The 71675-nt window shown below is 43.7% G+C and overlaps 4 protein-coding genes and 1 long non-coding RNA gene across 6 annotated transcripts; 4 read left to right on the forward strand and 1 right to left on the reverse strand.

Moving 5' to 3' along the window:
- Positions 1-1356: 1356 nt before the first annotated feature.
- Positions 1357-14847, forward strand: LOC139580367 (fatty acid desaturase 6-like). Its single transcript, XM_071408983.1, has 6 exons — positions 1357-2701; positions 7794-7960; positions 8077-8257; positions 9845-10032; positions 12283-12462; positions 12874-14847. The coding sequence occupies exons 1-6, from the start codon at positions 2359-2361 to the stop codon at positions 13021-13023; spliced, it is 1209 nt and encodes a 402-aa protein (XP_071265084.1). The 5' UTR covers positions 1357-2358; the 3' UTR covers positions 13024-14847.
- An 82-nt stretch (positions 14848-14929) lies between these two features.
- On the forward strand, positions 14930-18643 carry LOC139580368 (uncharacterized). 2 transcript variants are annotated; one of them, XM_071408984.1, is made up of 10 exons: positions 14930-15680; positions 15768-15944; positions 16035-16096; positions 16179-16265; positions 16353-16394; positions 16463-16636; positions 16716-16751; positions 16850-17404; positions 17686-17797; positions 17892-18643. In XM_071408984.1, exons 1-7 carry the CDS (start codon positions 15617-15619, stop codon positions 16749-16751), a joined length of 642 nt encoding a protein of 213 aa, XP_071265085.1. In that variant the 5' UTR covers positions 14930-15616; the 3' UTR covers positions 16850-17404; positions 17686-17797; positions 17892-18643. The 2 variants fall into 2 exon arrangements, with proteins under 2 accessions (XP_071265085.1, XP_071265086.1); XM_071408985.1 differs by having other exon boundaries at positions 16062-16096; positions 16716-17404.
- Positions 18644-19395: 752 nt separating this feature from the next.
- Positions 19396-43510, forward strand: LOC139580366 (tripartite motif-containing protein 16-like). The gene is made up of 7 exons (XM_071408982.1): positions 19396-21145; positions 30049-30144; positions 31068-31148; positions 31337-31489; positions 32556-32727; positions 42128-42223; positions 42489-43510. The coding sequence occupies exons 1-7, from the start codon at positions 20159-20161 to the stop codon at positions 43127-43129; spliced, it is 2226 nt and encodes a 741-aa protein (XP_071265083.1). The 5' UTR covers positions 19396-20158; the 3' UTR covers positions 43130-43510.
- Positions 28965-30053, reverse strand: LOC139580369 (uncharacterized). The gene is made up of 2 exons (XR_011676025.1): positions 29560-30053; positions 28965-29357 (listed from the first exon to the last, which is right to left on the reverse strand). It is a non-coding gene; the product is annotated as an uncharacterized lncRNA (long non-coding RNA).
- Positions 43511-51331: 7821 nt separating the features above from the next.
- Positions 51332-56333, forward strand: LOC139580370 (Golgi apparatus membrane protein TVP23 homolog B-like). Its single transcript, XM_071408986.1, has 7 exons — positions 51332-51462; positions 51939-52018; positions 52150-52294; positions 52699-52788; positions 55221-55346; positions 55574-55702; positions 55906-56333. The coding sequence occupies exons 1-7, from the start codon at positions 51451-51453 to the stop codon at positions 55930-55932; spliced, it is 609 nt and encodes a 202-aa protein (XP_071265087.1). The 5' UTR covers positions 51332-51450; the 3' UTR covers positions 55933-56333.
- The last annotated feature ends 15342 nt before the right edge of the window (positions 56334-71675 follow it).

Raw genomic sequence — 71675 nt, forward strand, 5'->3', positions numbered from 1 at the left:
TCGGATCCAAACTGGAACCATGTCTCCCTGGTACGGTATAGAACAAAAACATTAACTCATGCTCTGGAATGCTCTTTAGGTTTTATCACCCAAAAGACATGGTAAATCTCCTGTCAGTGTTATCTCCCAGAGGCCCATCCTCAGTAGAACACACAATAGTTAATAATTCTCTATTCTGTTGCATAAAACAACCATTTGATCCAATAAAAGTATTATAACATAATCTTGCAATTTTTCCACCATACTGTTCTCTTTGCTACCGCACAGCAAGCGGTACCGGAGCGCCAAGTCTTGGTCCAAAAGGCTCCTTAACAGCTTCTACTATAAGACTGCTGAACAATGAATCAAATGGCCACCGGACTATTACATTGCCCCCCCCTTTGTTGTTACATCTGCTGCTCGCTGTTTATTATCTATGCATAGTCACTTTATAAATTACCTCGACTAACCTGTACCCCCGCACATTGACTCGGTGACTCGGTTCCCCCTGTATATAACAGATATTGTTATGTAATTTTCTGGTGTCACTTTTTGATTTAATTTTTTTTACTTTAGTTTATTTAGTAAATATTTTCTTAACTCTATTTCTTGAACTGCATTGTTGGTTAAAGGCTTGTAAGTAAGCATTTCACGGTAAGGTCTACACCTGTTGTATTCGGCGCTTGTGACAAATACAATGTGTTTTGTATGTAACTTCAATGATTATGTATGCACTCACTACTGCAAGTCGAAAATGTGTGGATACAACCTTTGGAATACAACATAAGTCATGTTTGGATGTACTCTCACCCACAACAGTTATTAAAAATGTGTATTACAATTGATGAAGTAACTTTTTTGATGCTGTTTGTTAATATCTTGGTCATTTCAACTGTAATTATAAAGATGATTGAGCTGGGTAGGTCTTCCTACTGTTTCTGTCACCCGTGTTACCAGTGTGATAACATGACTGACAGCTCCTGTTCTGATTAGAACAAGACAGAGTTGATGTAGAGGGAAGGTCTGATAGCCTAGTGCTCTGATGTCCCCTGGGTCGTGTTCAATTAGAGAGAAAATATTTTTTAAATGGTGAGAACTATTATTTGAGTTTTCCATTGCGAAACATTTTGCCAAGTGTGCTCAACTGAACACAACCCTGCACTCTGCTAAACCAGTTTTAGTGGTAGTCCAGTTCACTCAGGATCCCACCAGCGCTCCTATTCCCTTAAATCATTAAGAGCACTGCAGCCAACACTGTACCTGGCCAGCAAAGAACACTGGCCAACAGCCCATTAAAACACTAATCTACTCATCTCTCTCTCTCTGTCTCTCTGTCTCTGTCTCTCTCTCTCTCTCTACACAGTGAGCACTAAGCAGTCGCTGCTAATCTTCTCCTCCTGACTTAGCCCCCCTTTCCCCCACTCCCCCTCCTCCTCCTTTCCCAGGCCCTCTGCCAAGGTTACAACAGGGATGAGAGAGGGAGGAAAGAAAGGAGGGGGAGGGGAAACGAGGACTGCAGGGGAGGGACCTGCAGTATGCATGAGGAGCTTCGGTGAAGAGAGAGGGAATAAGCAGCAGAATCATTTCTGGAGCTGAGCAGCTGCAGGGTATAGAGTTGTGTGTGTCCGTGCAGGATGCATGGCTTTGTGTGTGGTGTGTGACACAGGGACTTGCCCCGGCTCACTTAACTCACACCCATAGAAGCCACAGGACGTTCCCAGAGCTGCTGCTGTATTAAACAAGGACTGCACTACAGGAACAACCTGACAAGGAGAGAGGAGAAGAGAGAAAGGAGAGAGAGAGAACACAGATAAGAAGAGGAGGAGGAGAGGAGAGAAAGGAGAGAGAGAGAGAGCACAGAGAAGAAGAGGAGAGGAGAGAGAGAGAACACAGAGAAGAAGAGGAGGAGGAGGAGAGGAGAGAAAGGAGAGAGAGAGAGAGAACACAGAGAAGAAAAGGAGGAGGACGGGGAAAGAGAGAAGTACACAGCGTGTTGGAGAAGAGTAGAGGAGGAGAAGAGGAGAGGAGGAGAAGAGGAGAGGAGAAGTGGGGAAGAGGAGAGGAGGAGGAGAGAAGTGGAGGAGGAGAGGAGGAGGGGAGTACACACCGCAGCTTGTATTAGAAGGAGAAAAGGAAGGTGAGAACTGTTGGAGTGGTTGTAAAGGAGCTGAACTTCCTGTCATGTTTACTTCAGTCCGGACCCTTTGTGTTCAGGGCACAATGTCCAGGCTACTATCCTCAGAGTCTGGCCGCTGCCTATGAGACCGTCCATACAGCCGCTGCCTATGAGACCGTCCATACAGCCGCTGCATACACCGAGCACTGTCGCTTTTACCGTACTTTGTTGTTGGTCAGGAGGGAGGCACAAAGGGAGCTGAAATGCAGAATGTACCGGAGGAATGGAGGGAAGAACAGAGGGCTGGAGGAGGAGGAGAGATGGATGCTAAACCCTGGGAGGGTAGAGAGGCCTTATTCCAAATAAACCCTGTAAACTCCAAACAGGACATGGACAGAGGGAAAGAGAATGGAGAGACCGGGGTTAAGGAGAGGAGGAAGGAGAATGGAGAGATGATGAAGGAAGGGGGAAAGGGGACGGATAAAGAGTCGCTGATGATGGAGCTGACCCGTTTGGTTCAGAAGACAGTGAAGGAGAGTAGCTGGTGGGAGAGGAGAGGCATCGACATCACTATCCTGGTCCTGGCCTTTCTCCTGTTACCTCCAGGTAATCCATACACCTGTCTCACACACTCCATACACCTGTCTCACACACTCCATACACCTGTCTCACACACTCCATACACCTGTCTCACACACTCCATACACCTGTCTCACACACTCCATACACCTGTCTCACACACTCCATACACCTGTCTCACACACTCCATGCACCTGTCCCACACACTCCATACACCTGTCTCACACACTCCATACACCTGTCTCACACACTCCATACACCTGTCTCACACACTCCATGCACCTGTCTCACACACTCCATACACCTGTCTCACACACTCCATACACCTGTCTCACACACTCCATACACCTGTCTCACACACTCCATACACCTGTCTCACACACTCCAAACACCTGTCTCACACACTCCATACACCTGTCTCACACACTCCATGCACCTGTCTCACACACTCCATACACCTGTCTCACACACTCCATACACCTGTCTCACACACTCCATACACCTGTCTCACACACCTGTCTCACACACTCCATACACCTGTCTCACACACTCCATACACCTGTCTCACACACTTCATACACCTGTCTCACACACTTCATACACCTTTATCAAGGCCAACATGTTATTATACAGTATATTTATATAGTGTAGGTTTACCTCATTCAGTTCATCCTACCCCCAGGTAAGACATCTACCTGCACACTGCAATACATACACCCGTCTCACAGACTTTATAGTGGTCCTCTCTGGCTCAGTTGGTAGAGCGTGGCGCTTGAAATGCCATGATTGTGGGTTCGATTGCCGCTGGGTCCACCCACATGAAAACGTATGCATTCATGACTGTAAGTCGCTTTCGATAAAAGTGTCTGCTAAATGGAATTATTATATACTAAAGGTAAACATATAGCATAGTTTTACCACATTCAGTTCACAAGGTAAGACACCGTGTCACAGCTTGATCTGAAACACCTGTCTTGTGCTTGTCTCCAGCCCCCACCAGGTGTCTCCCATTTTCCCCATTATCCCCATTATCCTCTGTGTATTTATACCTGTGTTTTCTGTTTATCTGTTGCCAGTTTGTCTTGTTTTGCCAGGTCTTACCAGAGTGTTTCCTGTTTCTCCTGTTCTCAAGTTCTTGTTTTCTAATCTTCCCGATTCTAACCTTTCTAGTCTTCCTGATTCTAACCTTTCTGCCTGCCCTGAACCTGAACCTGCCTGCCGTTCTGTCCCTGATTGACTTTGCCTTGGATTACGAACCTCTGTCTGCCATCGACGTGCCCTTTGCATGTCCCTTTGTTATAATAAATATTCTGAGAACCGAACAATCCGCCTCCTGTGTCTGCATCTGGGTCATATCCTGAGTTGTGATAGTACGAACTGGCCATGACTGACCCAGCAGACTCGGACCAGCTCCGCAACGCTGTCTCCTTCCAAGGAGCTGCGATTGGAAGACACGAGGAGTTACTTCAAACCCTTATGGAAGGACTCTCGCAGCATGCGATGACCACGCTTTTTTGTGGCGGAGGTTAGAAAGGTGTTCGATTCTCCGTTGGAGAGAGGCTGCTCGGAAGCTACTTCAACTGTGCCAATGTGCCTCCGTCTTCTCTTTGTGGAGAAGAAGGACAAAACCCTGCGTCCGTGTATCGACTACCGGGGCCTTAATGACATCACGGTTAAAAAACTTTACCCTCTACCACTCATCTCCTCAGCTTTCAAGCCTCTCCTGTGGGTGACGATCTTCTTGAAGTTGGACCTACCATCTGGTTCGGATACGGGAAGGAGACGAATGGAAGACAGCTTTTAACACGGCTAGCGGGCACTACGAGTACCTTGTTATGCCATTCGGACTGACCAACTCTACCACAGTGTTCCAGGCCCTGGTCAATGATGTGCTCCGTGACATGTTGAACCGGTTTGTGTTTGTCTACCTTGACGACATCCCTGTTTTTTCCCGTTCAGCTCAAGAGCACGTCCTCCACGTCCGACAGGTACTTCAGCGTCTCCTGGAGAACCAGATTTTTTGTTAAAGCAGATAAATGTGACCTCCGTCGCTCCACCATCTCCTTCCTAGGATACGTCATCGCTGCAGGAAATATTCAGATGGATTCTGACAAGATGAAAGCGGTGGGATATTGGCCTCAACCCACATCCAGAGTGCAGCTGCAATGTTTCCTGGGGTTTGCTCATTTTTACCGCCGTTTCATCCGGGGTTACAGCACCCTAGCTTCCCCTATCTGAGCACTCACCTCTCCCAAGGTTCCGTTCACGTGGTCTCCAGCAGCTGACCAGGTGTTCTCGGACCTCAAGCATCGATTCACTACAGCTCCCATCTTAATTCATCCGGACCTGTCCCGTCAGTTTGTGGTGGAGGTCGAGTCTCAGCGTTCTGCCCAGGATCAAAAGCTGCATCCCTGTACTTTCCTTAATGTCGCTGAGAGGAACTATGACGTGGGAAATCGAGAACTACTCGTGGTCAGAATGGCGTTGGAGGAGTGGAGGCGCTGGTTAGAGGGGGCGGAACATCCATTCTTAGTGTGGACTGACCATAAGAACCTGGAATATCTCTGCACCGCTAAGCGCCTCAACTCAAGGCAGGCTCGATGGGCCCTGGGTCCAAGAATGTGAAGCCTGACGCGCTCTCATGCCTGTATAGCCCGTTGCTACACCATCTGACCCCGAGACCATCCTCCGTACCTCCTGTCTAGCGGCTGCAGTCATCTGGGGTATAGAGAGCCTGGTCTGTAACCAGATGTTTGTCCCAGACTCTGCCCTTTCTCCCGGTCCTGAAATGGGTGCATTCCTCTGGTTCCCGTTGGACCCTGGCTTTCATCCGACAAAGTTTTTGGTGCCCCACCATGGTTCCTGACGTCTTTACATTCGTCGCCGCCTGTACTGTGTGTGCACAGAATAAGACTCCACGGCAAGCTCCGGCTGGCCTCCTTCAACCACTCCCTGTTCCTCACCACCCCTGGTCCCATATATCCCTGGACTTCGTCACTGGTCTTCCTCCATCAGATGGCAACACCACTTTCCTTTTGGTGGTGGATAGGTTTTCCAAAGCCGCCCATTTCATTCCCCTTCCCAAGTTACCCTCAGGCAAGGAGACGGCCCAGCTCAGGATGCAGCACGTCTTCCAGATCCATGGACTTCTGGTCGACATGGTCTCTGACCGCGGTCCTCAGTTCTCGTCCCGATTCTGGAAGGCGTTCTTCACCCTCATCGGGTCATCAGCCAGCCTGTCATCCGGTTTTCATCCCCAGTCTAACGGCCAGTTGGAGCGAGCCAATCAGGACCTTGTGACGGCTCTTTGTTGCCTCATCTCCGCCAACCCCATCAACTGGAGCAAGCAACTTGTTTGGGTGGAATACGTCCACAACACCCTTCCCTGCTCGGCCACTGGTCTCTCGCCTTTCGAGTGTTCCTTGGGATATCAGCCCCTGCTCTTCCCTGAGCAAGAGGAAGAAGTCAGCATACCCTCTGCCCAGATGTTTGTCCGCCGCTGTCGCTGTACCTGGAAGAGAGCCCGGTCCGCTCTTATCAAGACCACCTCCAGGTATCGTCTCGGGCAGAGGGTGTGGCTTTCCACTCGGGATCTGCCCCTCCGGATGGAGTTCCGCAAACTTTACCCCTGCTTTATCAGCCCTTTCCCCCCATCTCTAACATCCTTAGCCCCACTGCTGTTCACCTTCTATAGCCCCTCACCCTCCGTATACATTCCACTTTTCACGTGTCTAGGATTAAACCTCTGTCTCACAGCCCTTTGTCTCCTTTTGCCAGTTTGTCTTGTTTTGTCAGGTCTTACGAGCGTGTTTCTCCTGATCTCAAGTTCTTGTTTTCTAGTCTTCCCGGTTCTGACCTCTCTGCCTGTCTTGAGCCTGCCTGCTGTTCTGTCCCTGATTGACTCTGCCTTGGATTACGAACCTCTGCCTGCCCTCGACCTGCCCTTTGCCTGCCCCTTTGTTATAATAAATATTCTGAGAACCGAACAATCCGCCTCCTGTGTCTGCGTCTGGGTCATATCCTGAGTCGTGATACACCTGTCTAACAACGGCAAAACTGGTTGAAATGACATCTTTTCAAACAATTTTGCTCACTGGGTTTTAGCCAGGTTGACAATTGGTTCAATAGTGAGAGTAACATTTAGTCTGGTTAAACCAGGCTAACGCCTTATAGTCTTTATAAAGGTAAAACATATTTGTATAGGTTTACCACATCCTGTGTAACATGCAGATGTGTTGTAAATACACAGAGAGAAGGGAAGTGAGAAATCCACTGTACAAAAACATGAAGGATTATGGCTGTAAAGTAATCCCAGATTTGAGTCATCTGGCCAAACAAGGTCCTCCAGAGGAGAAGGGTCAGGACCAGAAACGGATACCACGTGCTTGATAGCAGAATAGAATGTTCAGGGAAGCTGTTCTCTAATGAGTTTCAAATGGCAGGAGTAGAATGGAGTGGAACTGTGTTGCAAAATTGTCTAATGAAGATCTATTTTATGCTTATTTATGTAGCCTGGTCGCAGAGCTGTTTGTCATGACAATGACCATAGCAGTTGGCAAGGCATGAAAAATAGATCTGGGACCAGGCTAACGCTAACGGCTAGATGTTTGCCTATTCTACATTCCATAATGTGGAATATTTGCATCTAGAACAACGTGTAAACTTTCCACTCTTTGTTTGACCCCATTTCCTCCCAACTCCTTCCCCATATCCCTCTCTCCTCATCTACTCAACTACATCTCTCCTTCCCCATATCCCTCTCTCCTCAACTACATCTCTCCTTCCCCATATCCCTCTCTCCTCAACTACATCTCTCCATCCCCATATCCCTCTCTCCTTATCTCCTCAATGACACCTCTCCTTCCCCATATCCCTCTCCCCTCATCTACATCTCTCCATCCCCATATCCCTCTCTCCTCATCTCCTCAACTACATCTCTCCTTCCCCATATCCCTCTCTCCTCAACTACATCTCTCCATCCCCATATCCCTCTCTCCTCAACTACATCTCTCCATCCCCATATCCCTCTCTCCTCATCTCCTCAACTACATATCTCCATCCCCATATCCCTCTCTCCTCATTTTCTCTACTCATCTCCCCTTCTTCGTTTCTCCTCCAGCCTTTCTGCTGCTGGGCTCATCCCAGGTCCTGGTGTTTGTCCTGGGCATGGTGCTGATGGGGGTGTCCCACGCTGTCATTACCGTTAAAGGAACCCACCTGGCCAGCCACGGATCGCTGAGCGAGTCCCCTGCCTGGGCCGAGTTCTGGGCCGTGTTCTTCATAGAGGTAAGAGAGAGTGAGAGGGGTGGGGGGGGGGGGGGGGCATCTGTGATCTAATGTCACCAGATAGATGGCATAATTGCTGAATTTTCAGCTAGTAATTCAGCTATCTGTCTGTCCAGGTGTGTGGGTCGTTCACTGCAAGGGCAGGTGTAACAGGCCACATTAAGATGCATCATGCCCACACCAACGTGATCGGCCTGGGTGACTCCAGCACCTGGAAGATACCCTGTCTACCCCGGAGCGTCTACCTGTTCATCGCACCCCTGACTGTACCCATTATCACTCCTCTGGTGGCTCTAGGTGAGGCAAATACAGGGTCTGTGTGTGTGTGTGTGTGTGTGTGTGTGTGTGTGTGTGTGTGTGTGTGTGTGTGTGTGTGTGTGTGTGTGTGTGTGTGTGTGTGTGTTTCCAGGTGTAGGTTACATCATGCTCTGTCGCTGTTAGGTTGCTGTTGTTTGAAACAGGAACATGTTGAGACCTGTGTTAAGCTAATCATGTTTGAAAGGCTGACAATAACATTATTGTTTAGGCCCCTTCTTATTTACATTGATATTTTCACTCCAGGCTGTGATGGTGGAATTGTCTGTGTCTGTATCTGTGTGTGTGTCTCTGTTTCTCTCTGGTCCCTGTCTCTGTCCCTGTCCCTGTCCCTGTCCCTGTCCCTGTCCCTGTCCCTGTCCCTGTCCCTGGTCCCTGGTCCCTGGTCCCTGGTCCCTGGTCCCTGGTACCTGGTCTCTGGTCTCTGGTCTCTGGTCTCTGGTCTCTGGTCTCTGGTCTCTGGTCTCTGGTCTCTGGTCTCTGGTCTCTGTCCCCGGTCTCCGGTCTCTGGTCTCTGGTCTCTGGTCTCTGGTCCCTGCCCCTTTGTCCCTTGTCTCTATCTCTGCCCTTGTTCCTGTCCTTGTCTCTGTCCCTGTCGTGTGACTGTATCTGACTGTGTGTTGTAACTGATTGTGTGTGTCCCTGACTGTGACTGTATCTAACTGTGATGTCCTCGTGCGCTTTCGAGTGGATCACTTACGACAATTTACTTTGAAAGGTGTGTTGCATTATTGGGAGAAAAAATTCTCAGACTTGCGCCTACATATCGACTGCATGAACTTTACAAAAATCATATGATCAAAGGTCATGAAGTTCTGACTGCAAGTTTCTGCAGTTTCTCTTCACTAACTTCATCTGGCAGCCATCGGCTGCATTGTGGGAGGATCTATCGTCAACCAATCATTAGGCTGTTTTTATTTGACCCACGCTTAACGTGACCAAAGACATGACTGAAACAGGAACCAACTGCGCCGCATCTCATGTGCACAGTGGATATAAAAACAAATTAATGTGATATTTGAGTCTCTCTCTCTCTCTCTCTCTCTCTCTCTCTCTCTCTCTCTCTCTCTCTCTCTCTCTCTCTCTCTCTCTCTCTCTCTCTCTCTCTCTCTCTCTCTCTCTCTCTCTCTCTCTCTCTCTCTCTCTCTCTCTCTCTCTCTCTCTCTCTCCTTCTCTCCTTCTCTCCTTCTCTCCTTCTCTCACTCTCTCTCTCTCAATCTCTCTCTCAATCTCTCTCTCTCTCTCTCTCTCTCTCTCTCTCTCTCTCTCACCAATTGATTGTACAACGTACACACATACAGTACCAGTGAAAAGATTGGACACACCTACTCATTCAAGGGTTTTTCTTTACACACATATAGTCAGTGAGTGTATGATATTGTGGTTGGAGACATGTTTATCTGGTCATTATAAAGAACAACATCACTGAGCCTTGCAGTTGGAAAACCACATTACTGTCGTAGATGCGCCCCCCCCCCCCCCCCCGACTTCACTCCTCTACAGACGGTTGCTTTCAACCTACCACTCAAACGAGCCTCCCCCCCCCCCCGGTCTGTGTGTGTCCTGTAGGTCAGCTGAAGGACCACTCGGTGAGCCAGGCCCTGAGGACAGTCCTGCTGGTGTTCCTGGGCTTCTACTCTCAATACTGGCTACTGATGCATGTGTCTGGGTTCCAGCGTGCGTACAGCAGCCTCCTCTGCATGCTGCTCTGCAGGGCCATGTTCTCTATACCCTACATACACGTTAACATCTTCCAGGTGAGATGGTGAACGACACGCATGTACACACACGGACGGACGGACGGATGGACGGACGCACGCATGCACACACACACACTTGACTAAATTGTGTTACTTTTTTATTATTTTTTACTTTAGTTTATTTGGTAAATATTTTCTTAACTCTTTCTTGAACTGCACTGTTGGTTAATAAGGGCTTGTAAGGAAACATTTCAAGGTAAAGTCTACACTTGTTGTATTTGTGACAAATAAAGTTTGATTTGATTCGATAACATCAAAGTCAGGAATAAATGGGTAATGCTGATCTGGTCATTATTTGGGTTGATTAGTATTTGGGTCAAACTGTTAACTCAGTCTTTCGTAGAAAAAGCTCCCCCCCCCCCTCCTCCACACTTCACAATGCACCATTGTGTCCTCACAGCTTCTACCAGGAAATCTAACATTTCAGGCAGTTCAAAGGCTACAGAAGAAAAAAACCCATTCATGCATAACTTTCCCAGACGGAGCCTTTCGTTTCCAGTCTATTGTGTTAATGAGTACAAAAGTTTTTTTTGAAGTGGGATTGAATGAAACAGTGGTTATTGGTGTAGTTAAACCCATGGGGTAGAGGTTGGGGGGAGGGAACACTTGTGTCAAAAGTAGCGCACTAAAATGGGAATACGGTGCCATAGGGCCCTGGTCTAAAGTAGGGCACTAAAATGGGAATAGGGTGCAATCTGGGAGGCAGTCCTTACGTCCTTCAGGGTTGAGTACTAAACCTGAAGGAAAAAACCTCTTCCCCTAATAGTATGTTGTTGTACTGTTTGCTATTGTTGTCCCCATCCTCCCCGGTACTCCCACGGTGACTGTCCCTCTCTGGCCCTGTATTGTTGTCCCCATCCTCCCCGGTACTCCCACGGTGACTGTCCCTCTCTGGCCCTGTATTGTTGTCCCCATCCTCCCCGGTACTCCCACGGTGACTGTCCCTCTCTGGCCCTGTATTATTGTCCCCATCCTCCCCGGTACTCCCACGGTGACTGTCCCTCTCTGGCCCTGTATTGTTGTCCCCATCCTCCCCGGTACTCCCACGGTGACTGTCCCTCTCTGGCCCTGTATTGTTGTCCCCATCCTCCCCAGTACTCCCACGGTGACTGTCCCTCTCTGGCCCTGTATTGTTGTCCCCATCCTCCCCAGTACTCCCACGGTGACTGTCCCTCTCTGGCCCTGTATTGTTGTCCCCATCCTCCCCGGTACTCCCACGGTGACTGTCCCTCTCTGGCCCTGTATTGTTGTCCCCATCCTCCCCGGTACTCCCACGGTGACTGTCCCTCCCTGGCCCTGTATTGTTGTCCCCATCCTCCCCGGTACTCCCACGGTGACTGTCCCTCTCTGGCCCTGTATTGTTGTCCCCATCCTCCCCGGTACTCCCACGGTGACTGTCCCTCTCTGGCCCTGTACTGTTGTCCCCATCCTCCCCGGTACTCCCACGGTGACTGTCCCTCTCTGGCCCTGTACTGTTGTCCCCATCCTCCCCGGTACTCCCACGGTGACTGTCCCTCTCTGGCCCTGTACTGTTGTCCCCATCCTCCCCGGTACTCCCCCGGTGACTGTCCCTCTCTGGCCCTGTACTGTTGTCCCCATCCTCCCCGGTACTCCCACGGTGACTGTCCCTCTCTGGCCCTGTACTGTTGTCCCCATCCTCCCCGGTACTCCCACAGTGACTGTCCCTCCCTGGCCCTGTACTGTTGTCCCCATCCTCCCTGGTACTCCCACGGTGACTGTCCCTCTCTGGCCCTGTATTGTTGTCCCCATCCTCCCCGGTACTCCCACGGTGACTGTCCCTCTCTGGCCCTGTACTGTTGTCCCCATCCTCCCCGGTACTCCCACAGTGACTGTCCCTCTCTGGCCCTGTACTGTTGTCCCCATCCTCCCCGGTACTCCCATGGTGACTGTCCCTCTCTGGCCCTGTACTGTTGTCCCCATCCTCCCCGGTACTCCCACAGTGACTGTCCCTCTCTGGCCCTGTACTGTTGACACCATTGCAGAAGTATGTAACTGATTGGATGGGCCCATAGAGATGAATAATAATGTCTATAGGTAGACCTCCAGCAGCCCGATCATGCTGGACTCTGCATCCCAACTTTCTACTATATCGTGAATGTGTCCAGGGCAGCAACAACATGCCAACAGTTTCTCTCTGGGTATCTTTCTCTTCACTGAATCAGCCGGGTTTCACACACCCCCTGAGCAGATCTTTCCATTTAAACCGTCCTCTCCTGTTCCGTACAGCACATCGGCCTGTCTATGTTCTCCCCGACCCGCCGGCCCAAGAGGATTTACCAGATGACCCACGGAGTTCTGAACCTTCCCCGGAACCCCCTGCTGGACTGGACCTTCGGACACTCCCTCATCAACTGTCACGTGGAGCACCACCTGTTTCCCTTCCTCTCTGACAACATGTGTCTCAAGGTACAATGTGTTTGTGTCCCAAATGGCACCCTATTCCCCATAGGGCTCAGGTCAAAAGTAGTGCACTACCTAGGGAATAGGATACCATAGGACACAGACAGTGTGTCTGTCAAATATGTGTGGGGGGAAGTCAGGATCGGGGCCAATTCCATTTCACATTACTAATTGAAAAGCTATGAGGAATTGATCAAATTGAAATGGAATTGACCCCAACCTTGCTTACATTACAATAACAGTATATCTGTCAAATATACATGAATTAAATAAGCTTCTTTAAAGAAAATTACATTCACTTTCACCTCTTAACTACGTGGAACTTTATGACAACTGCTGATGTAACAAAAAAATGTCTTGATAAAATAAATGTGATCGATATGAACCTATTTCCTTTCCTCCCTCCTCTCCTCTCAGGTAAAGCCCATCGTGTCCCAGTATCTAAAGGAGAAGGAGCTCCCATACCAGGAAGACACATATCTCTCCCGCCTGCAGCTCTTCTTTCACAAGTACCAGGAGCTCATGGTGTTCGCCCCGCCCATCACCGAGCTGGTGGGGGTGCAATGATGGAGGGGGGAAAGGGGAGAGGAGAGAGGGAGACAGAGAGAGGGCAGAGGTGGAGGATGACATGCACCTACTAACTAACCCATGCTGCTGTATGCTGTCATTGGAATAACAGATTGTTAACACTGTCCTATCTAGGAGGATCAATAAGAGGACAAGCTCAAACTAACACAGCTGCAAATTCATCAATTATTCCCGTGGAAAAACGACAAAATTAATTGTAACAAATACATTGTCCGTTTGTCTTCATAATCTAAGACATGATAGCTACCAATGATCTCTATTCAAGACAATGTGTGTACTTCAGGCATTTTATGGTACATACATATTTTCATAAACTGACGTGTATTGTTCCCTTATGTGATCTATCATAGCAATAAAACAATACAAAAACACACCACATAACCTAGACAGTGTCCAAATCATATGAACATTTAACAATATTAAACAGATAATATCAATGTGATGTAATTGAAAAACCTTTTGATACCTGCTACAGATGTCTTTTTGATTTCAAGTCTCATAGGCCTCTCGTCCAAACTAGTCCACTACTTTTGACCAATGCTCATAGGCCTTTCGTCCAAACTAGTCCACTACTTTTGACCAAGGCTCATAGGCCTCTCGTCCAAACTAGTCCACTACTTTTGACCAATGCTCATAGGCCTTTCGTCCAAACTAGTCCACTACTTTTGACCAAGGCTCATAGGCCTCTCGTCCAAACTAGTCCACTACTTTTGACCAAGGCTCATAGGGCTATCGTGCAAACTAGTGCACTACTTTTGTCCAAGGCTCATAGGGCTATCGTCCAAACTAGTGCACTACTTTTGACCAAGGCTCATATGCCTCTCGTCCAAACTAGTCCACTACTTTTGACCAAGGCTCATAGGGCTATCGTCCAAACTAGTGCACTACTTTTGACCAAGGCTCATAGGCCTTCCGTCCAAAGTAGTCCACTACTTTTGACCAAGGCTCATAGGCCTCTCGTCCAAACTAGTGCACTACTTTTGATCAAGGCTCATAGGTCTCTCATCCAAACTAGTGCACTACATGGAGTAGGGTGACATTTAGGACACATTCTGAATATGTCTAACTGACTGAGGAGATGAATCAGACCAGGTGTGTATTTACCACAGACCGATGGTGTTGCTGGTGTGTATTTACCACAGACCGATGGTGTTGCTGGTGTGTATTTACCACAGACCGATGGTGTTGCTGGTGAGTATTTACCACAGACCGATGGTGTTGCTGGTGTGTATTTACCACAGACCGATGGTGTTGCTGGTGTGTATTTACCACAGACCGATGGTGTTGCTGGTGTGTATTTACCACAGACCGATGGTGTTGCTGGTGAGTATTTACCACAGACCGATGGTGTTGCTGGTGTGTATATACCACAGACCGATGGTGTTGCTGGTGAGTATTTACCACAGACCGATGGTGTTGCTGGTGTGTATTTACCACAGACCGATGGTGTTGCTGGTGAGTATTTACCACAGACCGATGGTGTTGCTGGTGTGTATTTACCACAGACCGATGGTGTTGCTAGTGTGTATTTACCACAGACCGATGGTGTTGCTGGTGTGTATTTACCACAGACCGATGGTGTTGCTGGTGTGTATTTACCACAGACCGATGGTGTTGCTGGTGTGTATTTACCACAGACCGATGGTGTTGCTGGTGTGTATTTACCACAGACCGATGGTGTTGCTGGTGTGTATTTACCACAGACCGATGGTGTTGCTGGTGTTAATTTTTTTAGTGTCTGAAACAGAAAACTGTTGTTTGCACTGAAATGACAGTAAATATGAAATAAATCAATGAATCATGTCTGTGCCATTGTGCTATGTTTTCATTCTGAGAAATGTCCCTTAAACTGAGACGTTGTAGTATGAGACCCGGGGCCTGTTGCACAAAAGTAGAATTAAGACATCCGGGATAAATGACTCAGCTGAGCTCAATGAAGCCAAAACATGTGCGTCCAGGCTTAATTGGTTGCACAAAGACCAAGCCAGGATGAGCAGACACGGATTCATTAAGCCAGGTGAAACCAATCCTGGATAGGTGCGCGCTCACGGCTCACTCAAATAGACCCCGCCACAGATCACAGATTAACTGATTTACCATGGCAACTAGAGCCGCGTACTTTTCCCCGTCGGAAGCACAAATCCTCATGGAGGCATACGAGGAGGTAAAAGATATAATTAAGAAGAAAGGCAACACCGCCACAGTGATAAAGCAAAGAGAAAAAGCGTGGCAAAGTATTGCAGACCGCCTGAATGCGTAAGTAGTGCACAATTACACACTCACCGCTCCGCTGAAACATCACAATTACAATTCAAATATTTAATTCACATCTCCAAAAATGCAGTTGTACTGTAATTATGAAACGGTTAAATTTTTAATTGAAATGCACTGCAGATATGAGTGAAATTGTGTAAAGTAACTCCATCACACTGTATAAAGCTATGATACATTTTTTGATATTTTTACTGAAAACAAGACAAAAATACCAAGTAATTTTTTGCAGTGTGACTCCATTAAATGTGTGTGTGTGTGTGTGTGTGTGTGTGTGTGTGTGTGTGTGTGTAGATTAAACATGAACGGGCCAAAACGGACATGGCAGCAGGTCAAAATCAAATACAAGAACATTCTGCAGAATGGTATGGTCCCTGACTAATATTTAACAAAGCACAAGCATATATTGTACCCAGAAGGTGCCTGCTCACACATTGTCTGTACTGTTTTAGCAGTGAAAAAGAATACCCACAGACAAGGCACGGGTGGTGGGTCACCAAAGGCTGACCTTACCCCAGCAGAGGACATGGCCTTGGAGCTAAATAAAGGCAGGCCCGTCTTAGAGGGGATCCCTGGGGGGAAAGAGACGAGCATAGGTTCCTCCCAAGATGCCACCCGCTTCATTCAAGGTATGTCCTTCCATCTCTACATGGGATACAACCACATTCATATTGAATCAATTTGGACTGTCTGACTTTGGTTTACCTATTGCCTTGCAGTGTCTGGCAGCACTGTGTTCCTGTTAGAGCCACCAGCACAAGCACCAGACGATGCTGATCCAGTGAGTACTCCATCAAAGGCATACTGTAGGCCTGGCATGTCTTGTCTACTAGCTTCAATATGAATCCGATTAAATGTGATAGGGTGAAGGCCCCAGTGCAGCAGCAACAGCACATGATGGAGACGATGATGAGGAGGAGACCATCTCTCTGGATTCCAGAAGGCATGAGGTATCATGTTAAGACTGTGAAAGTACTATTTACTCTACAATGGTGAGGAGTCCTCATCAAAATCAAAAAATCTAATTTCTTTTACAGGACCCAGATGCTATACAGTGGGAAAACCAGCCTGGCAACATAGTGCGTATTAATAAAAGGACACCACATCCTGCCAAATTCCAGCTGCGCTAATTGTATTGTGTTCACAGAGCTCACAAGCTATCAGAAAGTTGTATGGCAACCACCTCCGGCGCCAAATAGAACTGGCAGACATAGACATTCAGTACAAGAAGAAAAAGATGGAAAATCTTGCACTGGAGTCCGAAATAAAAAAGAGGACAATTAGGAAACTGGACCTTGAAATAAAAAAACTTGAGAGGGAGGTGAGATATGCCTTCAATGTACACTGTATGCTAACTGTAACACAAATGTATTATTCATTATTTTTCTTTCCTCCCCCAGCTCCAAGAAGATGACACAGCTCAAAATAAAAATTAGGTATATTCTCGTAAAGTCAAGTGAGCCATGACATATGAGCTCTTATTGTGAGCACACAGGACGGTGGCATCTTTCTAAGGTTTTTTTTATTTTCCCAGCAATCAGTACAACCAAGTCATCGTTATAAGGCATCGCCCTCTTTTGCCCACCCCCCCAGCACCAGGTGTGGCCACTAGCCTATATGAAGGCCCAAAATTGTGTGTTCCTTTCTGCTCTGACAATGGCATGCCCATTCGTGCGAGATGTGGTGGATGAAGAAGCACTTGTGCTGAGGAGAGCCTTCAGGCGAGAAAGGGTCTTCAGGGACCGGTTGGACCCACTGGCCTTCCCTGATGACCATCTATATGAACGATACAGGTTTTCTGCAGATGGCATCAGGTATCTATGCAGACTACTGGGTCCCAGGATTAAGCACCGCACTGCACGGAGCCATGCACTGAGTGTGGAGCAAATGGTTTGTGTGGCCTTGCGCTTTTTTGCTAGTGGAGCCTTCCTGTACTCAGTGGGGGATGCAGAACAGCTGAACAAGGCCACAATTTGCCGCACAATAAGGAGTGTGTGTCTGGCTATCAAAGCATTAGCAGATGTCTTCATCTCCTTCCCTGGCCACAGAAGACTCTGTGACATCAAAGAGGAGTTCTATATGATTGCAGGTAAGAGGATCTACAAATTACAGGACAACTGTTAACACATAGTAGGATACTCATTACTTTGTGTGACAGGTTTCCCCAATGTCATTGGTGCAGTGGACTGCACACACATAAGGATAAAAGCCCCCTCAGGTGCCCATGAGGCCGATTTTGTGAATAGGAAATCCTTTCACAGCATTAATGTTCAGGTGAACATAACTTTTTGATATTGTCCATTGACGAACACTCTGCATTGCCAGTGATGTGCATTGATTGGTGTAATATTCCTCATCTTATGATTTCAGATGGTCTGCAATGCTGACTGTGTGATCAGCAATGTTGTGGCAAAATGGCCTGGCTCAGTCCATGACTCCAGAATCTTTCGGGCCTCTGAAATCTATCAGTGCCTATCACAAGGTAAGCCACACAACCCCTATTTATAACCATCATGGCTGTGTCAAGAATATCACTGTGTTTATGAGGTAGTAATGATGAGATTTTGTGTTGACAGGTGAATTCTCTGGTGTGTTGCTGGGAGACAGGGGGTATGGCTGCCAGCCTTTTCTCCTGACACCTTTCACAGACCCCCAGGAAGCACAGCAGGCCTACAACCATGCCCATGCCAGGACCAGGGCCAGAGTTGAAATGACCTTTGGCCTCCTGAAGGCACGCTTTCACTGCCTTCACAAATTAAGGGTCAGCCCTGTTAGGGCATGTGATATTACTGTGGCTTGTGCTGTCCTCCACAATGTGGCCTGCCTGAGGAAGGAGAGGGCCCCCAGAGTGCCACCAGCCATGGACTGGGACAATCCGGCAATCTTCCCTGATGACGACAGTGGTCGGCTGCTGAGGGACCAATATGTGTTGAATTATTTTAGTTAGTATGTGTGCTTTCAATTTTGGTTAAATATGTCCTGCGGTGGCAGAGGAATTTGGGTTTTTTTGGGTTCGTTTTTTGACGAATTTGGCCTCTTATGATGTTTGTGCTGTATACTGTGTGTAATACAAGGCTGCAGGGAGGCTACTGCATCCATTCATTTGTCTGTTCAGTTGATGTGTATGGATTTGTCCTGCATTTATTTTAGTGTGCAGACATGCAGGGTGTGTTATATACAGACCTTTGAATGTGTATGTATCATTTTGTATAATATGCTTGGATTCTGTGCTTTCCATCTTGTAGAGTCACTGTGACTTCAGTTTCGAAAGGAGCTGATGGTTTACCTGCTTTGTTTTGTCCTTATTCAATAAAGGAACATAATGTTACACATTGTGTTTTTATATTCATATGGAATGTGTATTTGTTTATATGACAGAGTACTAGGGCCACACTGAAGAAAAAGGATAAAGTCATAAATTTATGAGGCTGGTTCTTTCTGCAGAAAAGCTACATATTGTTTTTACAGTTTTGATACTTATGACAATGTGATACTTAATATTCTGGCACATCAGCATGTCTTTGTTTATGAAACCATACTGAAGTACAATTTCACGAAATGCCCCACATCTGTCATTTTAACAACTGTCCTCCTTTAAAACAACTGGTTACAATATTATGACTTGTGTTTTTTTCCCCTCTGTGGCCCTAATATTCTATCATTTTATATATAGCCTTATAGTCTATGGGAAACTGTAAATTATCTAATGATAGCAACATCATCTAAAAATCATTTTTTATCCAAAATCATTGAAATTAATGATCACAAACGTTTAAATAATAACAGTGGGTCTAGTTATATGTGATAACAATGTATAGTGAGCAGTGAAATAACTATTGGTTTCCATTTGTGGTGACTGCTGACTGACATTAGGGATGAGATTAAATAGATCCTGGAATTTAGCCTGGTCTGGAGCAGGCTAGCTCCACAGAATAAATCTCCATGGTAATTTATACCATAACATATCCTCCTGCCCCCTATCCATCTTTAGTGCAACCGGATTACGGATCAATTGAGCCAGGATCACCAAGATATCCTGGCTTAATCCCTTATCCTAGTTTTGTGCAACAGGCCCCCGTTTCTATTAACCAGTCAATACCACACGTGTTGTACAGTGTTGATCTGTACGCTATTCAGTTCTACCACTGGGTGGCAGAGTTGGATCAGTCTTTCCAATCAAAGCTCTGGCCTCTTATCAACTCAAGAGAATAAAATGATCAATATTTGCTTCTCCATTGTATTGTCCTTGTACTTTGGACATTGGAATTTGTCCAACAGCTTAGATATACATTTCTCTTGTAGGATACCGTTGTTTCTTATCAGAAAATACATAGGGAATTAATTATTTATTCAAATGCTTGATTGATCCTTTTATATAATCCTCTGATAGTATAGAAGTGTTATCCATCAATGATCAACACATGATCAACTCCAGCTGTGCAAATCATTACAGAGACAAGAGGAATACTATACCTCTGTGTGTCCAGTCTGAGCTCCACCCATGTTGCTACTTTTACGCTGTCATCTGATACACATGGAAATAAAAGGGAGGGCCGTGATTGCATGGAGGAGGGCGTGTGGGTGTGTTTGTTTCGGGGCGGGTGTATGTATGTATGTGTGTTTGTTTGTGTGTGTGTGTGTGTGTGGATGGTGTGTGTGTGTGTGGAGTTAGCTGAAACTATGAGAGATTCAGCTGAGACGCTCACATAGTTGAGGTGTGGCTTGTTAGAGGCTCCAGGAAGGAACTAACTCAGGTTAGCCAGAGGCAGACAGAGTAGAACAGAACAGAACAGGAGCGGCTGAGGCGAGTTCATCTGAGAGAGAAAGTGAGCGAGAGTGAGCTATGGCAGACACAGAACTCAAACCAGAATCAAAACCAGACCAGAAACTCTGCTGCACTGTTTGTTCCGGTGCTCTCAATGGTGACAAGTCCTCTACCTGTGGCCACTCAGTCTGTGCCTCCTGCCTTGGCAAGAAAAGTAAGGGCTGCCCCCAGTGTTTACAATGCTCTGGCAAGCCTATACCGTTACCTGTGGAACAGAACGGAACGATGAATGAAATAGTGGCTGAGTCTCCACTGGTGATCAAAAACGAAGAAAAAGAGAAAAGGGACATACAAACCCAAATTTCAAAGACATCAGAGGAGGCAAAGATACAGGAAGACCTGAAGGAATCAGAGGACCCTAAGAAACCAGACAAGGCAATGATACAGGAAGACCTGAAGGAATCAGAGGACCCTAAGAAACCAGAGGATGCAAAGATACAGAAAGACCTGAAGGAATCAGAGGACCCTAAGAAACCAGACAAGGCAATGATACAGGAAGACCTGAAGGAATCAGAGGACCCTACGAAATCAGAGGATGCAAAGATACAGGAAGACCTGAAGGAATCAGAGGAAGAGAGAAATAACGAGAGTGATCCTCCACAGCCTGCAGAGGAAGTGAAAGAGGAAGTGGGGGTTGGGGAGGGAGATACATTAAGGGAAGAGAAAGCAAAAGGAGAGGTGAAAGTGGAGCCGTTGGGGCCCGATGATGTTGTGTGTGACTCGTGTATGGAGATGAGCCCGTGCCGGGCCCTCAAGTCCTGCCTCACCTGCCTTGTGTCCTACTGCGAGGCCCACCTTAGGCCTCACCTGGAGAACTCCAAGTTCCAGAACCACAGGTTGGTGGAGCCGCTGAGGGACATCGAGAGACGGACCTGTGAGACCCACAAGTGGCCCCTGGGACTTTTCTGCTGTGCCGACGCCGTGTGTGTCTGTCAGGACTGTGTGACGGAGGACCACAGGGGACACAACACTGTGCCTGTGGTGGAGGCACGCAGAACCATTGAGGTATTGAACTTTCTCTCTTCAGCATGCATACTTTCCTTCTTTCTCTTACTCCGTTTCTTTCTCTTACTCCGTTTCTTTCTCTCCCTCTCTCTCTCCCTTTATCTCCCTCTCTCTCTCCCTTTCTCTCAGTTTCTCTGTCTCCCTTTCTCTCTCTGTCTCCCTTTCTCTCTCTGTTTCTCTCTCTCCCTTTCTCTGTCTCCCTTTCTCTCTCTGTTTCTCTGTCTCTCCCTCTCTCTCCCTTTCCCCCAGTTTCTCCGTCTCTCCCTCTCTCTGTTCTGTCTCCCTTTCTCTGTTTCTCTCTCTCTCCCATTCTCTCTTTCTCTCTCTCCCTTTCTCTCTGTTTCTCTGTCTCTCCCTCTCTCTTCCTCTGTGTCTTTCTCTCTCCCTTTCTCTCTGTTTCTCTGTCTCTCCCTTTCTCTCCCTCTCTCTTCCTCTGTGTCTTTCTCTCTCCTTCTCTCTCCCTTTCTCTCTGTTTCTCTGTCTCTCCCTTTCTCTCCCTCTCTCTGTCTTTCTCTCTCCCTCTCTCTCCCTCTCTCTCCCTTTCTCTCTGTCTCTCCCTCTCTCTCTCTCAGTTTCTCTGTCTCTCACTCACTCTCACGTTCTTCGATACACATGCGCGAACAAACATTTGCATAGATTTGATATCTAAAGGAAACACCTTGTGCATAGGGCCAAACCATTCTAAAATTACAGAACACCGTATCAGTTGTGTGCTGTTGTTATCTATGAAAATTGGCCACCTCATGTTTGTAAGTAAAGAGTCACCTAAGTTTCCATACGTGGCGAGAGTGGAATAAAAACAGGATGTTTTCCTCACAAACAGAGCACTGTTTTCCTCACAAACAGAGCACTCCAGCCACTGTGGAAGTGATCAGTCTGAAACATTCCCCTATATTGTATTAACCCATACATTTTCCAAATGCTATAGCCTACAGTTTTAAAGCTAATTTCATGCCATTCTACACATTTTGCCTAGACTTACGCCATGTCAATGATATCTGAGTGAGAGTGACTAACAAAATCAACGGAGGCCTCCTGGAGGTCAGGGCCCCTGGGCACATGGCCCCTGCGTGACTGTCGGCATTCTGCCATAATCACTACAGATTTAGATAGCTGGCTCGACTGATTTACCCTTCTAAAAATGATTAGCTGACATGACTAATTGAGTGACTGCCAGTGACTGACATAAGAAGAGAACAAGTGCTGATGTACAACCACATTTAAAATTTGCACCTTGTGTATTCTACTAGTTTAATCAAAAGTTAAGGAAAATGACTAAATCAAATCTAACTTTATTTAACGTGAAACCGACATTTCAATTACTAGTTGGTAGACTGGAAGTGGAATTAAAGACACACTATGTCAGTGGCACAGATGGAAATATCCAAGCAGAAGATACATCACCTTCAAATGTTTATATTTGGTTGCGTTGACAACCAAACACAATTCGACATCACTTTTGAAATACAGTAAATAGCTTATTAACTTGTCGACAAGTTAAACAAATTGAGTGTCGAACTCAAACAAAAAATGTAAGTTAAAGAATGAGATTAAGCCAGTGGCTCAGATGAAACTATTCATGCAGTACATTTAAAAAATATATACAATACATTTTAGTAGAAGCTCTCATCCAGAGTGGTGAATGAGTACATTTTCATACTGGTCCTCTGTGGGAATGAAACCCACAACCCTGGCATTGCAAGCATCATGCTCTACCAACTGAGCCACATGGGCCAGTAGATACATCTCCTTTAAATGCTGATATTTGGTTGCGTTGTTAACCAAACGCACGTACTATTACTAAAGTTATGGTTAAGTTCTTCCTGGGGTCCACCTGAAACATTATTTATTACAAAACATCAATAGACTCGGGGGCTCCTGAGTAGCGCAGCGGTCTAAGGCTGTGCTAGAGGCGTCACTACAGACCCTGGTTCGTTCCCATGATGTGTCACAACCGGCAGTGATCGGGAGTCCCATAGGGCAGCGCACAATTGCCTAGCGTCGTCCGGGTTAGGGGAGGATTTGGCCTGGGGTAGGCCGTCATTGTAAATAAGAATTTGTTATTAACTGACTTGCCTAGTTAAATAAAGGTTAAATAAAGGTTAAATAATAAATAAAAATAACAACTCAAGGACAGAGCTACACAGATTTAAAAATAAGAATACACACTTTCATTCACTTACACAAAACATCCATAGACAATACCCACTGGGCACAGACGTCAATTCAACATCTATTCTACGTTATTTCAACGTAATGTCATTGAAACGACGTTGATTCAACCAGTGTGTGTTCCCAGTGGGTAACAACTCAAGGACATAACTACATACATTTAAAATAAGAATACATACTTATATACACTTATTCAGTAAGTGTATATAAGACAACAGCACATAGCTTTCTCACAGCGCTGCTCTTAAATGAACCACCTAAGACAATCAATCAATCAATCAATCAATCAATCAATCAATCAATCAATCATACGATTAATCCTACGTTCACATCCGTGGAGTCTCCTCAGAGGAGGAAGGAGAGGACCATCTTCCTCAGTGAATTTCATCAAAATAAAAATAGTGAAACGCTAAAAAAAGTTATTAGATAAAACTATACTAAATATATTCACGTCACCAAATCATTTATTAAAACACACTGTTTTGCTATGAAGATCTACAGTAGCCTCAACAGCACTCTGTAGGGTAGCACCGTGGTGTAGCAGGAGGACGGCTAGCCTCAGCAGCACTCTGTAGGGTAGCACCGTGGTGTAGCAGGAGGACGGCTAGCCTCAGCAGCACTCTGTAGGGTAGCACCGTGGTGTAGCAGGAGGACGGCTAGCCTCAGCAGCACTCTGTAGGGTAGCACCGTGGTGTAGCAGGAGGACGGCTAGCCTCAGCAGCACTCTGTAGGGTAGCACCGTGGTGTAGCAGGAGGACAGCTAGTTTCTGTCCTGCTCTGGGTACATTGACGTCAATACAAAACCTAGGAGGTTCATGGTTTTCACACCCTTCCATAGACTTGCACAGTAATTATGACAACTTCCGGAGGATGTCCTCCAACCTATCAGAGCTATTGCAGCATGAAATGACATGTTGTCCACCCAATCAAATGATCAGAGAATTAATCTAGTTCTGATAGCATAAGCGGCAGCTAGCTAGCACTGCAGTGCATCAAATGTGGTGAGTAGTTGACTCAAAAAGAGAGAAAGACAATAGTTGAACAGTTTCGAACAAATTCATTTCTTCAAAAAGGAAGGAGGCGCAAGAGAGAGTGAGCTACCTATATTTTGTTGTATTTTTTCCACTTTTACTTAGCTAGCAAATGCAGCTAGCTAGTTTAGCCTACTCAAACACCTTGCTCAAACAGAGTGGGATGCTATGTTAGCTAGCTGGCTATGGCTATCCAACACTGGAACTCTTCCAAGTCAAGGTAAGCCTTTGGTTTTATTAATTTATTGTCACCGGGGCCCGTCGGTGTAACTGCTAAATCTTCTTGCTGACTGTACACTGTACTGCATGATTGTAGCGGGTTTACTAACGAGTTAGTTCTAGTAGCTATGTTGACTAGTATGACGTTAGCTAATATGGTGACAACGATGTAGGCTGTGTGTAGTGGTTAGCGGTTATGATATGAAGGTTTGGCTTGGAAAGGTGTTTTCGCCTGGTCACAGACAGCTATTGTGTTGTTCACTGAAGTCCACAAGATAAGGGAAAAGGTGAGAGGAGGAGAGCGCGTAGATGCGAAAAGGAATTATGCAACAGACAAATGATCATGCTGTTTGTATGTGGCTGCTATGAAAGTGAACTGTGTTTGCGTGTGATCAGGGGTGTATTAATTCCTCCAATTCTGTTGAAAAACGTTTCTTAAACAGAAAGGGGATAACATACCTGAATCTGTGGAATTCAACTGAATTCAAAATCTTTCAGACACTTTCACTATCCTGCTATATGAAATGATATTAAATAAATGCATGTTCAAGATAGCATGCACAGGTCATTGCAGGTCTGTGGAGATCTTCACCATTGCTGTAATAATCTGTGCAGAATCTCGAACGGCATTGATCATCATGTACTTTTAATGTAATCTCAACTGAAATCCAGGCCATTTCATTCTGCTATTCTACTAACCAAAAATCAGACATTGTTTTTCCATTGGAATTTGGTTGTGCTTTTAGATGGTTGAAAGCATAGTGACAACACATTGCCAACTAACCTTTGGCTGTCTTTTTGAGTGATTGAATATAGGTGGTAATCTCATTGTTCAACATCAACTAAATATTACCCAATTATCCACGATGAAATGACGTGGTGTGCCCAGTGGGTAGTCTCTCTCAGTGACAGAGACAGGCCACGACCCTCAGGTTCAGTCATTCATTCCAACAGGGATCCAGGTTTTAGCTCACACCTGTTATTTGCAAATGAACCGTTGTTGCAAAACTTTAAATAATGATATTCCCTATCTAAATCAAGGTATGTTTGAAAAACCCATACGGTATTGACAATCGTCATGCAACAACTCAATTACTATTAGCTGAATCCTTGGTAATTCACATGTGCAATGTAAATACAATAATCTCATTGTCCCGGCCGTCGTAAGAAGTAGACCAAAGCGCAGCGTTGCGAGCGTACATATTCCTTTTTATTTAGGATGACGCCGACGAAAACAATAAACAAAACAAAAACGACCGTGAAGCTTAAGGCTATAGTGCCACAAACAAAGACACCTTCCCACCCTGAAAGGAGGGAAAAGGGATACCTAAGTATGGTTCCCAATCAGAGACAACGATAGACAGCTGTCCCTGATTGAGAACCATACCCGGCCAAAACATAGAAATACAAAATCATAGAAAACAAAAACATAGAATGCCCACCCCCAAATCACACCGTGACCAAACCAAATAGAGACATAAAAAGGCTCTCTAAGGTCAGGGCGTGACATCATAATGCTGAACTAAACTCAAGGTATGACTGAGGAGGGAAGGCTCCTCTTTATCTAGATTTCTTCTTGTGTATTCACAAGCAAATACCTCTTTTGAGGATTACATAACTCACAGTGGAATGTGGAAGGCGTTGTTTGATCTCATCTGACTGACACATTGTTGAACAGGAGACAGAGCTTGTCTGTGTTGATCCAGGATAGTCTACAACAATTCAGTATATGCCATTTATCCAGACTTATCCAAACCTCTTTGTTACTGTTTAATGCTGGCTCAGGGAACATCCAAACAAGATCATCCTGTTGACATTCAGTTTGACACACGGTTTGGGACGTCCCTTCAAGGGTTCTCGCTGTTGTCTCACTGAGCATAACACCATTTACATTAACAAGACACAAGATGTGAATAGTTGTAAGTAAATGTTTTGTGACGTGAGATATTTGTCTCTGTGCCAAATCACGAGTATAGGATAATAAGGATAATTAACATTCATGCCTCATCTACAATTTGTTTAAACCCAAACAGGTCGAACGACTTTGTTGTTCCGCTGTTCTATAGAACACGATGTTTGGTTTTCTCAGAGCAATGAGAGCGTGCTCAAACCAGAACAGGAATCTACTGAGGGGAAAGGAGAGGGTAGGACACAAGAGCAGCTGTTGAGTGAGTAACCTGCTCCTAGATCTGTTTGTGTTGTTTTGCTAACTCTGTCATTGATAATGACCATTGATAACGACCATTGAAAGTTGGCAAGACAGCACCATCAGATCTGGGAGCAGGCTAGCTCTTAAAATGGCTGAGGAATATGAAAATGCTACATTAACAGTCACACACTAGGCTGCCTGGGAGGTTTTCAAAGTGTTGCCTTTCAAAAAAGGGGCGCTCATTTTGAGCACTCTCACACCTACACCAGCACAGGTTTCTAGAATGATGGGAAAGTCGTTTATGGAAATATGACATGAATATGAAGAAAACTAATTGCTACTTTATTTCAAGCATCATACATTTTGAAATTAAATCAAATTAACCTTATAATATTCCTTTCTGCACACTCCTATGATAGTGATATTTGCTAATAATGTCTCTCTCCTGTGCACTCGTGGGAATTGGCCTGTATGGATACGGCTACATTGAAATGTTTCTTACAGAAGAAATATGGACCGCATATGTATAACCATGGTAACAATCAAAAGGAAAGATTATGGGGAAAAGTATTAGACTAAAAGGTGAGGACACAACAGTTCACCTGACAAGACTGAATCCAAACATTACACTATTGATTTCATGTGCATTTGACATTTTCTGTACTTCTCGACCACATTTGTTGATAACGAAATCTGAAAATACTCTGGATACATTCAGTAACATTTAAAGAATATTCTTGGGAAATGTGGGGTAGGTGCAACATAAGATGAAATCTATGACGAGGGTTTGAGTAGAGGACTAACTGGTCTGCAAGTCTTCAACTATAAGGTGCTTTTGTTGAGCTCTCCTAGCTGTGCTGTTGAGGAACTAGAGCGGGCACACTTGTAGCTGTTAGGTTTGGAACACAGCCCTGCATCCCCACCATCACACAATTACTGTTGTTGTTTACGTAATCCATTGTAAATCGCAATCTGTGTCAGGTTGGCATCATTTGAAAACGTGTTCTATTGCCAACATGACTAGCTAAATTATACAATATGATCTAACAGGTTTAGACTTCACAAGGCAATTCAGAGAAGCAGACCATCATGAGTACATTCAGATGTGTGGTCCTCAGCAAATGTTCCTCACAATACTACAAACACAGACTCATTCTGTTCAGGACAACCCAGGGTATAACGCCATGTCATCATGTAGCTGTACATCAAAACACAGAGATCATAAACGTTGACTCTGTACATTACATGAGTTTTATGATAAGGAAATGTGAAGTGCACGTTTGGACTCACAGGTGTTTTTGCTTACTTGTACGACATCAAAGAGATATTTCTTAGAATCTTCAACGTCTCATCTTTCAAAATACATTGAGCCCTCTTAATTTACAGCAATTCCCTCACTCAGAGAACAAAACATTTGCAAAAGTGGTCTAATGTCCATTGCTCGTGTTTCTTGGCCCAAGCAAGTCTCTTCTTATTATTGTTGTCCTTTTAGTAGTGGTTTCTTTGTGGCAATTTGACCATGAAGGCCTGATTCATGCAGTCTCCTCTGAACAGTTGATGTTGAGATGTATCTGTTACTTGAACTCTGTGAAGCATTTATTTGGGCTGTAATCTGAGGTGTAGTTAAATCTAATGAATTTATCCTCTGCAACAGAGGTAACTCTGGGTCTTCCTTTCCTGTGGCAGCCATCATGAGAGCCAGTTTCATCATAGCGCTTAATAATGTTTTTGCGACTGCACTTGAAGAAACTTTAAAAGTTCTTGGGATTTTCCGCATTGACTGACCTTCATGTCTTAAAGTAATGATAGACTGTCATTTCTCTTTGCTTATTTGAGCTGTTCTTGTCATAATCTGAACTTGGTCTTTTACCAAATAGGCCTATCTTCTGTATACCACCCCTACCTTGTCACAACACAACTGATTGGCTATAATGCATTAAGAAGGAAAGAAATTCCACAAATTAACTTTTAACAAGGCACACCTGTTTATTGAAATGCATTCCAGGTGACTACCTTATGAAGCTGGTTGAGAGAATTCCAAGAGTGTGCAAAGCTGTCATCAAGGCAAAAGCTGGCTACTTTGAAGAATCTCAAATTCTCAAACACTTTTTTGGTTACTACATGATTCCATATGTGTTATTTCATAGTTTTGATGTCTTCACTATTATTCTACAATGTAGAAAATAGTACAAATAAAGAAAAACCCTTGAATGAGTAGGTGTGTCCAAACTTTTGACTGATACTGTAATTCAATGAATCAACATTTTATTTAATATCATACAAAGAATGCCTATGTAAATGGTTAGTGGGTTTACACATCCAACTTACATCAAGACAAGAGATGATTGAATAGTGAAATGAATAGTGTCTAATACAAATGATCATCAGAACGTCAGGACTGTAACAGAAACCTGCACGTCCAGTAGCTAGATCTCTAGGAGCAAGGTTGGCCATGCATGTTCTAGGTCTATGCATTGTTACTTTTAGCAGTATTGTTGTGGTCCTACAACCAATTCTAACAGTAAACCAGTAGCATATATAAACCATTGGAGATATACTCTTCAGTCTCTCCGGGACTTGGGACTTTCCTTGGGAACTTAATTTGCAGACAGGGTTTAGCAGTTTTCACAGTTATCTGTATCTGAGGTTAGGAAACATAGAAATTAGACCAGGACTTGTTTCATTATTTTCAAGTGATATAACATTTCATATTTCATTGCAATTGTGTTTTTGTATTGTCACAGATCTCTCTTTGGGACTGGAAATATGTTCGTTAGCTTGCTAGCTGTAGCTAGCTAGCTGACGTTACCTAGAATGGATGGTTAACCTGATAAACAACTTACCCGTGTGCTACACATCATCCTGGCCACCTCTTGCTGCTAACGTTACTATACATGCAGGCAATGCTGCCCGTCCTCCTATAGTTTCTCCCACCAGCCTCCTCTGGTGCAGATAGGAATTCTAGCATGAGTACCAGTTGCAGCTCAAGAGTCACTCGGACCTAAGGAATTCAGGCCCTAGCTATACTGAAACACAATGAATCAAACTGTAGTGAATCAGATTCCTTCCCTGAAAAACACAATAGAATAACATAGAAATCAGATCATATCTGACAATAGAGAAACGGACAGGAAAACACTCTGTTCCTGTGACTCAGCTGTAAACGTTTAGATAAATTGGTCAAATAAATGAGTTGAACAGAATTGTTCAAATAAGGCATAGCTTCAGCATGACAACAACTTGGCTATAATGTGCGCAGTCATTGAATTTTCCTCTCCTTCTCTTCCTCTCCTTCTTCCTGTCGTCCTTCCTGTCCCATTTTTTCCTGACAGAGGGAACTACTAGATAAGCAAGCAGAGATGGTGAAGACAGTGACATCAGCAGAGAATGCCATCAACAAACTTCAAGTCAACACGGTCTCTATTGAGGTACGGTAGGCTGCGCTGCCCTTCTTGTTACATGTTTAAAGGATGAGGTCAAAGACTGATGGATCTGTGACTGTTGAACAAAGTGCTGCGTAGCATCGCTTTAGCCCAGTGTTTGTAGATTCCAGATATCCCACACAACGAGTGACAAAACAGAGGCATGTCACAACGTTTTACAAGCAGTAAAAAAAAAAAACGACTGATAAAAGAACAAGAGATACCTCTAATCTATAAGTAGTCCCCAGGTATCGGAACCGCCCACCCCAACCTGACAGGTTTACCCAGGTGTGGTAAAAGGAATGAATTTGTATAGGGGTTTGGCTCCACTGTCATGTCATGCAGCATTCCTTGTCCTCTGGGGATTGATTGTGTAAGCAGACAGTCAATACCTGAAGCATAGACACCTTTATGGGAAAATTGCAGACTGTGGAGAAACACACACATGCATACACACACACACACACACACCAGGACGCGCACTCCACACACACGTGTATGCGTGGTGGTATTATAAATGTTATATTGTAGATAGGTAGTGGTATAATAATGTTATATGTAGTATTGTATTTTAGCCTTACTTAGGTTGGACCCCAGGAAAACATAATCACAAGAACAAACAAAAAACACTTAAATCAGACCACTGTCTGTCTGTCTGTCTGTCTGTCTGTCTGTCTGTCTGTCTGTCTGTCTGTCTGTCTGTCTGTCTGTCTGTCTGTCTGTCTGTCTGCCTGCCTGCCTGCCTGCCTGCCTGCCTGCCTGCCTGCCTGCCTGTCTGCCTGCCTGTCTGTCTGTCTGTCTGTCTGTCTGTCTGTCTGTCTGTCTGTCTGTCTGTCTGTCCGTCACCTCAGCCCCTATATCTAAATATACCTAGTGTGTACACAATTATAAAACGGACCTGACAACACCTCTTCCATCTCCCCATGCAGAATTCAGTGACGGAGGTCCGTGAGGTGATTGAGAACCAGTTTACGGTGCTCCAGGCTGCGGTGGAGCGGGCCAAGAGAGAGGTAATCCTATTTATTGATGAAGTGATATGCCTAGCTGTTTTATACACTGTCCCTGATCTATTCTTTTTACCTGCTTTTAAAAAATATATATATTGTATGACATCACATTTGATGTATGTTTTATGTACTGTTTGTTTCTGTAAAATCTGCATATAAACCAAGATTTTCTAATAAACTTCAACCTAAAGGTGACGGAGATCCTGGAGGGAGAGGAGAAGCAGGCTCTGAGACAGGCCGATGGGATCAAGGTACACCTGGAGCAGAGGTGCACTGAGCTGAAAAAGACACAGGCGCAGGTGGAGAAGCTCTCCAAGAACAAGAACGACGTGGACTTCCTACAGGTGAGGTCTTACTGGACTTCCTACAGGTGAGGTCTCACTGGACTTCCTACAGGTGAGGTCTTACTGGACTTCCTACAGGTGAGGTCTTACTGGACTTCCTACAGGTGAGGTCTTACTGGACTTCCTACAGGTGAGGTCTTACTGGACTTCCTACAGGTGAGGTCTCACTTGGTCTGGTGGTTTATGATGGATTGAGACTGAGATAGAGGTGGTGCCAAGTCAGTAGTTCTAGTCACTCACCTAAGGTGATTCTCATGGTGGTAGGTAATGCACACACAGTAGCCTTATTTACAGGTGCAAAATCTATTTTGGTGGTTAACCATGGACTCTGATAAAGTGGTGCCACTGCCAAGTGGCTTATTGGGATTATTCACTGATCTAAGGTGGTTCTCATCAACATGAACACAAGCCACAGTGCTGCTATCATACCTATACCTCACTTTAATACCTCACTTTAATCATGAAACATGACTCAGGTGGACTTCCTACAGGTAAGATGTTTTTTCTCTGGTCTGGTGGATTCGGTGTTGGTTGTGTTGTGGTGTCGGACAGTGCCGCGTGACTCAATAGTGTTACTAACAAACCTGACGTGCGTATGTGCTGCTATCTTACGTATTTACTTTAATCATGAAACACGACTAAAGTAGAAAATAGTGGAGGCTGGTGCGAGGAGATATAGGGGGAGGGGCTCCTTGTAATGGTTGTAATGGAACAGAAAATAAACGCATCAAACATATGGAAACCATGTTTGACTCCATTCCTTTCATTCCATTCCAGACATTCCAAAGAGCCCCTATAGCGCCTCCCAACAGCCTCCACTGGTAGAAACGAACTTAATGTTTTACCCATGTTTCATCATTAGTATTCACTCAGGTTCCCATTAACCTAAGTAAGTACGCCTTGTCCAATAGGCCAATAAGGGCAGGTACCTATATCCTGTTCCTGTAGCATGAGACAGCTTGATGTACAATTACATCCCCTGGACAGGACGCCATTAGCGATATTTCATCAGTAATTTCCAACGATGTACAAAATAGTGAACCGAGGTGTGTTGTGTGTTTTACAGGAGTACTCCGAGTGGAAGAAGGACTGCTCGGACATCACCCTACCTGGGGTCTACATCGGCCTCATGGACCGGCTCAACTCCTTCAGCAGAGAGATTGTTACCTCCACACAGGAGCTGTGTGAGCTACTGCTGTCCAACTACATTGAGACACTCAAAGAGACCTGCAAGAATGGTGAGTGCAGAGTCACCATCTGGTTGGCAGAGGCAGACTGCCATAGTGGCTGGCGGCAAGCCTCTGCAAGTCTCTGCTCACCCACTCGTGGCAAAAAGACAATGGCCCGAGCTTGCATTTGGCGGTTCTCGGCACGCAAAGGAATCCCTCACGCTGGTCACAGAGAAACATAGAAAGTAGAGAGGAAGTGATGAACTACACTTCAGCTTTGTGCCCCAGATGCAAAGATAATCTATGGATTCCCTACCTGGGTGTGTTTAAACTTGTCTACAGACCTGAGGTATCCTTCAGGCAGTGTGGCATAGGTGTAGAGCCCGTAGACTGGTAGACTGCCAGAAGACTGGTAGACCAGCCCGTAGACTGGTAGACTACCAGTAGACTGGTAGACTGGAGTAGACTGGAGTAGACTGGTAGATGAGTCAGAGAGATAAAAATAGTTAAAAGCCTCTAATCTAGGGCTGTGTGTCACTAGAGGGAAACCCAGCTGTGAGTTGTGTGAGTCAGCATGTTTGATTGTCATGGTGACATAGTATAACAATGACAGTGTAGCGATGTGTTCTTTCTTGCTTACTCTCTATCTTTACTAATGATTTACCTTCAGTAATGAACAAAGCAAAAGTGGTAATGTATGCTGATGACTCTACAATGTATAGTGCAGCATCAGAATGTAATGAGCTAACAGATGTACTGAGTAGTGAACTAAAAATGGTGTCTGAGTGGGTTGAAATGAAACAAATTGGTGTTGAACATTTCTAAAACTAAATGTATTATATTTGGTTCAATATATATGCTTGCTGATGATTCCCAATTGAATTTGTCGATGAATAGAACGCATGTAGAGCAAGGGGAAAAAACTAAACTACTAGGCGTCATGTTGGACGCAGCTTTATCACAGTCAGAACACTTAGATAATATTGTTATTAAGATGGGTAAGGGACTTACTGTTACAAGAAAATGTTCAGAGTATGTAACATCTAGCACACTGAATCAGGTGATTCAATCCCTGGTCCTATCACACTTAGAGTACTGTCCAGTTATATGGTCAATCCCTGGTCCTATCACACTTAGAGTACTGTCCAGTTATATGGTCAATCCCTGGTCCTATCACACTTAGAGTACTGTCCAGTCATATGGTCTATATCATTAGATGTTCTTTCTATTTCCTGTCCAGTCATATGGTCTATATCATTAGATGTTCTTTCTATTTCCTGTCCAGTCATATAGTCTATCACATTAGATGTTCTTTCTATTTCCTGTCCAGTCATATGGTCTATATCATTAGATGTTCTTTCTATTTCCTGTCCAGTCATATAGTCTATCACATTAGATGTTCTTTCTATTTCCTGTCCAGTTATATGGTCAATCCCTGGTTCTATCACACTTATGCGATAGACCATATGTGTCACGTTCCTGACCTATTTTATGTTATTTTTGTATGTGTTTAGTTGGTCAGGGCGTGAGTTGGGGTGGGCATTATATGTTTTGTGTTTCATCGTTTAGGTCACTTGTAATTAGCCTTATATGGTTCTCAATCAGAGACAGGTGTTTGACGTTTTCCTCTGATTGAGAACCATATATAGGTTGGCTGTTTCACACTGTTTGTTTGTGGGTGATTGTCTTCCGTGTCTGTGTCTGTGCACCACACGGGGCTGTTTTCGGTTTGTTCGTTTTATGTAGTCAATTCCTGTTCGTGAGTTCTTTCGTGTCTGTATGTAAGTTCCATGTTCAGGTTTCGTCTACGTCGTTTGTTATTTTGATTATTCCAAGTATAGTTCGTGTCAGTGTTCGTCGCTTGTAAATAAATTCATTATGTCATATCACAACGCTGCGCCTTGGTCGAATCACTACTCCTCCTCTTCGTATGAAGAGGAGGAGGAACACCGTTACAATATGACTGGACAGGAAATAGAAAGAACATCTAATGTGATAGACCATATGACTGGACAGGAAATAGAAAGAACATCTAATGTGACAGACCATATGACTGGACAGGAAATAGAAAGAACATCTATGTACAGACCATATGACTGGACAGGAAATAGAAAGAACATCTAATGATATAGACCATATGACTGGACAGGAAATAGAAAGAACATCTAATGTGATAGACCATATGACTGGACAGGAAATAGAAAGAACATCTAATGTGACAGACCATATGACTGGACAGGAAATAGAAAGAACATCTAATGTGATAGACCATATGACTGGACAGGAAATAGAAAGAACATCTAATGATATAGACCATATGACTGGACAGGAAATAGAAAGAACATCTAATGATATAGACCATATGACTGGACAGGAAGTAGAAAGAACATCTAATGTGATAGACCATATGACTGGACAGGAAATAGAAAGAACATCTAATGTGACAGACCATATGACTGGACAGGAAATAGAAAGAACATCTAATGTGATAGACCATATGACTGGACAGGAAATAGAAAGAACATCTAATGTGATAGACCATATGACTGGACAGGAAATAGAAAGAACATCTAATGATATAGACCATATGACTGGACAGGAAATAGAAAGAACATCTAATGATATAGACCATATGACTGGACAGGAAATAGAAAGAACATCTAATGTGATAGACCATATGACTGGACAGGAAATAGAAAGAACATGTAATGATATAGACCATATGACTGGACAGGAAATAGAAAGAACATCTAATGTGATAGACCATATGACTGGACAGGAAATAGAAAGAACATCTAATGTGATAGACCATATGACTGGACAGGAAATAGAAAGAACATCTAATGTGATAGATCATATGACTGGACAGGAAATAGAAAGAACATCTAATGAGATAGACCATATGACTGGACAGGAAATAGAAGTAGCTGCCCCGAAATTAGCCGGTTTGCTGGCTAGCGTTGGTTTTCAGCTGCCCTCGTGTTGTGGTCATCAGCTATTCCTCTAGCTCGATAATCTACCGGCACTTTTGTGCAACGCGACTCGGACCGGAGCATTCCGGGACTTTTCTTCTCTCTCAGTTTCCCCGGATTCCAGCCGCAGGCTCTGGTCACTTGCACCTTGACTTCGCAGCTAGCTAGCTGCAAACCGTGTGACGATTGGCTTACGTCGACCCCGGAGCATACTCAAATCATCCTGGAGCTAGCCAGCTGAGGAGTTCCATCACCATCCGGACACGTTTCTTTTGTTGCTGCTGCAGATACGGAACCCCACCGGGCCTTCACGACTGACTGCCGACGTTATCTGCCCGAGGGATTTATCCAACTGGCACCTCCGTCCCGACGTTACCTGAACGCTCACCTGAGGCCCGCTAATCGTTAGCTGTCTTATCGGCTGCTACCTGAATAAGCATACCGGACAACTATTATTTATTTTTATTTTTATTTTTTTATTTTTTTATTTTTTTATTTTCTCCTTGGGTCACTATATCTATTCTGCCAATTTGGATTGATCCCCTCTTCCACACGGAACCCCACTACACGGAACCCCACTAACTTACCGACGGAAACGCACGAGGTATCTACAAACAGACCTCCATCCCATGCTGCTACCGAGAGCCACATACCCGGCCAGCTGTCTGGATCGCCACGACCCCAACCAACCTCTACTCACTGGACCCTTATTGATCACCCGATTAAGCATGCCTCTCCTTAATGTAAATATGCCTTGTCCATTGCTGTTCTGGTTAATGTTTATTGGCTTATTTCACTGTAGAGATTCTAGCCCTGTTCACTATACCATATCCAACCTCTCAGTTCCACCACCCACATATGCGATGACATCACCTGGTTTCAATGATGTTTCTAGAGACAATATCTCTCTCATCATCACTCAATACCTAGGTCTACCTCCACTGTATTCACATCCTACCATACCTTTGTCTGTACATTATTCCTTTAAACTATTTTATCGCCCCCAGAAACCTCCTCTTACTCTCTGCTCCAGTAGCTCTAGGCGACCAATTCTCATAGCTTTTAGCCGTACCCTTATCCTACTCCTCCTCTGTTCCTCTGGTGATGTAGAGGTGAATCCAGGCCCTGCAGTACCTGGCTCCACTCCTATTCCCCAGGCGCTCTCTTTTGATGACTTCTGTAACCGTAATAGCCTTGGCTTCATGCATGTTAACATTAGAAGCCTCCTCCCTAAGTTTGTTTTGTTCACTGCTTTAGCACACTCTGCCAACCCGGATGTTTTAGCCGTGTCTGAATCCTGGCTTAGAAAGACCACCAAAAACTCAGATATTTTCATCCCCAATTACAAGATTTTCAGACAAGATAGAACGGCCAAAGGGGGCGGTGTTGCAATCTACTGCAAAGACTGCCTGCAGAGTTCTGTCTTACTATCCAGGTCTGTTCCCAAACAATTTGAACTTCTACTTTTAAAAATCCACCTCTCTAAAAACAAGTCTCTCACCGTTGCCGCCTGCTATAGACCACCCTCTGCCCCCAGCTGTGCTCTGGACACTATATGTGAACTGATTGCCCCCCATCTATCTTCAGAGTTCGTGCTGCTAGGCGACCTAAATTTGAACATGCTCAAAACCCCAGCCACCCTACAATCTAAGCTTGATGCCCTCAATCTCACACAAATTATCAATGAACCTACCAGGTACCACCCCAATTCCGTAAACTCGGGTACCCTCATAGATATCATCCTAACAAACTTGCCCTCCAAATACACCTCTGCTGTTTTCAACCAAGATCTCAGCGATCACTGCCTCATTGCCTGTATCCGTAATGGGTCAGCGGTCAAACGACCTCCACTCATCACTGTCAAACGCTCCCTGAAACACTTCAGCGAGCAGGCCTTTCTAATCGACCTGGCCGGGGTATCCTGGAAGGATATCGATCTCATCCCGTCAGTAGAGGATGCCTGGTCATTTTTTAAAAATGCCTTCCTCACCATCTTGAATAAGCATGCCCCATTCAAGAAATTTAGAACCAGGAACAGATATAGCCCTTGGTTCTCTCCTGACCTGACTGCCCTTAACCAACAGAAAAACATCCTATGGCGTTCTGCATTAGCATCGAACAGCCCCCGTGATATGCAACTTTTCAGGGAAGCCAGAAACCAATATACACAGGCAGTTAGAACAGCCAAGGCTAGCTTTTTCAAGCAGAAATTTGCTTCCTGCAACACAAATTCAAAAAAGTTCTGGGACACCGTAAAGTCCATGGAGAATAAGAACACCTCCTCCCAGCTTCCAACCGCTCTGAAGATAGGAAACACTGTCACCACCGACAAATCCACTATAATTGAGAATTTCAATAAGCATTTTTCCACGGCTGGCCATGCTTTCCATCTGGCTGCCCCTACCCCGGACAACAGCACTGCCCTCCCCTCTGCTACTCGCCCAAGCTTCCCCCATTTCTCTTTCTCCCAAATACAGTCAGCTGATGTCCTAAATGAGCTGCAAAATCTGGACCCTTACAAATCAGCCGGGCTAGATAATCTGGACCCTTTCTTTCTAAAACTATCTGCTGAAATTGTTGCCACCCCTATTACTAGCCTCTTCAACCTCTCTTTCGTGTCGTCCGAGATCCCCAAAGATTGGAAAGCAGCTGCGGTTATCCCCCTCTTCAAAGGGGGGGACACCCTTGACCCTAACTGCTACAGACCTATATCTATCCTACCCTGCCTTTCTAAGGTCTTCGAAAGCCAAGTCAACAAACAGATTACCGACCATTTCGAATCCCACCACACCTTCTCCGCTATGCAATCTGGTTTCAGAGCTGGTCATGGGTGCACCTCAGCCACGCTCAAGGTCATAAACGACATCGTAACCGCCATCGATAGGAAACAATACTGTGCAGCCGTATTCATTGACCTGGCCAAGGCTTTTGACTCTGTCAATCACCACATCCTCATTGGCAGACTCGACAGCCTTGGTTTCTCTAATGATTGCCTCGCCTGGTTCACCAACTACTTCTCTGATCGAGTTCAGTGTGTCAAATCGGAGGGTCTGTTGTCCGGGCCTCTGGCAGTCTCTATGGGGGTGCCACAGGGTTCAATTCTTGGACCGACTCTCTTCTCTGTATACATCAATGATGTCGCTCTTGCTGCTGGTGATTCTCTGATCCACCTCTACGCAGACGACACTATTCTGTATACTTCTGGCCCTTCTTTTGACACTGTGTTAACAACTCTCCAGGCGAGCTTCAATGCCATACAACTCTCCTTCCGTGGCCTCCAACTGCTCTTAAATACAAGTAAAACCAAATGCATGCTCTTCAACCGATCGCTGCCTGCCCCTGCCCGCCTGTCCAACATCACTACTTTGGACGGTTCTGACTTAGAATATGTGGACAACTACAAATACCTAGGTGTCTGGTTAGACTGTAAACTCTCCTTCCAGACTCACATCAAACATCTCCAATCCAAAGTCAAATCTAGAATTGGCTTCCTATTCCGCAACAAAGCATCCTTTACTCATGCTGCCAAACATACCCTTGTAAAACTGACCATCCTACCAATCCTCGACTTCGGTGATGTCATTTACAAAATAGCCTCCAAAACCCTACTCAATAAATTGGATGCAGTCTATCACAGTGCCATCCGTTTTGTCACCAAAGCCCCATATACTACCCACCACTGCGACCTGTACACTCTCGTTGGCTGGCCCTCGCTTCATACTCGTCGCCAAACCCACTGGTTCCAGGTCATCTACAAGACCCTGCTAGGTAAAGTCCCCCCTTATCTCTGCTCGCTGGTCACCATAGCAGCACCTATCTGTAGCACGCGCTCCAGCAGGTATATCTCTCTAGTCACCCCCAAAACCAATTCTTCCTTTGGACGCCTCTCCTTCCAGTTCTCTGCTGCCAATGACTGGAACGAACTACAAAAATCTCTGAAATTGGAAACACCTATCTCCCTCACTAGCTTTAAGCACCAGCTGTCAGAGCAGCTCATAGATTACTGCACCTGTACATAACCCATCTACAATTTAGCCCAAACAACTACCTCTTTACCTACTGTATTTATTTTATTAATTTATTTTGCTCCTTTGCACCCCATTATTTTCTGTCTCTACTTTGCACTTTCTTCCGCTGCAAACCAACCATTCCAGGGTTTTTTTTTAGTTTTATTTTACTTGCTGTGTTGTATTCACTTCACCTCCATGGCCTTTTATATTTTTATTTATTTATTTTATTTATTTATACATATATTTGTTTGCCTTCACCTCCCTTATCTCACCTCACTTGCTCACATTGTATATAGACTTATTTTTTTTTTCACTGTATTATTGACTATATGTTTGTTTTACTCCATGTGTAACTATGTGTTGTTGTATGTGTCGAACTGCTTTGCTTTATCTTGGCCAGGTCGCAATTGTAAATGAGAACGTGTTCTCAATTTGCCTACCTGGTTAAATAAAGGTTAAATAAAAATAAATAAAAAATAAAAATAAAAGAAAGAACATCTAATGTGATAGACCATATGACTGGACAGGAAGTAGAAAGAACATCTAATGTGATAGACCATATGACTGGACAGGAAATAGAAAGAACATCTAATGTGATAGACCATATGACTGGACAGGAAATAGAAAGAACATCTAATGTGACAGACCATATGACTGGACAGGAAATAGAAAGAACATCTAATGATATAGACCATATGACTGGACAGGAAATAGAAAGAACATCTAATGTGATAGACCATATGACTGGACAGGAAGTAGAAAGAACATCTAATGTGACAGACCATATGACTGGACAGGAAATAGAAAGAACATCTAATGTGATAGACCATATGACTGGACAGGAAATAGAAAGAACATCTAATGATGATAGACCATATGACTGGACAGGAAATAGAAAGAACATCTAATGATGATAGACCATATGACTGGACAGGAAATAGAAAGAACATCTAATGTGATAGACCATATGACTGGACAGGAAATAGAAAGAACATCTAATGATGATAGACCATATGACTGGACAGGAAATAGAAAGAACATCTAATGAGATAGACCATATGACTGGACAGGAAATAGAAAGAACATCTAATGTGATAGACCATATGACTGGACAGGAAATAGAAAGAACATCTAATGATGATAGACCATATGACTGGACAGGAAATAGAAAGAACATCTAATGTGACAGACCATATGACTGGACAGGAAATAGAAAGAACATCTAATGTGACAGACCATATGACTGGACAGGAAATAGAAAGAACATCTAATGTGATCAGACCATATGACTGGACAGGAAATAGAAAGAACATCTAATGATATAGACCATATGACTGGACAGGAAATAGAAATAACATCTAATGTGACAGACCATATGACTGGACAGGAAATAGAAAGAACATCTAATGTGATAGACCATATGACTGGACAGGAAATAGAAAGAACATCTAATGATATAGACCATATGACTGGACAGGAAATAGAAAGAACATCTAATGATATAGACCATATGACTGGACAGGAAATAGAAAGAACATCTAATGTGATAGACCATATGACTGGACAGGAAATAGAAAGAACATCTAATGTGATAGACCATATGACTGGACAGGAAATAGAAAGAACATCTAATGATATAGACCATATGACTGGACAGGAAATAGAAAGAACATCTAATGATATAGACCATATGACTGGACAGGAAATAGAAAGAACATCTAATGTGATAGACCATATGACTGGACAGGAAATAGAAAGAACATCTAATGATATAGACCATATGACTGGACAGGAAATAGAAAGAACATCTAATGTGACAGACCATATGACTGGACAGGAAATAGAAAGAACATCTAATGTGACAGACCATATGACTGGACAGGAAATAGAAAGAACATCTAATGTGATAGACCATATGACTGGACAGGAAATAGAAAGAACATCTAATGTGATAGACCATATGACTGGACAGGAAATAGAAAGAACATCTAATGATATAGACCATATGACTGGACAGGAAATAGAAAGAACATCTAATGTGATAGACCATATGACTGGACAGGAAATAGAAAGAACATCTAATGTGACAGACCATATGACTGGACAGGAAATAGAAAGAACATCTAATGTGACAGACCATATGACTGGACAGGAAGTAGAAAGCATCAACTGAATGTTAAATGTGTTTCCTGTCAGGTATTTTAACTCTCTGTATTGTCTACTTGTTAAATGTTTGTAAAGTCTTCATTTGTAATTGTTTGTAATGTCTTATTAATTGGGTTGGACCCCAGGAGGATTAGCTAACGTTACGGCGTTGGCTAATGGGGATCCTAATAAAATTCACAAAAGTGTCCATGCAAAAATAAATGGCTACATTCAAATGAAAACTTCATGCTTGTGAGTTAAAAAAGTGAAGTAGGCCAATGTGATTATTTCTGACCATAAAACATATATTTTATGTTATATTTCTCTCTCTCTACTCTCCAGACATGATGGGGATAAAAACCACAGTCCATGAAATAATCGCAGCAAAACAGAACATGGATGTTCCAGACCCAAAGACACGGGATGACTTTCTAAAGTGTAAGTCTCTTCTATCATATTGAGGTCATCCACACACAAACAAAACAAGGCTTCAAATCACTTGAATGATATTACAGTAGTACTTCAAGGTTATCATAATATTACAGTAATACGTCAAGTAGTTATCATAATATTCTGTAGAAATATCCAAATCTTTGTATGACGTAATTGTTGTTTTGAATCTGTAAAGTTGGCCTTGCCTAAGTTATTGATTCTGTTTAACTTTGATAATTTCTGTTATGTTATTCTCTCTCACGCTGTGCAGATGCCAATCCTGTGAGTTTTGACGCAGACACGGCCCATAAGTTCCTGCGTCTGACTGAGGAAAACAGGAAGGTGACCAACACCACACCCTGGCAACACCCGTACCCCGACGTCCCTGAACGCTTTGGGAACTGGCGCCAGGTACTGGCCACAGAGAGTTTCTATGTCGGTCGACATTACTTCGAGGTGGACGTGAGCGGTGAGGGCACGCATGTCGGACTCACCTACAAGAGCATCGACCGCAAGGGTCCTGAAAGTAACAGCTGCATCACCGGCAATGACTTCTCATGGTGCCTCCAATGGAACGGACGTAGCTTCTCTGCCTGGCACGGTGATGTGGAGACGCCTCTAAGTGTGGACAAGTTCACGCGTATTGGGGTCTATGTGGACTATAGCCGTGGATTACTGGCTTTCTATGGGGTGGATGACGTCGTCGGCATGACCCTCATCCACAAATACAAGGCTGAGTTTCTGGAGCCCCTCTACCCAGCCTTCTGGCTGTCGAAGAAGGAGAACGTGGTAGTGCTTGTTGAACCTGGAACGCCGCTGCCACTGAAAAGCTCCTCTCCCCCTAAAATACCCCTGAACACTGACGTAGCACCCCGAAGCCGTTTCACAGTAACTCTTGTTGTTGAACAATGATCAATTTGTCGGTAGTAGTAATTTTCTCCGTCAAGCCTGAAAAGATTCAGAATGCAGGAAGCAATGGAAAAAGAAACCTAAAACCTCATCAGGTGACAAGAAGCCTCACTAGATCTGTATATTATGTTCTTAAAGAAAGTTGAATATTTATAATATACTTCCCGAGAGTATACTGGTTGTTCTTATTCTTGTTGTGTTACATGAATAATCTTGGTATAATCTTGGTATAATGCAAAAAAGTTTTGATACTGTGACTATTTGAATGGTGGAATTCTTTGGGAAATGGTGCGACTGCTGTTACTGTTTACTACAAACTGTGACTTTGGAATGTACTGTATTTGAGAGATACCACAGTAAATTAAATTAAATTGTATTTGTCAACTGCTTGGTATTTATCACATAAGTCGTAACATTTTATTTGGCACATGCTCTGCAGACTAACAGTGACATGCTGACTTACAGGTCCTTTTCCAACAATGGAGAGTTAAACAAATACATACAACATTTAAATAGTGACACAAGGAATAAATACACAGTGAATAATGAACAATAATAACGGGTAAAAAATAACATGGCTATATTCAGGGTGTACCAGTACCGAGTTGATGTGCAGGGGTAGGAGGTAATTGAGGCAGTTATGTATAGTGCCTTAGGAAAGTATTCAGACCATCTGAGTTTTTGCACATTTCGTTATGCTACAGCCTTATTAAAAACAAATATATATCATCAATCTACACACAATACCCCATAATGACAAAGCGAAAACAAGTTTTTAGAAATGTTCGCAAATGTATTCAAAATAAAAAACATAAATACCTTATTTACATAAGTATTCAGACCCTTTGCTATGAGACGCTTTGCTATGGGAGAAATTAAGCTCAGGTGCATCCTGTTTCCATTGATCATCCTTGAGATATTTCAACAACTTGGAGTCCACCTGTGGTAAATTAAATTGATTGGACATGATTTGGAAAGGTACACAACTGTCTATATAAGGTCCCACAGTTGTCAGTGCATGTCAGAGCAAAAACCAAGCCATGAGGTCGAAGGAATTGTCCGGCCAAACTGAGCAATCAAGGGAGAAGGGTCTTGGTCAGGGAAGTGACCAATAACCTGATGGTGACTCTGACAGAGCTCTAGAGTGCCTCTGTGGAGATGAGAGAACCTTCCAGAAGAACAACCATCTCTGCAGCCCTCCACCAATCAGGCCTTTATGGTAGAGTCGTGAGACAGAAGCCACTCCTCATAAAAGGCACATGACAGCCTGCTTGGAGTTTGTCAAAAGGCATCTAAAGACTCTCAAACCATGAGAAACCAGATTCTCTGGTCCGATGAATCCAAGATTGAACTCTTTGGCCTGAATGTCAAGCGTCACATCTGGAGGAAACCTGGCACCATCCCTACGGTGAAGCATGGTGGTGGCAGCATCATGCTGTGGGGTTGTTTTTCAGTGGCAGGGACTGGGAAACTAGTCAGGATCGAGGCAAAGATGAACGGAGCAAAGTAAAGAGAGATCCTTGATGAAAACCTTCTCCAGAGCCATCAGGACCTCAGACTGGGGCGAAGGTTCACCTTCCAACAGTACAACAACCCTAAGCACACAGCCAAGATAACGCAGGAGTGGCTTCGGGACAAGTCTCTGAACATCCTTCAGTGGCCCAGCCAGAGGCCGGACTTGAACCTGATCGAACATCTCTGGAGAGACCTGAAAATAGCTGTGCAGCGACGCTCCCCATCCAAGCTAACAGAGCTTGAGAGGATCTGCAGAGAAGAATGGGAGAAACTCCCCAAATACAGATGTGCCAACCTTGTAGCGTCATAGCCAAGAAGACTCAAGGCTGTAATCACTGCCAAAGGTGCGTCAACAAAGTACTGAGTAAAGGTCTGAATACATATGTACATTTGATATTTCAGTTTTTGCTTTGTCATTATGGGCTATTTTGTCTGGACTGATGAGGGAAAAAAACATTTGAATCAACTTTAGAATAAGGCTGTAACGTAACCAAATGTGGAAAAAGTCAAGGTGTTTGAACACTTTCAGGATGCAAAGTACAAGCTCAAACATACAAGCTGATATGATATCAGTGGCGACCCGTCACTCAGGGCAGGTGGAGCAGATCCCCACCTGTTTAGCTAAAAACCAAAAAAAATGAACATGTTTTGCATGTTATTTCAGGATTAAAAAAACGTATCAGTTTGCAAACAATATATATATATATAAAACAAAATCATTGAGTTAATAAAGCCTCATACAAACAAGGTCTCTATTTTTGCTTTCTTCAGTAAGGCAGCTCCAAAAGGCAGGTGTTTCAGTCTAGCTCAGTGCTTTCTGGGGTGGTGGGGCAGCAAGCGGAAAATACGGAGCTTAGGGGTTGTTAATGTTCTCTAGCTTCGCCGTGATTGACAAAATGTGGAAAAAGTCAAGGGGTCTGAATACTTTCTGAAGGCAATGTATAGGTAAGGGTAAAGTGACTTGGCAAGTGACTTGGCATAGATAATAGACAGTAGCAGTAGTGTATGTGGTGAGTGTGAAAGTGAATGTGTGTGTGTGTGTGTGTGTGTGTGTGTGTGTGTGTGTGTGTGTGTGTGTGTGTGTGTGTGTGTGTGTGTGTGTGTGTGTGTGTGTGTGTGTGTGTGTGTGTGTGTGTGTGTGTGTGTGTGTCTGGTGTTATAATCTACAGTACGTGTGCGCATGTTATGTGTGTATGGCGTATGTGTGCGTTGTGGTTTCAGTGTAAGTACAGTAGCAGTCAAAAGTTTGGACACCTACTCATTCCAAGGTTTTTCTTGATTTTTACTATTTTCTACATTGTAGAAAAATAGTTTAGACATCAAAACTGTGAAATAACACATATGGAATCATGTAGTAACCAAAAAAGTGCTAAACAAATCAAAATATATTTTATATTTGAGATTCTTCAAAGTAAACACCCGTTGCCTTGATGAGAGCTATGCACACTCTTGATGTGGACACCAAGGATATTGAAGCTCTCGAACTCGCTCCACTAAAAGGTGTGTCTTCATTTTCACAGCGACTGATTGCTTCCATTCACATAAAGGTCAATAAAGAGGAACTCTGAATCAGTGTACACTAGTTTGACAGGTTCCTAATGGGTTATTAATGGAATACAAAATGAATACAAGTTTGTTCCCTCCCCCGCTATTCTTTATGGATCCTAATATCTACAATAGAACAGTGAAAAGCCAGGATGTTGCATTAAATACGAAAGTAGTTTCTTGTCCATATACAGCAGCAGGGATATTACAATGTCAATCCTGCTTTTAAAATCATATTCATTCATTCAGAATAATTTATAGCAAAAGAATAAGGTAAGAAAGACCAGTGAAAATTCCTACATTTGGCACCCAGGAGAGAAGAAATCTAGACCGTGGGGTTCTTCAGGCATGACGTGGCCAGCTGACATATGCGCTAACCTAGGTTGAAGATACCCTTCTCTCCAACAGAAGCTTCACAGGCAGCGGAGATTAGCTTGAGCACGCAATCACAGTTTCTGGAGAGGTAATATTGATGGTTTCTCGGAACTCATGGCTTCTATGTTCGAGGCTAGATAGAGTACAGCATTTTAGCTAAGCTTTTTTCCAAACCTTAACCTAATTCTCCTAACCTGCTAAATAAATTATCCTAACCTGCATACTTTAATTCTCCTAACCTGCTATGTTAATGATCCTAACTTGCTACTTTAATTATCCTAACCTGCTACGTTAATTCTCCTAACTTGCTACTTTAATTCTCCTAACCTGCTACGTTAATTCTCCTAACCTGCTACTTTAATTATCCTAATCTGCTACGTTAATTCTCCATCTAGACACAGCAGCCTTGTGGAGGGCATTCTGTCCCTGGTTATCCCGAGTGTCCACACTGATGGAGATCTGTATGGAGTACAGCTACAGACAGAAGTGACTTTACATAGCAGGTTAGGAGAACTAACCCAGCAGGTTAGGAGAACTAACGCAGCAGGTTAGGAGAACTAACGCAACAGGTTAGGAGAACTAACGCAGCAGGTTAGGAGAACTAACGCAGCAGGTTAGGAAAACAAACCCAGCAGGTTAGGAGAAATAACGCAGCAGGTTAGGAGAACTAACCCAGCAGGATAGGAGAACTAACGCAGCAGGTTAGGAGAACTAACGCAGCAGGTTAGGAGAACAAACCCAGCAGGTTAGGAGAACTAACGCAGCAGGTTAGGAGAACTAACCCAGCAAGTTAGGAGAACTAATCCAGCAGGTTAGGAGAACTAACCCAGCAGGTTAGGAGAACTAACGCAGCAGGTTAGGAGAACTAATCCAGCAAGTTAGGAGAACTAATCCAGCAGGTTAGGAGAATTAAGGCAGCAGGTTAGGAGAACTAATCCAGCAGGTTAGGAGAATTAAGGCAGCAGGTTAGGAGAACTAATCCAGCAGGTTAGGAGAATTAAGGCAGCAGGTTAGGAGAACTAATCCAGCAAGTTAGGAGAACTAATCCAGCAGGTTAGGAGAACTAATCCAGCAGGTTAGGAGAATTAAGGCAGCAGGTTAGGAGAACTAACCCAACAGGTTAGGAGAACTAACGCAGCATGTTAGGAGAACTAATCCAGCAGGTTAGGAGAACTAATCCAGCAAGTTAGGAGAACTAATCCAGCAGGTTAGGAGAATTAAGGCAGCAGGTTAGGAGAACTAATCCAGCAGGTTAGGAGAATTAAGGCAGCAGGTTAGGAGAAGTAACGCAGCAGGTTAGGAGAACTAACCCAACAGGTTAGGAGAATTAAGGCAGCAGGTTAGGAGAACTAACCCAACAGGTTAGGAGAATTAAGGCAGCAGGTTAGGAGAACTAACGCAGCAGGTTAGGAAAACTAACGCAGCAGGTTAGGAGAACTAACCCAGCAAGTTAGGAGAACTAACCCAGCAGGTTAGGAGAACTAACCCAGCAGGTTAGGAGAACTAACGCAGCAGGTTAGGAGAACTAACGCAGCAGGTTAGGAGAACTAACCCAGCAAGTTAGGAGAACTAACCCAGCAGGTTAGGAGAACTAACGCAGCAGGTTAGGAGAACTAACCCAGCAGGTTAGGAGAACTGACCCAGCAGGTTAGGAGAACTAACCCAGCAAGTTAGGAGAACTAACCCAGCAGGTTAGGAGAACTACGCAGCATGTTAGGAGAACTAACCCAGCAGGTTAGGAGAACTAACGCAGCAGGTTAGGAAAACTAACAGAGCAGGTTAGGAGAACTAACCCAGCAGGTTAGGAGAACAAACAGAGCAGGTTAGGAGAACTAACCCAGCAGGTTAGGAGAACTAACAGAGCAGGTTAGGAGAACCAACGCAGCAGGTTAGGAGAACCAACGCAGCAGGTTAGGAGAACCAACGCAGCAGGTTAGGAGAACCAAAGCAGCAGGGTAAGAGAACTAATGCAGCAGGTTAAGAGAACCAACACAGCAGGCTAGGTGAACTAACGCAGCAGGCTAGCAGAACTAACGCAGTAGGCTAGGAGAACTAACGCAGCAGGCTAGGAGAACTAACGCAGCAGGTTAGGAGAACCAACGCAGCAGGCTAGGAGAACTAACGCAGCAGGCTAGCAGAACTAACGCAGTAGGCTAGGAGAACTAACGCAGCAGGCTAGGAGAACTAACGCAGCAGGTTAGGAGAACCAACGCAGCAGGTTAGGTGAACCAACGCAGCAGGTTAGGAGAACTAACGCAGCAGGTTAGGAGAACGAATGCAGCAGGCTAGGAGAACTAACGCAGCAGGTTAGGAGAACCAACACAGCAGGTTAGGAGAACTAACGCAGCAGGTTAGGAGAACTAACGCAGCAGGCTAGGAGAACTAACGCAGCAGGTTAGGAGAACTAACGCAGCAAGTTAGGAGAACCAACGCAGCAGGTTAGGAGAACTAACGCAGCAGGTTAGGAGAACTAACGCAGCAGGTTAGGAGAACCAACGCAGCAGGTTAGGAGAACTAACCCAGCAAGTTAGGAGAACTAACCCAGCAAGTTAAGAGAACCAACACAGCAGGTTAGGAGAACTAACCCAGCAGGCTAGGAGAACGAACCCAGCAGGTTAGGAGAATTAACCCAGCAGGTTAGGAGAACCAACGCAGCAGGCTAGGAGAACTAACCCAGCAAGTTAGGACAACCAACGCAGTAGGTTAGGAGAACTAACGCAGCAGGCTAGGAAAACTAACCCAGCAAGTTAGGAGAACCAACACAACAGGTTAGGAGAACTAACGCAGTAGGCTAGGAGAACTAACGCAGCAGGCTAGGAGAACTAACGCAGCAGGCTAGGAGAACTAACGCAGCAGGTTAGGAGAATGAACGCAGCAGGTTAGGAGAACTAACGCAGCAGGTTAGGAGAACCAACGCAGCAGGTTAGGAGAACCAACGCAGCAGGTTAGGAGAACTAACCCAGCAGGCTAGGAGAACGAACCCAGCAGGTTAGGAGAACTAACCCAGCAGGTTAGGAGAACCAACGCAGCAGGCTAGGAGAACTAACCCAGCAAGTTAGGACAACCAACGCAGTAGGTTAGGAGAACTAACGCAGCAGGCTAGGAAAACTAACCCAGCAAGTTAGGAGAACCAACACAACAGGTTAGGAGAACTAACGCAGCAGGTTAGGAGAACGAACGCAGCAGGCTAGGAGAACTAACGCAGCAGGCTAGGAGAACTAACGCAGCAGGCTAGGAGAACCAACGGAGCAGGTTAAGAGAATTGAGAAAGGTGGAAGGAGGGTGAGTCTGTTTGGACTATTATGCCAACTTCTTCTCTAGCATTCTCATTCCAAACATGGAATGTCTGGCTTCACGATGACAGCAATCGAGTTGGCGTGATATCACAAAGAGATCTGGGACCGGGTTGGAGGCAGGGGTGGAAGAAGTTGGAGAGAGGGTCCGTCTCAATAGACTGAGACACTAAAACATAGGGGAGGACGGGCTTGTGGGAATGACTGGAGGGGAATTAGTGGAATGGTATCAAATACTGTAAATCAAACATATGGTTTCCATGTGTTTGATGCCATTCCTTTTGCTCCGTTCCGGGTCATTATTATATGTTCCGTTCTCCACTCAGCAACCTCCTGTGCACTCAACGGATTAACTTTTACAGCAGATGTTACTTCCACACACCAGAGGAGAAATATGTGTTATTAGTAGCTTTTTTGTTACTTCTTCTTCATCTTTGGTTGCATGCCGCCACCTACTGTGCGGTAGTGTGTGGTCGATCACAGTTACATTTTGTGATACAAAAATAAAATAGGAAAGGGGAAAAAAAAAAAAAAAAGCTCCACCAACAAACCTCTATATACCACTACTACATACCACCAACTAACATCTATATACCACTATTACATACCACCAACTAACATCTATATACCACTATTACATACCACCAACTAACATCTATATACCACTATTACATACCACCAACTAACATCTATATACCACTATTACATACCACCAACTACCATCTATATACCACTATTACATACCACCAACTAACATCTATATACCACTATTACATACCACCAACTAACATCTATATACCACTATTACATACCACCAACTTACATCTATATACCACTATTACATACCACCAACTAACATCTATATACCACTATTACATACCACCAACTAACATCTATATACCACTATTACATACCACCAACTAACCCTCCATCTATATACCACTACTACATACCACCAACTAACATCTATATACCACTATTACATACCACCAACTAACCCTCCATCTATATACCACTATTACATACCACCAACTTACATCTATATACCACTATTACATACCACCAACTAACATCTATATACCACTATTACATACCACCAACTAACATCTATATACCACTATTACATACCACCAACTAACATCTATATACCACTATTACATACCACCAACTAACATCTATATACCACTATTACATACCATATGTATTATTGAATGTGCAGTATAGAGTAAAATACCTATAACTTTTATTTCTTCGTTTTTTCCTTCTTAACCTGTGTATTTGCTTATGTTCTTTGCTAAATATGCATTTTGAATGTATAATTCCACTTACGTATATGTTTGTACAATTAGAAAAAAAAATAATGAAAGAAGCCCCAGTTCCCGATTAGGAATTCCAAGTTGCTTGACCGATAAACGATTATTCACTCGGAGCTCTTTTTATTTTTTTCTTGAACGCACTGAAGTCGGAAGTTAGAGATTTCCAAGTTCCCAGTTGTTTTGAACGTGGAAATAATCTTAATTGACTCTTGATTGTCAGTGTCATACACTTTGACCTAGTGCGTAACCCGGAAGTGTAGTCCCGTCTGCAGTTTTCACAATGATGAGACTGGTAAGTCGTCAATTGTCGCTTTCTTTCATCATATCATTTAATGATTTGATCAAGTTTGGTTATTTGGTATGGTAAACATGTTACTAAGAAATCACATCGTAATATTGCATCGTCCTGGGACGTATGGAGAAAATATACCTCTCATTCAGAGAAGCTAGCTTGCATGCTAACATTATCGGTTAGCTAGGATTTGTTTACATGTTAGGCCTATTTAACAAACTAGTTATTTTATGACAATAGCCACCTAACAAATCACGAACACTAACTAATCAATATCTAGCTAGTGAGGTTGGTGAAGTTGATAGCTATCACACACTGGACATGTAACAATCCAGGTATTGGCTGTCTTGCTAGCTAACGTTAGCTTTTTTTAACGGGGATCACTGTTTTAGTATGCAATGGATGACGTATGCAGATTATAGCATTTTCACATCACATGTATGGAGTGATGAATGTTTTCTTTCATATGTTTCTAGGATGACAACGATGATGACGTCTCCCTGTTTGATGCAGAGGAGGATACAGGCAGAGGAAAGTCAAAGAAGACTAAAATCAAGTAAGTTGGTTCAGCCACAAGACGGTATAATGCAATGGCTCGCAGCCCTGAGTAAAAGCGACAGATCAATTCAACCTACTGTATTGGCTGTGAAACGCATGAGAAGTTCATGGTCTTTCCATCTTTTCTAGGCATCCAGTGGCCTCCTTCTTCCACCTATTCTTCAGAATGAGTGCCATCCTGGTGTACCTGCTCTGTGAGCTCCTCAGCAGTAGCTTCATTGCCTGCATGGTCACCATCATCCTCTTCCTGTCAGCTGACTTCTGGACCGTTAAGGTAGACCCTAAACAGTAGTAGAACAGTTAATAATAATATAATACTAATAGATCAGTAACAGCAATATAAAATCAATAGAATATTAGTAGAATATCAATAGAATATCAGAACAGCAATAGAACAGCAATAGAACAGCAATAGAACAGCGATAGAACATCGATAGAACAGCAATAGAACAGCGATAGAATATCGATAGAATAGCAATAGAATATCGATAGAACATCAATAGAACATTAATAGAACATCGATAGAATATCGATAGAACAGCAATAGAATATGAATAGAACAGCAATATAATATCAATAGAACAGCAATAGAACAAGTGTAAATATTGTCAAACCTCTTTTTCTTTTGCTTGAAGTAAGTAGCCTAATTATGTATTAACACCAAATACTATATTTCAGAATATCACAGGCCGGTTGATGGTGGGCCTGAGGTGGTGGAACCAGGTGGATGACGATGGGAAAAGCCACTGGGTGTTTGAGTCCAGAAAGGTAGATCACACACATCCCAGTCCTTCTGGGTAGGCAGTAACTAACTACCCAACAAACTACTACCCTCTACTGAAATACCTTCGTCTTTAGGGTCAAACCTAGTTCCATAGAACCTGTATCGACTGAATTTTTATGTCATAGGGTAAATCCATTTGAATTCAATCACTTTTTTTGACAGTATCCCTTTTGATTCAAACAACACTTTCCGTACATGTTTGGCCCATGATAGAAGTGGTTAGAAAATGAGTGACTTTTTGGACCTAAATACCAAAACATTCAGGAGATTAAAGGTGCTCAGTTGACCCATTCTACATACCCCAACATACCATGATACATTCATGTCTTCATCACTGGAAAATAAACATGGTTGAGTTTGATATCATGTAAAAACTTACAAACATTTTTATCAAACTATATTTTATTATTTCTTGAAAAAACCAATTTTTTAATAAAAAATAATATAATTTTTAAACCTTTAACGTCAATGATCTAAAAATGTGTGAATATTTTCTTTCTCCAGATTCACATATGTTGTAATTTAGACTCTATTTCACATAATCTGATGATTTTGTGTGGTGCCTGCCGTCTGTTGAGAAACAACATGCTCTTGAGTACAGGGTGGGTGTCATTTCAATCATAGATATAGAATTTGTAGATATGACCTATCCCTCCAGACAACTGCAATTTAGCTGGTACACCATTGAAATTGAATAGAAATGTTAACCTCTAATTACTACAACAAAGATCACCGCCAGTCCATCCACTGTCGAATGTGAACTTAAATGGTCATGTCTATTCTATTATCTGTAGTTCTATGATTTCAATAGGTTTCCTATGGAGTATTGAGAGTATAAGATATTCCCACTGAAGTCAACATTCTCTGATGTGTGGACCTCCAACCATCTTTGTGGTACCACTTGAAAGTTGACATTTTCAATTTTATTCCCATTTTTGTACATTTATCAACCAAAACATGACACCACACTTCATTCAATAGCATGTTGTGTCTCAACCCGATGACGGGCACAACACAAAAACCTTAGATCAGGGATGGGGAACTTTCATCGGGGTGGGGGCCTCATTAGTCTGCAGAGGCATACCCATACCCACACATGCTCTTGAATCTCCCCCTTGACAGTGGAGAGAAAAGGAGAAGAAAAAAACATTCAGAGTTAATTTCCTGCAATTCTACACATTTTGACATGGGGCGTAGAGAAAATGATGCAGTTTTAAAACAAGTCTGCTGAACTTCTACACATTTTGCCATAGGGTGGATAGAATACTTTGCAATTTTATAACTCATTTAGTGCCATTTTAAATATAGTGTGGGAAGAAATGTTTGCAATTTTTTTATATATCTGAGTGAGTGTGACTAACAAAATCAATGGGGGCTGCCTGGTTGGCAATTCGACCATGATTACTACAAGTTTAGACAGCTGGCTAGACTAATTTACCAATCTCAAAAATGTCAGCTGACAAGGTCTAATTGAGTGACTGTCAGTGACTGACATAGCAAGAGAGAAACTGCTGATGAACAACCAAAAATCTCAATTGCATCTTGTGTATTCTACTATTCTTACTCTCAACAGTAAGTTGAGACATTTACATTTACATTTAAGTCATTTAGCAGACGCTCTTATCCAGAGCGACTTACAAATTGGAGACCCCGATTGAGTTCCAAAAAAAGGTTTTATTTACGGGCCTACAAAAGTGGTACCAGTTGCCACATCCCTGCCTTCGATTATGTATAATATGATCTAAGATACAATATATTCGAATATGAAAAAATGGTAAACTTATTTATTTAAAAATATAAAAAAATATCCATAAATTATTAAATAGTTTGACAACCCTGTTTGTAAGCTTTTACATGATATCAATCTCAACTGTTTATCTTTTCCAGTGATGAAGACATGGATGTATCATGGTATGCAAAATGGGTCAACTAAGCACCTTTTATCTCCTGAATGTTTTGGCATTCAGGTCCAAAAAGTAACTTTCTGAGCACTTCTATAATGGGCAAATATGTATGGAAGGTTTTGTTCAAATCAAAAGGGGTGCCTTTCAAAAGTGATTGATTTCATATTAATTTACCCCATATCAAAGCCTATTAGTTGGTAATATCTGACTCCACCTACTGTATACAATCCTGGGGTTTACATTCTTTTAGATGCACTTTTTATTTTAGTCTACTTGGTAAATATTTTCTTCTTCTTGAACTGCACTGTTGGTTAAGGGCTTGTAAGTAAGCATTTCACGGTAAGGTCTACACATGTTGTATTCGGCACAAGTGACAAATAAAGTTTGATTTGATTCGAAGCATTATAACCCTCAATTATAGAATTGACCCAAAACTTTATATTGTCAAATTCTAACTTGGTCAACAAGCTAGTAGGTTATTCTCACATCTGTGAAATGCCTATCTTCCTCAGGGGAATTCAAAGCAGCTTGTGTCAGACTCCGAGTCGAGGATCTTCTGGCTGGGTCTAGTCGTGTGTCCTGTCATCTGGGTCTTCTTCGTCTTCAGCACCCTCTTCTCCTTCAAGATTAAGTGGCTGGTTAGTTTTAATATAAATACTGTATATACCACTTAGCAGATACTTCTACCCAAAGTGGCTTACAGTACATTGAGTGCATGATATATTTTTTGTCTACGGGATCACTACGGGAATTGTATCCCACGAGCTTGGTATCGCCAGCGCCATACTCTCTCATAATGACGTTGATCAGTGTGAAAAGTGGTGTGTAAGTCCCTGTTGTCAACGTCTTCTTCTCCTCCACCCAGGCCGTGGTGATCATGGGCGTGGTGCTACAGGGGGCTAACCTGTATGGCTATGTTCGCTGTAAAGTGGGCAGTAGGACGAGCTTGAAGAACATGGCTACAAACTATTTCGGACGGCAGTTTCTTAAACAGGTAACTTTCCTAATGCCTAGTCTCAGAATTTCATTTCCGAAGGGTACCCTTGAAAGCGCCCTGACACACTTCAGGAGAAGGGTGGAGAATCGGGATGCAACGTAGAAAGTCCTTCCAGGAAATGGACCAGAATTGTTTGAGGTTATTGGATCAGGATGTTATATCTAATGTTGTTTTTTTGTTTTGTGTGTTTTCTCTGACAGGCAATGACTAAAGAAGAGGAATCATAAAGAAGGACGTCTACTCTTTAAAGATTTGAACATATGTTTGCATTATTCTGAATGCCGTTGTATATCTGGAGTTTTACTTACAACTAACACTTAATAGAAATCTTTTGGGACATTGCTTACCTTTGACGAGTTTTCCCATTTTGATACCATTTCAAGAGAGAAATAGCATAATTTGTAGATAAGTAAGTTTTTCCACTGTAGCTATACTGACTCAAAGCAAATCCCTTATCTGTTTTGTTGTTTTTGCATATTATCCCTAGACTTTATACAATACAATGAAATGTTGTTTCTGACTTGTATTATACAAACATGTTGCCTGTATAATGTTGATGGTTGTAAATATAGAACATCAAGGTCATGTGTTCATGTTTTTGTGCAAATACATTTATAACATTTCAAAATGACGTGTGTTTTTGAGTTATTTTGGATGTACTGCACGAGGTGCATTCTACACTACTAAACTTTTTAGAATCTTTTGCTAAATATAATTTTACTTAGATGTTTGGTGTCAAAGAGTAAGGCCCCCGAATGGCGCAGGGGTCTAAGGCATTGCATCTCAGTGCTAGAAGCGTCACTACAGACCCTGGTTCGATCCCGGGCTGTATCACAACTGGCCGTAATTGGGAGTCCCATAGGGCGGTGCAGAATTGGCCAAGCGTCGTCCGGGTTAGGGGAAGTTTTGGCCCGGGGTAGGTCGTTGTTGTAAAATAAAAATGTGTTCTTAATAACTAACTTGCCTAGTTAAATAAAGGTTAAATCAATAAAATATTAAATCAATAAATTACACACAGGAACATCAACCCCCTCTGATTTGTACTTTTACTTTATGGGAAGGTATTAGATCAAATTATGTGGTGTAGTTAAATCAGTACTTTGTAAGTAACTCATGAGCCTGCTTAACATCAGTCGTGCATGTTGGTCATAAGTTAGGTTCATTGCTCCACAAATGTTAGCGACACCTTGTGGTATATTATTGCAAGATTTTCTGCCACAACTAAGATGGCCGCTATCCATGACCAATGTGAAGAAAGACGTATAGGGAAGCGATCTCTTGTTGATTGTCCCGCCCCAGCCAATGATCATTCTGGGTGTCATTTTTTTTTTTTTTTATAGCTTTTGCAAAATATATTTTCCATATTAGTAGCCTTTATTCTGTATCCACGTTTGACACGAAAACTCAGGATGATCACGACCGAGGATGCATCCGCGAGGGAGATAGAGGACAAACCAAAGCAGGTCGGGTTCAGGTAATCAGAAGGGTAACTTTGCTAGCTTGACTTTGGCAATTAACTACTTTGACAGTTGAATTTGTCTTAATTTCTACCATTTGTATGCATGTTATGAGTGTAACTAATCCAAATGATGAGTAAATGTTCCCTTACAAAATAAGATTGCAGTTTTGAAACTGCAGTAAAAGTACAGTAACTCAAATCTGACCATAATTCTATCCTCCTGATTCCTGCTTACAAGCAAAAATTAAAGCAGGACGCAGGACGATGAAGCAGATGCTGAACTACAGGACTGTTTTGTTATCACAGACTGGAACATGTTCCAGGATTCCTCCAATGGCACTGAGGAGTACATCACATCTGTCATTGGCTTCATCAATAAGTGCATCGATGACGACGTCCCCACAGTGACCGTACCTACATACCCCAACCAGAAACCACGGATTACAGACAGCGTCTGCACTGAGCTACAGGCTAGAGCTGCCGCTTTCAAGGAGCGGGACTCTAACCCGGAAGCTTATAATAAATCCCGCTATGCCCGCCGACGAACCATCAAACAGGCAAAGCCTCAATACAGGTCTAATATCGAGTCCTACTACACCAGCTCTGATGCTCGTCGGATGTGGCAGGGCCTGCAAACCATTACAGTCTACAAAGGGAAGCACAGCCGAGAGCTGCCCAGTGAAACGACCCTACCGGATGAGCTAAATTACTTCTATGCTCGCTTCGAGGCAAATAACACTGAAACATGCATGAGAGCACCAGCTGTACAGGAAGACTGTGTGATCACGCTCTCCGCAGCCGATGTGAGTAAGACCTTTAGACATGTCAACATTCACAAGGCCGCAGGGCCAGACGGATTACCAGGACGTGTGCTGCGAGCATGCGCTGACCAACTAGCAAGTGTCTTCACTGACATTTTCAACCTCTCCCTGTCTGTGTCTGTAATACCAACATGTTTGAAGCAGACTACCATAGTGCCTGTGCCCAAGCACACTAAGGTAACCTGCCTAAATGACTACCGACCCGTCGCACTCACGTCTGTAGCCATGAAGTGCTTTGAAAGGCTGGTCATGGCTCATATTAACACCATCATCCCAGAAACCCTAGACCCACTCCATTTTGCATACCGCCCCAACAGATCCACAGATTATGCAATCTCTATTGCACTCCACACTGCCCTTTCCCACCTGGACAAAAGGAACACCTATGTGAGAATTCTATTCATTGACTACAGCTTAGCGTTCAAGACCATTGTGTCCTCAAAGCTCATCAATAAGCTAAGTACCCTGGGACTAAACACCTCCCTCTGCAACTGGATCCTGGACTTCCTGACGGGCCGCCCCCAGGTGGTGAGGGTCGGTAATAACACATCCGCCACGCTGAGCCTCAACACAGGGGCCCCTCAGGGGTGCGTGCTCAGCCCCCTCCTGTACTCCCTGTTCACTCATGACTGCATGGCTAGGCACGACTCCAACACCATCATTAAGTTTTCTGATGACACAACAGTGTTAGGCCTGATCACCGACAACGATGAGAAAGCCTATAGGGAGGAGATCAGAGACCTCTCCCTCAACGTGATCAAGACAAAGGAGATTATCGTGGACTACAGGAAAAGGAGGACTGAGCATGCCCCCATTCTCATCGATGGGGCTGTAGTGGAGCAGGTTGAGAACTTCAAGTTCCTTGGTGTCCACATCACCAACAAACTAACATTGTCCAAGCACACCAAGACAGTTGTGAAGAGGGCACGACAAAACCTATTCTCCCTCAGGAGACTGAAAAGATTTGACATGGGTCCTCAGATCCTCAAAAGGTTTTACAGCTGCACCATCGAGAGCATCCTGACTGGTATGGAACTGCTCGGCCTCCGACCGCAAGGCACTCACCCACTACAGAGGGTAGTGCGTACGGCTCAGTACATCACCGGGGCCAAGCTTCCTGCCATCCAGGACCTCTATACCAGGCGGTGTCAGAGGAAGGCCCTAAAAATTGTCAAAGACTCCAGCCACCCTAGTCATAGACTGTTCTCTCTGCTACCGCACGGCAAGCGGTACTGGAGCGCCAAGTCTAGGTCCAAGATGCTTCTAAACAGCTTCTTCCCCCAAGCCATAAGACTCCTGAGCATCTAATCAAATGGCAACCCGGACTATTCACATTGTTGGTTAAGGGCTTGTAAGTAAGCATTTCACTGCAAGGTCTACACCTGTTGTATTCGGCGCATGTGTCAAATACAATTTGATTTGATTCACATTTACTATGTTACGTCTAACCCTGAGTCCAGGTTGCACCTGTAGTCAGCTGTGGCTCGTACTAAGCCAAGGTGAGTCAAAGGTAAAAACACACAGAAGAGAAAGAAGCAAAAATATACTACAAATTAGACCCCTCTTTTGTGCAGGCTAGTCCAGATCAGATGGAGCCTCTGTACTGGTATTCTACGACCTTCTATACTCTTGACCTGAACCAGTATCTGGGCAAAGGATACGATGAATATGACAGATCTCCTCTGCCCATGAAGTGTCCATTCATTTTCCCATTAGACAGCTCTGCAAGCGTTATAATGTCAATGATGCCCTTTATATACTTCCTCAGAGTCAGATGAACTCGTGGATACAAAAATGGATGTCTCTGTGTCCAATATGAAGGGGGTTATGCTTGCAGATACCCATAGACTACCAGTCATTGCGCTAATGCTATTTAGCATTGGCTCGCGAAACTACCTCTTAACTTCCTTCATACTGGACACAGAGACATAAAAATGGTATCCATGAGTTCATCTGACTTATTGCCAAAATCACAAAGTATCCCTTTAATGTATTGTTTTCTGGTCAAAAACAATGCAGGTTTTTTTACACCTTTTTTGGAGGTACATACCGGCCTTAACAGCAGGAAATGACTGTCCAATGACTGGCCTGGAGGATTAAAATGCAGTACACTCCTGGCACATAGCAGTTTTTGTTTTCATACAATGAAATGTTTTAGCTACTATCTATTAAGAACTTGATTAATATTACCACTATATTGCAAACACAATTTTCTAGGAGCCCAATGCCAATCTATTTCACTTCAACAAACCCATGAGAACAACAAACCATGTCCCCTGCGGTGGCTGCTTACATATGACTTTCATCTATACTGTGTCTATACTACATTAGTAATTTTTTTGTTTAACCTTTATTTAATTAGGCAAGTCAAAAGCAAAACAAAAGTTGTATTGCTGCCATGTCTGATTACCCTGTTTCACTTGTGCCCGGTACTCTGTGTTCCCTCTGAAGCGTTCCAGTGAAGTAACACTTACTTACACCCTGGACCGGAGGCTCTGATATGCTTAACGAGGGCAGTGGCACTGAACTCTAGCACATTGCCTGTCAAATCATTGTTAAAAATCAGGCTATGTAATATTAACTTTCTCCATTTCTCACTTTAACTTTGTTCTTATGATGCGGTAACTGGCTGCCGTCTAGTGTTGGTTCTGAGTGGGACGGAACAGAACCTTTTCAGATGACCCCGTTTTCCCCTACACATGTTGTCAAATCACCAGATGAGGTAACTACACATTGTATTGTGATTTAACACATTTTCCCCCGTATCCATTATACTGGGGGATACAGGTTTGCCTATACAAAACGTCGCCAGAGAACTAACCTTATATTGGCGATTCTATCTTTGTTCTCGATTCGTGGGAAAGGAGAAACGATTGGATGTGGACTGTTGAGATACACCCAAGGCAGTCTGATTAACCTTCTTCTTCGCCTTCTTCTTCTTCTTCGTTGGGGTTTTTATGGCGGACTACATCCCAAATGTGCCACTGAACTCTAGCACATTGCCTGTCCAATCATTGTTAAAAATCAGGTTATGCAATACTAACTTTCTCCATTTGTCACTTTAACTTTGTTCTTATGATACAGCAATGTTTTGTATAGGCAAACCTGTACCTCCCAGTATAATGGATAGGGGGAAAAAATTGTTAAATCACAATACAATCTGTAACCTCTCGGGGGGAGGTGCATCTGAAGTCGGGGGGAGGTGCATCTGAAGTCGGGGGGAGGTGCATCTGAAGTCGGGGGGAGGTGCTTCTGAAGTCGGGGGGAGGGGCTTCTGAAGTCAGTGGGAGGTGCATCTGATATCGGGGGAGTTGCTTCTGAAGTCAGGGGGAGGTGCTTCTGAAGTCGTGGGGAGGTGCTTCTGAAGTCGGGGGGAGGTGCTTCTGAAGTCGGGGGGAGGTGCTTCTGAAGTCGGGGGGAGGTGCTACTGCGACAGCCGAAAGTCGGGCACTAATGTGGTTTTCCAACAGCAAGGCTCAGATCAATGTGGCAGTGTTGCCATTGTTTATAAAAGGTATTGTTTGTAATGTCTAAATCAATATGCATTGAAACCCCATATAAAACACTCTGAAATAATAAAAATACTGTGTGTACATTGTACAATCAATTAGTGAGAGAGAGCCTCAAATATCACATTTATTTATATCCACTGTACACATAAATTGCGGTAATTTGGTTCCTGTTTCAATCATGTCTTTGGTCACGTTCGCGTGGGTCAAATAAAAACAGGCTAATGATTGGTTGACGATAGATCCTCCCACAATGCAGGCGATGGCTGCCAGATGAAGTTAGTGAAGAGAAACTGTTTCTCTATTAGAAATCCCAGCTAAGCTCATGCAGCAGAAACACGTCATCGGTTCTAACGGTCGTCTCGTGCCGAACTGAGCATGTGCAGGCCGCCAAATCAAAGGCACTCCTTCGATATAAAGTCGTTTTTGACAGAAATGACAACGTCAGTTTTTCACTGTCATGAGGTTGGAGTAATAACATGTTCTACTACTTATAGGGCATTGGCGTGCCTTTTAGATGAAGACAATTAACAACTAAGGAAGACTTCTCAAACCCCAAACCCCGGCCTGGTCTACTTGGTCTGTTTCGCAAGGGTTCCCGGAAGTCTCGTGATGTTGCGCCTCTGGGTTTAGAAACAGATCTGTGACACCAACCGCAGATCTGGAGTCCACGGATTACGCCCATCCTCCATCCCTGTCCACAGTGACCAAGCAAAACCCAAGACAACTTCATGGTATTAGCGCTTACCGTTGCCCCTAACAACCGGTTTGGACTTGTCTTGATTTAAATGAATTGCGACTTGGTTAAGTATAACAGATAGGCATTCATTTCGATGGCTAGGGTTAGGGTTGAGATTTGGGATAGGGTTAAATAAATTCAGGCATTAATTCCATTTGGTTAACGTTAGGGTTTGGGGTAGGGTTAATTAAATTAAGGCCTTCATTCCGATTGATTAGGGTTAGTGTTAAGGTTTGGGATAGGGTTAATTAAATTAAGGTCTTCATTCCGATTGGTTAGGGTTAGTGTTAAGGTTTGGGATAGGGTTAATTAAATTAAGGTCTTCATTCCGATTGGTTAGGGTTAGTGTTAAGGTTTGGGATAGGGTTAAATAAATTCAGACATTCATTATGATTTATTAAGTTCCCGAAAAAACAGCTCACCGGTTTAGTTTAGCTATTAAAGGCTGGGCTTGCTAACTCATTGTGAATGGAGGGTGCAGTTGTCTAAGCAGTAAAGTCCCATTTTATAGATACGGGTTCAATCCCAAGGTCCCATTTTATAGATACGGGTTCAATCCCAAGGTCCCATTTTATAGATACGGGTTCAATCCCAAGGTCCCATTTTATAGATACGGGTTCAATCCCAAGGTCCCATTTTATAGATACGGGTTCAATCCCAGCAAGGTCCCATTTTATAGATACGGGTTCAATCCCAAGGTCCCATTTTATAGATACGGGTTCAATCCCAAGGTCCCATTTTATAGATACGGGTTCAATCCCAAGGTCCCATTTTATAGATACGGGTTCAATCCCAAGGTCCCATTTTATAGATACGGGTTCAATCCCAGCAAGGTCCCATTTTATAGATACGGGTTCAATCCCAAGGTCCCATTTTATAGATACGGGTTCAATCCCAAGGTCCCATTTTATAGATACGGGTTCAATCCCAAGGTCCCATTTTATAGATATGGGTTCAATCCCTGCAAGGTTCCATTTTATAGATATGGGTTCAATCCCAGCAAGGTCCCATTTTATAGATACGGGTTCAATCCCAAGGTCCCATTTTATAGATACGGGTTCAATCCCAAGGTCCCATTTTATAGATACAGGTTCAATCCCAAGGTCCAATTTTTTATAGATACGGGTTCAATCCCAAGGTCCCATTTTATAGATACGGGTTCAATCCCAAGGTCAATTTTTTTTATAGATATGGGTTCAATCCCAAGGTCCTATTTTATAGATACGGGTTCAATCCCAAGAACCCATTTTATAGATACGGGTTCAATCCCAGCAAGGTTCCATTTTATAGACACGGGTTCAATCCCAGCAAGGTCCCATTTTATAGATACGGGTTCAATCCCAAGGTCCCATTTTATAGATACGGGTTCAATCCCAAGGTCCCATTTTATAGATACAGGTTCAATCCCAAGGTCAATTTTTTTATAGATACGGGTTCAATCCCAAGGTCCCATTTTATAGATACGGGTTCAATCCCAAGGTCCAATTTTATATAGATATGGGTTCAATCCCAAGGTCCCATTTTATAGATACGGGTTCAATCCCAAGAACCCATTTTATAGATACGGGTTCAATCCCAGCAAGGTCCCATTTCATAGATACGGGTTCAATCCCAGCAAGGTCCCATTTTATAGATACGGGTTCAATCCCTGCAAGGTCCCATTTTATAGATACGGGTTCAATCCCAGCAAGGTTCCATTTTATAGATACGGGTTCAATCCCAATGTCCCATTTTATAGATACAGGTTCAATCCCAAGGTCCAATTTTTTATAGATACGGGTTCAATCCCAAGGTCCAATTTTTTATAGATATGGGTTCAATCCCAAGGTCCTATTTTATAGATACGGGTTCAATCCCAAGAACCCATTTTATAGATACGGGTTCAATCCCAGCAAGGTTCCATTTTATAGACACGGGTTCAATCCCAGCAAGGTCCCATTTTATAGATACGGGTTCAATCCCAAGGTCCCATTTTATAGATACGGGTTCAATCCCAAGGTCCCATTTTATAGATACAGGTTCAATCCCAAGGTCACATTTTTTATAGATACGGGTTCAATCCCAAGGTCCCATTTTATAGATACGGGTTCAATCCCAAGGTCCAATTTTTTATAGATACGGGTTCAATCCCAAGGTCCCATTTTATAGATACTGGTTCAATCCCAAGAACCCATTTTATAGATACGGGTTCAATCCCAGCAAGGTCCCATTTTATAGATACGGGTTCAATCCCAGCAAGGTCCCATTTTATAGATACAGGTTCAATCCCAGCAAGGTCCCATTTTATAGATACGGGTTCAATCCCAGCAAGGTCCCATTTTATAGATACGGGTTCAATCCCAGCAAGGTCCCATTTTATAGATACGGGTTCAATCCCAGCAAGGTCCCATTTTATAGATACGGGTTCAATCCCAGCAAGGTCCCATTTTATAGATACGGGTTCAATCCCAGCAAGGTCCCATTTTATAGATACGGGTTCAATCCCAGCAAGGTCCCATTTTATAGATACGGGTTCAATCCCAGCAAGGTCCCATTTTATAGATACGGGTTCAATCCCAGCAAGGTCCCATTTTATAGATACGGGTTCAATCCCAGCAAGGTCACATTTTATAGATACGGGTTCAATCCCAGCAAGGTCCCATTTTATAGATACGGGTTCAATCCCAGCAAGGTTCCATTTTATAGACACGGGTTCAATCCCAGCAAGGTCCCATTTTATAGATACGGGTTCAATCCCAGCAAGGTCCCATTTTATAGATACGGGTTCAATCCCAATGTCCCATTTTATAGATACAGGTTCAATCCCAAGGTCCAATTTTTTATAGATACGGGTTCAATCCCAAGGTCCAATTTTTTATAGATATGGGTTCAATCCCAAGGTCCTATTTTATAGATACGGGTTCAATCCCAAGAACCCATTTTATAGATACGGGTTCAATCCCAGCAAGGTTCCATTTTATAGACACGGGTTCAATCCCAGCAAGGTCCCATTTTATAGATACGGGTTCAATCCCAAGGTCCCATTTTATAGATACGGGTTCAATCCCAAGGTCCCATTTTATAGATACAGGTTCAATCCCAAGGTCACATTTTTTATAGATACGGGTTCAATCCCAAGGTCCCATTTTATAGATACGGGTTCAATCCCAAGGTCCAATTTTTTATAGATACGGGTTCAATCCCAAGGTCCCATTTTATAGATACTGGTTCAATCCCAAGAACCCATTTTATAGATACGGGTTCAATCCCAGCAAGGTCCCATTTTATAGATACGGGTTCAATCCCAGCAAGGTCCCATTTTATAGATACAGGTTCAATCCCAGCAAGGTCCCATTTTATAGATACGGGTTCAATCCCAGCAAGGTCCCATTTTATAGATACGGGTTCAATCCCAGCAAGGTCCCATTTTATAGATACGGGTTCAATCCCAGCAAGGTCCCATTTTATAGATACGGGTTCAATCCCAGCAAGGTCCCATTTTATAGATACGGGTTCAATCCCAGCAAGGTCCCATTTTATAGATACGGGTTCAATCCCAGCAAGGTCCCATTTTATAGATACGGGTTCAATCCCAGCAAGGTCCCATTTTATAGATACGGGTTCAATCCCAGCAAGGTCACATTTTATAGATACGGGTTCAATCCCAGCAAGGTCACATTTTATAGATACGGGTTCAATCCCAGCAAGGTCCCATTTTATAGATACGGGTTCAATCCCAGCAAGGTTCCATTTTATAGACACGGGTTCAATCCCAGCAAGGTCCCATTTTATAGATACGGGTTCAATCCCAGCAAGGTCCCATTTTATAGATACGGGTTCAATCCCAGCAAGGTCACATTTTATAGATACGGGTTCAATCCCAGCAAGGTCCCATTTTATAGATACGGGTTCAATCCCAGCAAGGTCCCATTTTATAGATACGGGTTCAATCCCAGCAAGGTCCCATTTTATAGATACAGGTTCAATCCCAGCAAGGTCCCATTTTATAGATACGGGTTCAATCCCAGCAAGGTCCCATTTTATAGATACGGGTTCAATCCCAGCAAGGTTCCATTTTATAGATACGGGTTCAATCCCAGCGCAGGGCACTCCTTTTTTTTCTTCTTCTTCCCTAGTGGACGGTTTTGACAACGTATCCCGACGTCCTGGAGACGTTCTAAAACGTCAAATTCCCCTTGAATCTGGAGGGATTTCACTGGGCTACAGCACTTCTAGGGCCTTACACAGATGTAAGGGCAACAAAACACTTGGCTAATTAGTTATATATATATTTATATTTGAGTGTTCTTGCTCAGTGCCTCCCTCCCAATATCCCCCCTTCCTCTACTGAGAAGAGAGAGCAGTATTTTCTGTGCTATGCTACTGGCCAAGGAAAGATTTCTGTAGTATCCCATCTATCCTTGGCGAAACCCCCCTCGTCCCACCAGTGACCTAACCCACTTCTCCCAGAGAGACCCCCCCTCCTCACCTGCTCCTCACCCTCTCCCCAGACCCCCAGTCAGGCATGTCCCAAATGACATCCTATTCTCTTTATAGTGCACTACTTGTGACCGGGGCCCATTGTGCACTATGTAGGGCATGGACATCACCAGGACCTGGCTTTCGAGGGCTTTAGCCGCAAATGATTTGGGGTGAGACCCTAATCTTTTGCGCTGCTGCAATGGTGTTATATTTTTTTTATATTTGTAGTCAAGTGAATAAGCCACTTAGTTCATAGAGCTGTGGTTACGTGAAACTCCCAGAGTCATCCAACCGTTATAACCAGGGGTGTAGTGCCACTTCTCAAAATGGTGCTACAGTATGTCTCGCAAAGATCACCTAATGATTCATTAGTATTCTACATAACAAACAGACTATAATAGCATGATAATGTCAGTCTACTGTAAAAACAAAAAACACCATGTCATTTATAATGACTATTTAGGATGATTGTGCTGAAATATATAAATATATATTTTCTCATGCTTTGTTTTACACCATCTGCTCTAAACTTTGATTAATTCGACCGGTTAGCCACCCTTACATCATTCAAGAAGATCGACATGCATATTGTCATGAAACTGATTGGGATCAAATGGTTGGCATGCATGTATCATCGACGTTTCACCTGTGAAAACATGAAGGAATTATCATTCACGATTGACAGTGATTTATAATGAGGTAGGCATAATTTGGTGTTTTAGGATTTTCTAAATATAACATTTTGGCTGGGAAATGTTAGCTAAATTGATCATTAGCAGTTGAAAGCAATGCAGATATTCTTCTTCACACACACACACACACACACACACACACACACACACACACACACACACACACACACACACACACACACACACACACACACACACACACACACACACACACACACACACACACACACACACACACACACACACACACAAATATTATTGTAATGTCTCCAGTCATGTAAAATGACATAGTTGCAGGAAATTATTTTAGAGATGGCCCTTTTATTCTCGGACCCACAAACCCCTCAGCCCCTGGTCTTCAGGATTGAGCCCCGAATGTTATGAGACTCTAGTGATGGCCCTGATGTAGGGCAGAGGTTCTCAAACTTACTGGGTCCGGGGACCCCTTTTGTGATACCAAATTCATCAGGGACCCCCCTCAGAATCAGAACACAATTCGAGTTAGATGAAAATAGCATAGAATGAGTTTTACTATGACTTCATCAGTGGATGGATGTACGAACCAAGTCTTTGGCCTTGGGAAGTAACATTTTAGAGCCCGCGTCTTGGCATCGGAGAGAAAACGTAGGAGTTTAAAAAGCCAATGTCCTGCAATTCTACACATTTTGTCACGGGGCAGAGATATTATTTTGTTGTTGCATCAAAAAATATAAAGCTAATATCCTACGATTCTACACATTTTGTCATGAGGCAGAGAGAAAATGTTGCAGTTTTAAAGCATTTATGTAAAAAAAAAAAAAAAAAAAGTATAATTGGTGCAGTACCGTGGATACCAATATCCCTGTGAGCCAATTATGTTGTCAAGGGTTACAAACAGAAATTAATAATATTACATTTTATCGTATTACACCCTTTAAACTTATCCACGACTCACCTGACAAAGTTCATTTAATTTGTCGTTGTTAGTAATATTCATTAAACAAATATTTTATGTTTAAAAACAACATTTTGGGGTCTGGCCGCGGACCCCTAGCAGTACCCCACTTTGAGAACCCCAAATGTAGGGAATAGGGTTCAATTTGGGACACACGACACTGTCTGCTCTGTTGTTTGATTTGCTTAGGCATTTTGAAGGGCTAACATGTATACCTACCAGCAGAGGGCAGCAAAACCATAGTGAATATGTTTTGTGTGTAGGCCGCATGCAATCTGTACTGATACACAGGCTTTGTCCTGAAATTGCACCCTGGTCAAAACAAGTGAATAGGGTGGGGAGCAGCCATTATCTACTGGGTCTTCTGGGAACATATCCTCAGTATCATCCACAGGTGGAGCTGGGCTGTCCAGATCCCACCCTTTTGTATTTTTTATTTAATCAGGCAAGTCAGTTAAGAACAAATTCTTATTTACAATAACAGCCTACCCACCGGCCAAACCCGGATGACGCTGGGACAATTGTGCACCGCCCTATGGGACTCCTAATCACGGCTGGTTGTGATTCAGCCTGGAATCAAACCAGGGTTTGTAGTGACGCTTCTAGCACTGAGATGCAGTGCCTTAGACCGCTGCGCCACTCAGGAGCCATCCAGCTTTAGATGCTCAGAAATAGGATGGTAAGGCTGGTTGTGGGAAGTCTATTAACACATAGTCTGCTCTGACACAGTCATGGAAAGTCCATTGCGTTTCGTGTGTGTTGTGTCTGTCCTATGTGTCAATGTTGCAACTAGATGTGGTCTCCACTGAAATACCACTTGGTATTCAGGCCAGACAATACACAGCAGTTAAGTGTGTGTGTGTGTGTGTGTGTGTGTGTGTGTGTGTGTGTGTGTGTGTGTGTGTGTGTGTGTGTGTGTGTGTGTGTGTGTGTGTGTGTGTGTGTGTGTGTGTGTGTGTGTGTGTGTGTGTGCGTGGTTTGATTATGTTGCCTGATTTAAAAAAAGAACATCTTTGTGTTATTAAACCTCCATTATTTTGTGTGTGTGACTGTGGAAAAATGCAATGGCAACTGACTTTGAGTTTTCCCAATAACCACAGGTCAGAAACACGAAGTCGAATGAGAGAGAGAGAACTCCCCTGAACTTTCATCCATTCGTCTGTAATCTGGGATCCCCTGGATGTGATCAATGGAACAGGTATGGTAATGAGTAGTACGGTTAGCATCGCCCTAGCGTGAGAATACTGCTCTTCCACCAAGACGCCTGAGGTTCACTGGCAGTCTCTTCCACACAGCTGTGTGTGTGTGTGTGTGTGTGTGTGTGTGTGTGTGTGTGTGTGTGTGTGTGTGTGTGTGTGTGTGTGTGTGTGTGTGTGTGTGTGTGTGTGTGTGTGTGTGTGTGTGTGTGTGTGTGTGTGTGTGTGTGTGTGTGTGTGTGTGTAGATTCGAGTAAGGGTAGTCAATGAACGAAAAAGGCCTGTCGTGCAAGTGAGCCTTTCCATGTCTTGACAGCATGTGTGCAGGTGTGTATCCACATCACTGTTACCAAGAACCACGGATGATATGCAGGGCTGTAGCTTTTGGGACGGGAGTGCTTTGCAGCCAAATCGGTGCAAGAAGGCATTTGTATAACTTAGGCTGTGTTTAGACAGGCAGCCCAATTCTAATATTTATTTTTCTTTTTGACCAATCAGATCAGCTCTGAAAAAGATCTGATCCACTAATTGGTCAAAAGACCAATTAGTGGGAAATAGATAATAAATGGGGTGCCTGTGTGAACACAGCCTTCGTCAGTACCTGCACCATCCCAGTCCGCCCACAAGCCCTCCCCCAAAACCCCCTCTTATCAAATCAATTTATATAGCCCTTCTTACATCAGCTGTTATCTCAGTGCTGTACAGAAACCCAGCCTAAAACCCCAAACAGCAAGCAATGCAGGTGTAGAAGCACGGTGGCTAGGAAAAACTCCCTAAAAACTCCCTCTTATGCCACCCTCAGGCCTCTTATGCCACCCTCAGGCCTCTTATGCCACCCTCAGGCCTCTTATGCCACCCTCAGGCCTCTTATGCCACCCTCAGGCTATGGCACTCTGAGTTCAAAGGACAGACAGGAAATGGAGCTATGAATCACCTTGATTGGGGAGAAAATTAGTGTTTTCTTGTTTGGGTATAAGTCCATCCTCTGTCCTCTCTCCTCCGTCCTCTCTCCTCCATGACACGGAAACCGATAAGTGGTCGAGGAGTGTGTTAACTCGTTAGTAGCCAAACGAAAGATGGTCCGCCCCTCCTCGCTAATCTCCTTTTGGTGAAGAAGCACAAGTGCATCCTACCAGAGTCCTTCACAGAAGATTTGTGAAATATGCCACATCCTCTTAGAATCAGCTATTGTTTTCTCAAAGGAGAACAGCATGCAAACATTTCAAAACGATATGCTACTTATCCTTCTATATCAAAAATGTCTTGCACAACGAGCAACATATTTTTTCTGATCTCTTTCTACATTTATTTTGGGATTCCACCCTGTAAACGTAATTTTCCTGATGACGCGTGTTTGGAGAGAGTTTCATTTCATACAAGCGCATTTTCGTCCACTTTCCCTCTGCTCACCGCATGTCTTCGATTACCTTTGACCTTTTTCAAAAGGAGGCCAGAGAGGACGCAGGAGAGATGACGCAGGAGATGAGCAAATCTAATTGAGAAAAGGCCAATGGGTTATTGTCTGAGCGATGTGCATTTGTGCAGACTGAGGGACGGACAGGGTCTTCTCATGGTAAACTGAAGCGGAATCGGACAGGGTCTTCTCATGGTAAACCGAAGCCGAATCGCACAGGGTCTTCTCATGGTAAACCGAAGCGGAATCGGACAGGGTCTTCTCATGGTAAACCGAAGCCAAATCGGACAAGGTCTTCTCATGGTAAACTGAAGCCGAATCGGACAGGGTCTTCTCATGGTAAACTGAAGCCAAATCGGACAAGGTCTTCTCATGGTAAACCGAAGCCGAATCGCACAGGGTCTTCTCATGGTAAACTGAAGCCAAATCGGACAAGGTCTTCTCATGGTAAACCGAAGCCGAATCGGACAGGGTCTTCTCATGGTAAACCGAAGCGGAATCGGACAGGGTCTTCTCATGGTAAACCGAAGCCAAATCGGACAGGGTCTTCTCATGGTAAACTGAAGCCAAATCAGACAGAAGCCGAATCGGACAGGGTCTTCTCATGGTAAACCGAAGCCGAATCGGACAGGGTCTTCTCATGGTAAACTGAAGCCGAATCGGACAGGGTCTTCTCATGGTAAACCGAAGCCGAATCGGACAGGGTCTTCTCATGGTAAACTGAAGTCGAATCGGACAGGGTCTT

This window comes from Salvelinus alpinus, chromosome 7 (assembly GCF_045679555.1).
Source record: "Salvelinus alpinus chromosome 7, SLU_Salpinus.1, whole genome shotgun sequence".
Lineage (NCBI taxonomy): Eukaryota > Metazoa > Chordata > Actinopteri > Salmoniformes > Salmonidae > Salvelinus > Salvelinus alpinus.

Excerpts from the sequence above, each read along its gene's own strand:
- LOC139580368 (XM_071408984.1), top strand. The coding sequence starts at position 15,617 with ATGAACGGGCCAAAACGGACATGGCAGCAGGTCAAAATCAAATACAAG. Across the intron at positions 15,945-16,034 it reads TGCCACCCGCTTCATTCAAG|TGTCTGGCAGCACTGTGTTC; the intron begins GTATGTCCTTCC and ends ATTGCCTTGCAG. Across the intron at positions 16,266-16,352 it reads TGGATTCCAGAAGGCATGAG|GACCCAGATGCTATACAGTG; the intron begins GTATCATGTTAA and ends TTTCTTTTACAG.
- LOC139580366 (XM_071408982.1), top strand. The coding sequence starts at position 20,159 with ATGGCAGACACAGAACTCAAACCAGAATCAAAACCAGACCAGAAACTC. Across the intron at positions 30,145-31,067 it reads TCAACACGGTCTCTATTGAG|AATTCAGTGACGGAGGTCCG; the intron begins GTACGGTAGGCT and ends CTCCCCATGCAG. Across the intron at positions 42,224-42,488 it reads ACGGGATGACTTTCTAAAGT|ATGCCAATCCTGTGAGTTTT; the intron begins GTAAGTCTCTTC and ends CACGCTGTGCAG.
- LOC139580370 (XM_071408986.1), top strand. Across the intron at positions 52,789-55,220 it reads GGGTGTTTGAGTCCAGAAAG|GGGAATTCAAAGCAGCTTGT; the intron begins GTAGATCACACA and ends TATCTTCCTCAG. Across the intron at positions 55,347-55,573 it reads CCTTCAAGATTAAGTGGCTG|GCCGTGGTGATCATGGGCGT; the intron begins GTTAGTTTTAAT and ends TCCTCCACCCAG.
- LOC139580367 (XM_071408983.1), top strand. The coding sequence starts at position 2,359 with ATGCAGAATGTACCGGAGGAATGGAGGGAAGAACAGAGGGCTGGAGGA. Across the intron at positions 2,702-7,793 it reads CTTTCTCCTGTTACCTCCAG|CCTTTCTGCTGCTGGGCTCA; the intron begins GTAATCCATACA and ends TTTCTCCTCCAG. Across the intron at positions 8,258-9,844 it reads CACTCCTCTGGTGGCTCTAG|GTCAGCTGAAGGACCACTCG; the intron begins GTGAGGCAAATA and ends TGTGTCCTGTAG.